Source organism: Stegodyphus dumicola, chromosome 9 (genome assembly GCF_044657685.1).
Source record: "Stegodyphus dumicola isolate Sdum_Otavi_A_Nest chromosome 9, ASM4465768v1".
In the NCBI taxonomy this organism is placed as follows: domain Eukaryota; kingdom Metazoa; phylum Arthropoda; class Arachnida; order Araneae; family Eresidae; genus Stegodyphus; species Stegodyphus dumicola.
The window spans coordinates 71495790-71567878 of NC_140776.1; the positions used below are offsets into that span (position 1 = coordinate 71495790).

Here is a 72089-nt window from a genome sequence, read left to right on the forward strand (position 1 = left end):
GCTGCCATCAAACGGCCAAGACCACAGGCAGATGCGAAAAAGAAGGATTCAAGGGTGACCGAACTGGAGGGAAAAGAAAGCTCCTAGAGGAAGACACTGAACGGCGAGCCCGCACAAGAAGGAGGATAAATCAAACACGAATCTACGCTACCTTCCAGGACTGGGCAGAGAAAAGAATGTCCGAATATCACAAAGATAAGTAAAACTTTATGTTACTTTGCAAACTTAAGTTAATCTTTCATTCTTACTGCAAGTGGCAGATTTCAAGACGTTTTACCTCATATGAGGTCTATCTTTATCGCCAAAAAGGCGAGAAATGAGTTGTTACCTATTTTGGTATTATGTTTTTCAATTACTCGCGAGTAAAACTAAAGTTGATGTATAATAGGAATGTGTAAATACTTGAATATTGTAAAAGTTATTGTATAAATTTTATTTAAAAGATTCTGGCAAGAAAGAAGTTTTAGTCTGAAAGACTTTTGAAATGTAGTATTTCAATGTAGAAGAATTGGCACTTGCTTGGAAAAGAATAGAAGTTAACAATGTACTACTAATGTATGTTTTAAAATGCGTAAAATTAACGGCATGTTAATATGTTCTTATATACAATGTGAACTGTTATTTTAAGCGTTAAGAAATACTGTGATATGTTAAAAGTGAAAGTAATGCCAAAAAATTTTTAACTTATTCGTGTGACTGTAAAAAGAGCCAAATTATTGTGAATATGTGTTAAAGGTTGAATGAATGTAGTTAGGCTCTCTGACGCTACACTTCAGAGTTAGCCACTTTCAGAATAGTACCTCAGGGTTTAGAGATGAAGATAAGGTGTGTTACGAGGTCTTGTTATTTTGAATTTTAACACGTTAGTGTTTTGATTGTAGGCGGCAGTGTTGAACACTGGTACATAAACACATTCGTGTTCGGTGTTTTCTTTTACAACACATGGCAGAGAGCACGGGGAGAGATAATTAAATAAAAGTCATGAATGAAATAAGAATGTTAGGAGAAATATAAATATTCATGTGACTTGCCATTTAATTGCGTAACATTTCATTAAACTAGTTTTCCTTCCAGATCTCTGGAAGGAACCAGATTTCAACTAAAAGCTCCTGTTTAGATGCAGTACAGATGAAAAGTAATTGTCCATGGAGCTGATAATGTAAAAACAATTTTTTTTAAATTTTTAGTTTCTAGTGAGAAATGTTTGTAAAAGATTGGCCTCGCGTTAGATTCTAGAGCTAAAAGTTTTCAACAAGGTCATTTTAGACCTCAGTTTCAAACTAATTAACTCTGGCAGGAAGTATGTAAGGATCTTAAGTTTTACTAACGTTTATTTTATTTTAAATCTTTACTATCACTTCTTATTTTCTACTTCCGGCCAGAATTAAAAGCTTTAACTTATTTATGCAAATTTGTCTGGCGAACGCCAAGTACTTAAGTTGTGGCTTTTTGCCAAGCAAGAAAGAGGAAGGAATTAGTCGAAGCAGGCCGCTTGCCTTAGCAGTTTTACTCGGTTGCTGGTTGCCTTCCAGGCCAGAGGTTTAATCCTCTTAATAATTTTAAACGTATTGTAGTGTTAACAGTTCTCTGTACTACATACGGCTTCCTGTTAATATACGGCCAATCTTCCACGTAGGCCCTTGTTTATTATTCCAAAGTTAAGTTAGAGTTTAGTTAATATTTTTATATTCTTACGTTCAGACCACAAGTGGTTGGTCTCTGTATTCCGAAGTCCGGAAATTATTGTAAAGAGTAAAAAATAAAGGGTTTCGTATACCCTTCCTGTGTATCTTGTCTACTTCCCACATTTATTGAACATAGCTTTAGTAAGCTCCCTGTTCCGAGTCAGGTCTTTGCATGTTCCCAAAGCAAGTAAGGCGGAACATAGAACCTGATAAGCTTTCTCTAGCTGTTTTGAATTAAGTTCTTTTGAACGTTTGAGTAGTTAGAAGATACCTACTGTGAGATATTGTAATACTGCACGGATATTTTAGGAAATTTAAGCATTTTGTGATAATAATAAATTTTTTTGTTCATTTTTCATAGGACTTGTGCATTCATTTCGTAACGAACCCGTACGCACGCAACAATATTATACAGTGTACTTAATTTTTCAACAGCCTGAATATGGAAGTAAATTCGTTTGATAAATTTTACTGATCTATTTAGATTATCCAAATACTGCCTTTCATTCAATTTTCAGAAGAAAAAATTGCATATTATTCATCAGTTATGATATATAACCGTAACGGTTAGGTGAACTAAATATAATTAGACTAAAAATATACTGGCAAATGCTATTATTTTCATTTTTATAGCAGGTATTACTGCGTGTCATGAATTTGTTTACGAATGACAACTACATATGTAATGAGTATTAGCATATGTGAGATATGGTATAGATATTTACAGATACTGACTGCATTTAGTATTACTTTATATTAAACTTCTAGACTTATATATTTAATGATACATTAATATAGTGTTAAGAATGTAGGCTAAAATCTAGGTTAATATTGTAGATTGAGAAAGGGTGTACCAATATACTAAAATAAAATAGTGTGAGAATGTTGCTCGCTAAAAGTTTTGTTCTTACTTGTTATATTCAAATGTCATTTGAATATTATAATAAATGAGACCGAAGGGCCCAAGAGTAATGATTATTTGGAATATGATTAAACTTCACAAACAACAATACACTTTATGATCAGAATATATACATTTTATTTTTCCTTAATGAACAACAAAATTAAAAATGAGAAATGGACATCTAAGTTTAGATGTGTATAAAAATGATAAATTTAACATAAATATGGAATACTGCAATAATGCTTTAAATTATTGAAGGACAGGAATATTTATATATTCATAGCATAAAATTATATTTAAATAAACAAAATTCAAAAGGTGAATAAATAAAATATGCAATAGACAGAACTTGTAAAAATTAAATTTCACCAACATCATGTTTTAAACTGTATGAGAAACAAAAAATTTGGAAAGCAAAGTATCCAATCCCTAAATTACTAATAACAATAATTATTTCTATGAAATATGTTGTCAATCAACACTTATTGCTACTGAAAATTACAAGCCTATAAAAATTGAAAAGTTTTTTATGCGAATCATATTACGTTAACAACTATTTTTACTTATTCAGATCAGCTGCATTGCTTTTAAGGTGAAATATTTTAACCTCAAATAATGTCCCCGAGATTAAAGTTTTATTTATTTCCTGTTAATTAATGGAAAGATTAATATCTAATAAATATAAAAAAAGTTCAGCATTGCATGCAGTTAAGGAACAATATACTTTTATTCGCCACCTGATAAAGTAGCGTACTTTGAAGGAAGATCGTTTCATGTTTGCTATACAATTTAATACTCTTCCATTAATATTAAATGGTTTCAAACGTAATGTGTCGTTGAAGTCTTCGTGGAAACTAGGAAAGTTATTGTGTTTTATATGATTATTCTGAGGTCAAACCAACATTCTGTCTTACAAATGTTACATAAATCTGCAACACTTTAAGCTGTCTTTTGTCACTCGTCAAGAATATATTCTCATTAAATAGCAATCAAATTTGCGTTGCAGACATTTACGATATCATGTAGAGATAAAGTTCATGGGGACACATGTAACATCGATTTAGTCGAACAGAAAGATCGGTTTCAACTGATGAAAAAATCGTAGATGATGCTACCTATTTGAGTTGTACAATTGATGGAATTCAAATGCCTTTTAAGATACATATTCTAAGATACGAGTTATAAATGCATAGTTATACGCTATTAGTCAGATGAAGGATGATATTTGTTTGAATCAATGTCATTAAACCAATAAGAAACATATCTGCTAGAAGTTTTGGCCTTTCCTGAGGAATGTATAACGTTGAAAATATCACAAATAAGTTAGAGCGAACCAGCACCCTAATTAGCCAACTTCTCTAAATGTTCACTTTGCGTAGCATTTCTTAGCCATGCTGTGTTGTCATACTCCTTTAATTGTCCCCCAAAGTCGACTGGAAGTAAGCTTTCGGGGAAATGTTGTTGCAAAGTGTCGTTGTTCTCGTGGAAAATGATCTGAAATGTAAGAAATACAGGTAAGTTGAAATATAAATAAAATATGACATTTAAAATGAAACATAATTTAAATAATTATAATACATTGATAAAGTTACGCAATATCGCAAATATAAAGTTTTTAAAATGTTCTGGATGTTTCACCCCTTTTAGCAACAACTGCAAACCTATTTTCCTAGCCTTCTGACTTGCTTTGTATCCATGGTAACAGCTGATAGGACATATGTTGGAACTAAATTCTCTAATTCACCTGTAACTTTTCTAAAAATCACCTTTTCCGTTCTATACTGTGATGATTACACACAACCGTGAATAGAGGGAGAGTCAATATGATCTTGACGGTTTTTTTTTTTTTAGTAACACAATCACTCATAGTTTGCAGGGAAGGCTAGGGTTGGTTAAGTATAGTAAGCAAGTAAATAATTAAAATATGAAGGACATGCATATTTGTAGAATAAATTTATAAATTGTAATACAAAATTTCTAAAATACTTGTTTGATTTTAACAGAGCTAATAAAAGTTTAAATCATACTTCTTCAAGGAATTTTCTAACAGAACAAATATGATAATTATATAAGTTTGAATAGCGAGTTAACTCCTCCCTGGAAATGCTCATTATTTTTAGGAATAAATTCCATATTTTAAGAGTTTTTGAATTTTTAATGCTTCTTTCAGTTTTGCTTTTCCTCGGAACAGAGATAAGTTTTGCTTTCCCTCGGAACAGGGACTGCAAAAAAAAACAATTGAATAACACATTGTCTTTTCTCTTATTTATTAAAAATCAATGAATAGCTGTTTTGATACACAGGAAATTCCACATGAGCAAAAAATTGCTAATACTACCAAACTAAACCTCATATGCAGCAGGACTTAAATATTGCTCTCACAAGAAAATCATTGGTCTTCACAGATTTAAATTCATACACCTCAATAAACTCTCTTTGTGTAATACTTTATGTGGTAGGAAGTATAATCTAAGCTTATAGAAGTGTAAAATTAGATTTTTCAATAATCTTATTTCTTTCTTGTAATGTGTATATGTTAAATAATACTTCCAAGATCTAACAAGTCTTTTTACAGCTGAAAATTAAAACTATTTACTCCTTTCAGAGAACGTTCACAGGATGCTTGCATCCACTGCAATTGCCCATGTAGATTTACCGAAGTGATAGTTTGATTTGACATGTCTTACATGTTCAACCTGTATGAAGAAACGAAGGAGGTAAGAAAGGCTAAATTTATCTATGCTATGCAAAAACTATAAATATCAGATTTTGTTTTTCATTTCTACCATACAAAACTTCCTGTATAGCAGTTATTTGTAAATAAGCTGAAGAAAATTAACTGTGTTTGACAACAGCCTACACTAATGTGAATGATTGCGCTAATGAGTGATTGTGTAAAAAATAGCTGTTTGTGCGAAAGATCACAATATTTTATTTAATATTTCTCAAAAATGACTTATTCAATTGTCCTGGTCCAATCTATCTTTATAGCTTGTATAACAATTAATTGAATCATTATTACATAAAGAAAGTTTTCTACAGAAAAAGAGGAATATGTTCTTCATTAAGAAAAAGTAAATTTTTGTAAGAAAATGATTTTGTTGAACTTTTAATGATAATTTGATTGCACTCAAGTAAATATATCGTTTTCTTTCACTCTAAACTATAAAAGCACAGGTAAGGAAACTGAAACTCGAAACTACACATTATACTTGCTGCAACAGAACAAAATGTCCCGAAAGACTTCACTAGGATTTGTTAACAGTTAGAGGTATACGTTGAATCCTTGATGAATCAATGACCCTTATCTTTGGAAGTACCTTTAAGATATAATACCTTTTAAAAATATGTTGACTTAATTTAACCCTTATTTCAAGGTATTAAACCGTGATAATTAAATATGATTTTAAATTAAATCAGATAAATATTGATACTCAAAAGTGAAATACTTTTTTGTTAAAATCTAAAAATAATAAAGCTTAAAACTTTTCTACAAATCGTGTATAAAAGATTTTGAAAAATGTAATTTAATTAATAGAAATATTAATTCACATTAATTATCTTTAAATTCAAAAACACATATGTCTCAAAAACTAAAACAATGAGTACATTTAATTTAGCATGCAAGTAATTAAAATAGCAGATCTGAAATTATTAAAATTTACAGATTAGATTATTCAGCATTATTTCCGTCACCTACACCCTAATAGGTTTAAGCTCTGTATTTTCGAATTTGATTACAAATAAAATCAAAGCTTCCAAGAATCAAGAACCAAGAATCAGTTCCTATTGTAACGATTTTCTCATTAAAATTTCGAAATTTTGGAAATTGACTCGATATAAAATAAAGATCTAATACTCATTATTAAGTATTAATATTTATTATTCTTTTATCTGTTCTTAGTTATTAAAAATACAATCAATCACAATGCATATTTTTTAGAAATAGATAGCTTTTTTTCTAAAAACATTGTGAAATGGCGCTTTTTTATTATTTGTTTATGAAGACTGTATCGGATATTTAGCTGAATAAAGTTCAAAAACTAGCCTTCACTTTTTTTTAAACAACCTTGACATCATAATCACACTTGAAAGATAGTTCACATTTCATACGTAGATAAACAAGCAGATACAGTAACGAATAGACGATAACAAGAAAATTTATGAGGCAGAAGATCTTGTAATGGTGCACCAGTTTTGATTCTAATATACTGCCATAAGAAGATAACGAAAGTGTTTTGTAATGTTAAGATATAACATATTGTAGTATATGTTAAACATATAAAATTATGTCTAATGCCATTTTATAATAAAAAAATCCTTAAAATTAAAAATAAATGCAAATATATTCCTTTGTTGGTCAAAGTTATGATTTAACTTATATTTAACAGATTTATGCTAAAAGTATTGGATAATGATTACTTTAGACAATGACAATAATGAAAATATTTCAGTGCTAAATGTTAAAAGTAGAGTCTTTACATCTAACATTAAAATCTTATTTTAGTTACTATATCAGCACATTAAAATTTTAGACATCCTTTAGAAAATAATGATTCTCTTCCGTCCTGAGGGTAAAACTTATAGTGTCTTTAACGTGCTACCGTAAACAGAGAGACTCAGATTTGATATTTTATTTGATAATCTTTTCGATGTCCTCACTTTCACAAGATTCGATTTCATTTATTAACAAAATTAAAATGAAGGCATTTCATATTACACTGTTCATAAAAATGTTCTTAATAGTTATTTTTTTCAGCATAACGTAATTCAGTCAGTAATTTTGAATTAAGTAGTTTTTAACAAACGAATTTACTTTATAAAAGTCTATATAATTAAATTTCCACAAAAGAATTTTTTTCACTATTTTCAATACTAGTGAGTGTTAGACGAATTAGAAAGAAGATTTTGCTATGTTTATTTCCATTCGAATATGAATACAGCTAAGACTGTCGAACGCAAACACCCATAAATTGCGATTGTACTATTCCTAATTGTATTATTCAAATTATATTCAATAAGACATACATAATTATAAACTTAAAGGTGTATGTAAAAATAAAAATAACTCAAGGTTTTAAAATAAAATAAACACATCTATAAATATTTTAGCTCTCGATTTGAGAAATGGTTTACAACCTCCAGAACGTGAACAAAAGTTTGAAACAAGAAAGTATATTATAAGCATATGTTAGATTAAAAATTTTCAATTACATGATTTCATGCATTTTAGACGTCAAAAAATATTTTAAATTTTAAGGCTATAAAATTTTGATACCTTTAATTTTATATCTCTAATAACATTAAAGACAGAAGCTTTAATAAATTCACAAGTGAACACCTTTTGATATTCAAAACTTTTAAATTTAATCAGAGTCCAGCAGAGCTATCTGTTTGACACTAAGACTGGACTTTCTAAGAGAAATTTGCTAAGATTCATGTTATAACCATTAAATGGCAGCGAAAATCCATGTGATTGGTGCCAGAAACTGAAACCAAGATGATTTATCAGAATTCTGCAGTGGCAGAACTTATTTTTATCCACATATGCTATTTAATTGCAGTTTGAAAACATTAAATAGTTAACTGCATTTTGAACATATTCATAAGCATATTCAGTAAGGCGTTGCCTGAGAGTAAGAATGAACTTTGAAATAATTAAATAAAAATTAGGATTATATTTCATACGTTATTTTTAGAAAGTTAAGATTATGTCTTGAGAGATTGTACTGTATATTTATGGAAGATTAAAACATTTGATTTACATTTTGGACTACTTATTTGGAGAAAGATTGTTATTAAATAAATTGTGTACAATGTATTGTTAAAAGATGGAAGTTATTAGGATTAAATTTCAAAAGTCTACCTAGGACTTTTTAAGTTTATTTATTATTATATTAATGAATATTTTATGCTTAATTAAAGTTCAGCTCCAACTCGAATTATTGAAAAATCTCAGACAATACTGGTGAAATAACTGCCTTAAATGTAGAAAGAAATAATTCATTACAACTATTACTTAAAAAATATTTTTGTTAATTTGATTTTAATTAAATAGTTGAATAATAATAAAAATTAAATAATATTTTTCCTTAATAGCCTTCATCATATTTCCCAAAAAATAAAATGGTGAAGCTGTTGGCAATGGCATATTTTAAACAAAATTGTCAATAAAAAATTTGAGCAAATTGAATGTAACTACTTTTAATTATGTCATTTACTACCAAATCTATTATATGAAATTTTTGTTAATGTATTAACATAGTTCATATACAGGAGCTCCATGATTTTGTGTTTCGTAGCATACGATACAATATTACAATAGCTAACGTTTTTAATTTTTAGTGCATTTAACTGAAATCATGCAATTTAACAGGGATTTGGATCACCTTATGTATCATACTCTTGCAGAGTGATACAAATTGCAAAAAAGCAAAATCATTGTAAAAATTGCAAGAATCGTTGATTCTAAATGTAGGTAAATTATTTTTTATCTTCTGTTAGGTTACATTTATACAAATTTCTATTCAATTTAAAATCCAATGCCATCATCATTTAAAATCACGGGCCTACTAAAGATTCACTATTTTGATACTAATTGTTAGCAACTGCTAGATAGTTTTTAAAAAATCGAGCAATTTTCGGCAGATATGTCAGAAATTTCGAAATACTTTCATTTGGAAAGTTTTCCGCTAAGCAAAGATTTAAGCAAAGATTTGTGCGAATGACTAAGTCCTATAAATATTTTTTAAGATTAAACAATAAATAAAAATTGTTTACATTTAATTCTGAAAGCTGGTTGTGTGGAATACTGTATTATCATCATAATAATGTATGTGCGAAAAAAATTCAAGAAAATTGTGGCAGTGAAAGGTTCCAAAATCTGTATTTCAGATTTGACACAAACAAATAGAAAATATTGAATAAAACCATGTAAAATGCTAATTCCCAAATGAAAAAAAAATCAAATTGACAAATCACCAAAGAAACAAGCTAAAAGAAATTAATGAGCAACAGGAAATCTTTTTAATATGAGTAGAGATGAAAGCAATGGCGTAGCTGGGCTGGGGCAAGGGGGGACATCTGTTCCCGGGCGAAGCATCCAAGCAGCTCTAAATTGATGCTACGAAATTTTTTAATGAAATGTTTTCCATTCTTGGCACACAGGAGGGGACGCAAATTCTAATGAAATGTTTTCCATTCTTGGCACACAGCAAGAGACGCAAATTCTTCAGTTGTCCTCGGGCGCTGGAAACTCTAGCTACGGCCCTGGATGAAAGTTATATTAGTTTCGAAATAACATTCGTTTTCGGCTGGTGAGTGAAAACAGATTAACATGTCCCTACATGAGAATGAGAGACGAGAATTTGAGAAGTATGATAGAAAACTTAAATGATCAATAACAAAGCCACTGGCGCCATCTGTTGAACAAAATATGAACAAAAAGTAGCTAGGAAATAATTTTTGAAAGAGGGTTTAACACTGAGATCACCAAATAGAACTGAAAGATTTTTGTAGTTGAGAAACTCTTTTGGGAAATCTAATTCGTCAACGGGAGACAGTTTTTGAATTTTGAATAATTTTGGCTCCATAAAAACGGAAAATGTTATTTTTTTATTAGGAGTTCTGAACAATGGTGGATTTATGAGTCTCCCCCCCCGATAAAAAACATAATTCTTATGCTCTTTAGTCCGAAACTTCAAGGTTTTTGTTTTCTGTTTAATCAATATATATAAGTCGCACTGGCAGGGAATAATGCACATATTCCAAAAGTTCATATCTGAAATCATTAAACACCTCAAAAGCCTTGGCGAAAGCTTCCTGAACAGAAGCACTTGCTCACTGCTCCGTGTTTTCAAAGCACTTGTTCGTTGTAGTCTGGATTATGGCTGAGTTGTTTATGGATCAGCAAGGCCTTCTTTTTTACTGAAGCTAGATCTCTGTTCACCATCGGGATCTGCGAATTTGTTCCAGAGGATTCAGGACATTTCCTGTTCGCAGTCTATATGCGTACTGCTTCGAACCGTAGCTCCACTTCAGACTTAAGCAGATGTCTCTCTCCCATTATTTCAATACATCTTCACAGCCTTACCAACCTAGTTGTCTCCCGGTGCTTGATGACTTCTATAACATATTGTATGCAACACGACCCCTTTGTGTGCCTCCGTTTCTCGAAAGTGCATCTCGAGAGTGAAGCATCTAGAAATTCCGCTTTAAAAGGTACAAATTCATCTTCTGGCTATTTTTCACAGTTGGGATAAGATAAATGCTACCAAGATCATGTACAAACAGCTTTTTGTCGATCACGCAAATAAATACAGTAATTATATTTTTTATATACAGATGGATCAATATTCGATAGACAAATTGGATCATCATTTGTTATTGAATATTATAAGGTAAGTAAACGAGTAGTGGATACGTGTCTTGTTCTGTGCTCACTTCGGAATTAGCTACCAGTGAATTTATTAGGCCCTTCTTTTCTTACTTAACTTTTTCGCATCGAATTTCTCTTTTACTCAAACATCGAAAATACCCGTATATACGAATTTCTGTTGGAATGCTTTTCCTTCTCCCATGACAAATAGAATACTACAACACTAACAATAACCTACTTAAGTAAAGTGGCAATTTTTTCTTGGACGCTTTCACCCTGTGTGAAATTCCCCCTTTTGAAGGGACTGCAATTTCAGGCATCAATAGCTAAACATTGACAGTAAGCAAAGGAAAAAGAAGGCGCATTAAAATAACAGAACTACTTTTAGTTGCTTGAAACGAATATTTGGCATGTCATTTAACAACTCTTGAAAGCAATGAGCAAAGCAGTAACGTGATGGGGAAAGTACTAGGTAGGAAATATTCAGGCAGTCGGGCGACCTGCCGTTGTCTGAATGCTCGGGCGTTTGGGGCGACTTCGATGTGAAAGAGTTAAGCTATTCCAGAAAAACTTTCTACATTATACCGATTCATATTATTTGCTAAAATCATTAGAAAATTCTTGTGACACATGAAATCCGTTAGTTGTGGATGTGAAATTAAAGTTCAATTTAAAGGCTCATGGATACACAATTCCTTATTGTTGGATGCCTGGACATATGAGGATAAAGGGCAACGAATGGCGGATATCACATCAATGTTTGCTGTGGGTCTGTAAAGTGGTCTTGTCCCGTTTAATGATATCAGCACGATTATTAAATTTCAGATTTTAAGTAAATGGCAAACATCTTTGGATGGTTAGTTAAATAATAATGTAAAACCGGTAGTAGAAGATTAGGAGGCAAATAGGAATCGAAAGGAGGAGGTTTTGGGTTAACTCGTTTCATAATTGGCACTCCCAAATTCCTCATAGTTGCCTTCTTAAGTGAGCCAGGATGTCCTAATTGTGATAATGTTCTGTTCGTACGTCAGTTTTTAATAGAGTGTTCTAATTTTAACATATTGCATTTGTAGCCTTTTAATAAGTGGGACTTGTCTCTTGATCGATTAATAGGTAAAGAAGTTAATACTATTTTTTTTTCAGTTCCTATAACAGACGAGTATTTACTATTTAATTTGATTTAGTTTCGAAATTGTGCAGTTATATTTTAATGTGTCTCGCGTTTTTGACTTTATCCTTGTTGTTCATGAAAATTATTATCTGACTTTTTATATATTTGTTCAAATCTACATTCATGATTTTATATATTAATTTGATTTTTAAGTCAGACCTTTTTTAAACTTGTATTTAAACTATTAAGTTGTTATTTTAACATATTTAACATGTGTTTGGTGCATATAACCCTTCAGGTTATTGCGTCGTTGAATCTTGCGTCGTTGAATCCACTACTATCGCCATATCTGATATCATGCCCTAAGTATTGAATTGCAAATTTTATCGGTAGAAAAAAGAAAATGGCTCGAAATTAAATTTATATAGATTATCTTTGTTAACTAATCGAATATAATTACTTAAATTACTAAATTATGTAAAAGATAATTACTAAATTCCTATAAAAGCTGAAAATAACAAAAAAAGTTTTTTGCGTTAAGTTGAAAATTTTACCGTTTAGTCAATGATATAAAGTGGGAAATTTTTGTTAATAGCAACTGGTTTAAATAGTTGGGCTCCTGATCAAAAGCTAACTTGGAGAAGCAACTTTGAGTGCACAGAAAATGAAATAATAAACTGAAACCGACTTGCGGAATGACAAGATTCTAAGTGGAACGAAAAGCAAACTGATTAAGGTTTACGTTACACAGGAGTGCTGAAGTGAAATTTATTAAGTACGACCAGGACAACAAGGAATGGAAAGGAATCGGATATGAAGTTCAATGGAGAGCGGAATAGCATTACCAGTGGAGTTTGCGATTGAACTTATCAAAACCTTCTTTATAACCATCAAACAGAACAAAAATATCATCTGCGTAGTGGAATAAAGGGAATAGTTTAATATTTTAAGTAATTTGGATTTCTTATAAATCATTAAAAGGACTGATAGTGCTTACACTGAATAAACCTTCAGTATGGCGGTAATAATTAGTTTGGAAAACAAGAAGTTGTTGTGACAGAGTTTGAAATGATCAGTTTCGTTACATGTGAAATGAAATTTCTGGAGATTCGTTTTCAGTCATTTAAATGTCCTTCTACTGAAATAATGAATAATGATTTTATATCAAATGAAACAAATGAGGATATTAGGAGAAATAATTTTATAATTTATTATGATATTCTTAGTGAGTGTTTTACGGTGTAAATATTGTTGACGAGTAAAAGAGAAAAATGTAAAAATAAAATTTTAGCTAATATGAGGCAGTGTCTGGATTTAAAATAATCGAAAGAAATAGAACATCTGTTCTTGGAGTCTTGGAGAAAGCATATAATCTGATTTAACTTGTAATTGGTGGGATAAGCGATTCTACAAGCGAGACAGAAAGAAATGTGAAAATTCAATTTCAGTGTATATATCTGAGAAGAAGAGAGGTCTTTAGATTTCACATTATATGGACCTTCATTTAAGAGTTTCGCTGTGCCTTTTTTTGTGTCTTTTTTTTCCATGACAACTATCTGACCATCTCTGTCGGTCTTCCAAGTGTTTATTTGTTTTCCATACCGGTATCGAGAGAATCTAAAATTGCTGATTGATAGCATACGAACTACTTACAAAAACTGCGGCGAAGATAAAAAAATCTTACGATTTGGTGACAAAATGGAATGAAATATTTAATACAGTTTTCGCATTAACAGAATAGACTTGCTGATCAGTTAATCGTCTTTATTAGTTTATTATTGAGTAGTATGATTAAAACTTTGAATTTTCTGATTTATGATTCATATCTCAAATGACAGTCTTAAATTCGGCCTGATTATACAATACAATTAAAAAAAACGGAAATGAGTGGCAATTTAATCCTTTCGCAAGAGTGATTCAGGGATATTTAAGGATAAGCGAATCATTTGAAAATTACCAAATTTGTTTTCAGATGAGAATATCTAAGGTTTGCAGATTATTTAAAATAGCTAAGAATTTTTTTTTTAATCTAGGAAACAAAGGTGCATAATATCAATATAAGTTACAGTTTGGTTTGGTTTCTTCGATTACGCCAAAGCAATCGAGGGCTATCTGCCTAAAGTGAGGGTTGCCTTCGTGAAGGACTTTCTAAGGAAAACTGGCTCGTATATACGTTACACATGGAGAAAACAACGAAAACACCCATTAGCGGGATTCGAAGTTCAGATCGAACTACCAATGATCAGCGATTATACCGCTGGAGGGCCTCAATATCAGTTAAGAAGTTAGGTTTCAACATCTATACTTAAGAATACCTAAGACTTCCTAAACAATTTTTTTGTACAGCAAAAATTTTAATTTACGAAACTATATATATTTGCGGTATTTGAATGTTAATAAGTAGACGGTAGTACAGTGCCAAAAATACCATCAAGACTGCACTCTTCTTCGAGCTTTGCAGCAGCTCGGCAATGTATCACTAAGGACCAGATAATAAATGGGTACCACTTCTATATAATACTGAATTTAAAAGAAATCGCCTTCCCATTTTTTACTTTGGCTAAATAACAATAAAAAAGAATATACAAGCATTCTTTAAAACTAAATTAAGATTTTCAGGAAAAAAATTAATTAGGCAGTTGTTTTTTGTTATTTTTATTATATCTTCAATAGTTTTGGTACAGCACAATAATTCGGTATTACTTTGTGAAACATCTGATTCCGTAAAGTAAAGTTATAAGTGATTAAAATTAAAAACGATAAATATAATGCTATAATGCACTATGACGGAAAAATTAAGTATTAGTAAGATCATAATTGCAGAGATTTTAAAATTGCAAAACTTACTCGTTTCTTCAGTTTCTCTGAAAGGAAAGGGTGCACTAGTGTCCAAGCTGCTTTGAAGGTAAGAGACATATTTATGACGTGAATTCCCTTGAATCTTCCGGGAAAGCATTCCTGAAATTCAGAATTACGTAAAGTTATTTTTTTTCCAGTTCATAACGTAGCGTCAATTTATTGAATTATTAAAATTTTTATCAAAAATATCATGTATTCCATTTTGTGTAATTGCTCATCTGAAGCGTTTCAAAATTCGTTTAACTATCTAATGTTCTACTACTGATAAATTTCAAGTAACAGTAATTTATTTCTTTGAATAGTTTTAACCGCTTATTTTTTTTTATGTGGAAATTAAAAACACTTTTTTTAATGTTCTCTGTATAGACTCTTTGCTTACAATTTTTTAATCTTGTTTAATATGGAAAGCTTTCTTATAAGACAACACAAATGAGTATATACTTTGAAGGTAATTGACAACCTGCTTAATTTATGTTTAAAGATAATTATATTATTTAAATAACATGCATTGCAGGAGATGCTGAGTAAATATGTTTCTTTAAAGTCTAAAAGTTGAGAGAGGAGAGAGAAATTTAATACCTTTTTAAACCGCGCATACACAAAATGTAATTTTAGAACGTCTTTTTAAATAAAAATTTCATATTTTGTTAATAAAATTTATATTTGATGCAATACAAAAGTTAAAATATAGTTAAATTTCCAAATTAAAAAATATGTTTTCTGGATTGCATATTAATTTTAATTAATCTTTTAACTTTCTGAATTTGATAAATAACAGAATCGTTAAATACATATTAGAAAACCTTTTCAATCATCATTACACATTTTAGATTGAAATTTTTATAACTACAAGCAAAATTTTCACATATATATAAGTACAAGAAAATATGAACACCATTATTCTATAAAATATAATCCAATTTACATTGCAATAGTAAATTAATTCTGTCCCAAAAATATTAAATGACATCAAGTTAAAGTACAGTAGTAATAACGACCCATATAAAAATTCGAAAGATTCAAGAGAATTCCTACACTTTAGATAATTAGCTATCATCTAATAAATATGATTACGAAACGAATAATAAAAAATAAAAGATTCCAGCATTTTTATAATTTATTTCAAGGAAGTTAGTGATTGATGACATTCCTTTTGTTGATCAAAATTTCACCTAAAAATTAATTATTTAAGATTAAAAATATCATGATAATCTCTTTATAATGAAAAAACACAATGAAATAATAATTTCTCCGTTAAATATTAGTATGACTTCTAGGCAGTATATCGAAAACATGAAGAAAGTTTTCATAGTACTGAGAACAGAAGTTCTTGGAGGACTAAAATTAAAACCAAGAGGTAATGAACGTTCTGAAAGCGGTTTACAATGTAAACGGATTGCGTTAGTTAAAATTTAAGAAAAACCTGGAGCATTATGTAATGAAATTGTTTTTAAGAACGCTACATTAGCAAGCCATTCTTTGTCTCCACAGCACATTAAATATGCCTGAACTGGGTCCAAAATACAAGAAGTAATATGAAAATATAGAGAAGGAGATCGTTTTTTTCAATCGAAAATACATATGTTATGATGAAAACGTGAGATTACGCGAAGAAAGTCTTATAAAAATAACATCACATTCTTTGTTTATAAGCATGTTGTTGCAATTAGAATTTGAAACTGTATATCACTGAGAGATGATAATTTACATGAATGCTATTTGTAAACAGTGAAACCTTTCAAACTTAAAGCAGTATTAAAAGTATTAACATAAATGTAACTGAGTGAATCTCAAAGCATTTTAGATCGTCAATCCTACGAAAAAATTCTAGGATGTTTGTGAATAAAATTAACTATAAAGGTCTTTAAGTGGATATTAAAATCATCTATGTTTACATCATAATAAAAATGTTAAAATCATCTGTGTTTACAAAATTGTAATAAAAATTATCTACATTTATATTTAAACAAAATTACATCAAAAGAATTGTAAAGATTTAATATTTTCAAAGCAAAAATGAATTCTTGTTTTCTTTGCAGAAGGTGGCTCAATTAAGCATTAATGTAACGGTCTGAATGTAAACATTAATGTAATGGTCTGAATGTAAATGCAACATCCTTAAAACCTTACTGGACGACGAACATATATATTATAAAATCAAATTTTCTTGTATTTTAAAATTTTTTTATTATTGTAATGATGGTCACTAATAATAAGTAAAAATATGTGAAACAAACTCATGAATCAACTTGAATTCAAAATTTGTAATACTCTTAACACTTTAGTCGGCGAGGTTTATTTATGAAATATTTCTTCTATTCATTTAAATATACAGCAAGCAGAATAAGCAGTCGCAGACATACTTCGAGTACTTTGCTTACCTGAGTACCATTGTAAAGGAGGTAAATGTTGTGTGGCGTACAAAACCGAAGGTGCTTCAGAGGATGGCTTCTGACGTCCAGAATTACTTTGTAGCCGTTGACTTGGGTTAGTGGATCGCATATGGAATGGTAAAGGAAAAGTACAATGGCTCTGCTAAGCTCTTCAATGGGTACTTCGGAGGGGCTCCATTTATCTGTAACCCAGTAAAGAAAAGTTAATAATTTGAAAACTCAAGAACTTTTAAGCTGCTTTGATGTAGCTTTCACATCATGAATTCATATGATTAGATAAAAAATAAGTTTACAAACATCATGCAAAATGTTACGTATTTATGACATTTTGGATCCTATTAGATGTTTAAAATCAACGCAATTTACATTTAAACAATGTCACATTTAACAAGAAGCCTTTTATTTAAATTTAAAAGTTATGTTATTTTAGCCTTACATTTTTAGACTGAGGTTTTAAATATAACGTATATTATACATATTAATATTTAACATTTATAAAATTAAAGTTAACATTTAAAGTATATTTAACTTTTAAAGTTACATAAAAATGCAAAAGCGAATAAATGTTAAGCAATTAAATATTTTGTGACATAAGTGCCAGAAGACTTGAAACATGTAAGGACATGTTTTCACATTTGAAATATTGTGGGGTATTGCATTTATGCACGAACGGGAAATAATAAGCACTATCGTTGTTTTATATAATTTGATCTGACTGTGTGGCACATTAAATTTCTACTGTGGAGGCTGGGTATTACGATGCTATACTTTACAACAGAAGTATATCGTAGGATGAAAATTGCAAAAAATACCTCAGACAATAAATTTCCTTTAATTTTTCTGAGTTCAGATCATTTGCTAACTTATCATATTTACATATGGCAGTTACAAATTTAAAACGTACGATATATAGCTGCGATATATACAATAAAATCCTTCTACCTCAACTTATTCTCAGCGGAACATGCATATTTATGAAGCTTTAATAAGTTATTAGATCATTTAAGTTACATATAATTTCCCGTGAACATCTTTCACTTAAAAATTTAAGATCAACTTAAAATCGATGTAATCCTGCAAATGAAAGACAAACCTACAGCATTATTCAATCAAAAGTGATCAGACGATTTCTGATATGCAAATCAAGGCGTTACGTCATTTGACGTCAATCAAGTGCTTTCGGAAAAATGAATATTTGAGTGAATTTGTGTGTGTAAGGAACCAAGAAACGGTTTATTACGGCTCTTAAGTAATCATTTAGAAGACCTGTGAAGTGGTGAATCATTGGGCGTTTAAAACGGTAGCGAGAATTATTAGCCGTTGAGAAAGGAATTTCTTAGGGCAGACAATCATAGAAGCAGTGAGCGAGATGTGTAGATATTTTAAGACTGACCTTCTCTACGGTATCAAAATTTCAAGAACTGTTATAAGGAAACCTAGAGGAGGACGTAAGTGAATAAAATAACAACTTCTTCTCAAGATTGATACCTGGCAATAACTGGCGGTCGTAACAGGTTGTCTGCTGCTCGGCAATTCATTTGAGAGTTTACAGCCGCCACTGGAAATGTATCAGAGCAAACTGCATACAGAAGGCTTAATAAAAAAAAATGCCTTTATCTTAGGAAGCCAAGGAGTTATCAGGAATATCCAAAATAGGAATCTATGAATATCCAGAATCGACTGTTTTTACAACAAAAGCGAGATCGCTTTAATTGGTTCAAAGAACACCAGAATTGACAATGGTCTCTTGTTCTGTTTACTAATGAGTCTAGGTTTATTTTAACACCTTATTCTAAACGCACTTGAATCTGGAAGGAACCATACATATATATTTCTATTTTAGTTTTATCAATATTCTCATGTATGTAACATTGTTTCATAAAGCAAAATGATTCTGGCCGTCCAACCGGTATAGTGGTTAGCGTCACTGACTTGCCGTGCCGAAGGGCTCGAGCTCGAATCTCGAAGAAGGCATGAATGTTTGTAAATGTATAGTGTCGGTGCGGCATGGCAGCACCGAATGCATCAATTTGCAGCATTTTAAATTGGCATTTAAAAATTAGTTGAAATTCTGCCAAAATCCGTATGTAGCAAATGTGTAAATATAAAAAATGAGAAACATTGCAAAGGGCCGTATATTTTTTTCATCAAAGTTTTAAAAAATTCACATTTGTTTACGCATTTGCATTTGTCAAGAATAAGAAATGTATAATAGGATATAATAGATAATAACCAGAAATGGAAAAAAGATTTATAATGTCAGCATAGCTTTCAATATTTGTATATTCCTTGCTCATGTATTACAAACTTTTAGGCATATGAGTAAAGTTCTGGTTGACTCTTAATTTATGCAATTAATACCTTACATAAGGAAAAGCCCGTTATGTTTGCACTCAAATATTAATAAAAACAGATACGCGCACATCAAAGAACACCTCATAGTTTTATAGAATATTAATCAGTTTAAACAAAAGATTTTTAAAATATATGCAAAATTCATTTGAATATTATTTACGCAAGACAAATGCATTCGAACAGGTAATAAGAATAAGCAACAGAAAAATTATGAAACAGAACATTATTAAAAAAATTAACTAAGGACTATCAGTTTACAGAAACAGAAGTGCAGATAAATTTATCATCGTTGATATTTATATCTTTATATTTAAAAACATGTTCTGAAGCCCAGGATTTTAATAACAAAGGTCGACATTGAACTTGAATTATGCAATATGATCAACTGAAAGAGATATGCTGATAAGATTTCTATAATTCTTACATTCCAGAAAGTCGTCACGGATGTTTATATAGATTAATCTCAAACATCTACTTTACCACAAACCAGTGCGATTATTGTACGCGTCATTAGATTATGAGCAAGAAGCATACGAGTAATTATCTACTTGATCGTAGTTAATTAATCCAATGAATATTAAATCACATTCTTCTGTTCTAAATTTTTTTTTCCGAATTTAAAGTTCATGATATTTGTAAAAATAAATTTCCATTTGCAGAATTTTGAATTATGTTTTAAGCTGTCAACTGTTAAAAAAACTTCGCCTTGGTTCGTCAACCAAACCGAAAATAATTTGGTCGTTATTTCAGAATAAGTTATTTGAGAATACGTTTCTTTGAATTACCAATCCTTATTCTCTAGAGATACAGGCACATTTTTAATCATAATTTTAGCCCTGCTCCTTTATAGGATATTTGCAGCAAGACTGCTGCTTACTAAATTCAGTCTATTTCATTCTTCAAGCTAAGCTATGGTCATATCAGCAGTTTAATTATGTGTTAAGTTTCAGAGTGTTTTTTATAGGTGTTTAAGTTGTGGTCTCAAACTGGCAGTCTGCATGCGTCTTTGAAGCAATTTTATGCTGCCCGCGAATATACTCGTACTTTAAAACGTATTTGTAGCAAATATGGTGCTCATTGTTTTTCAGATACAAAGATCTAGATTGAGCTTCTAATCGCGATTGCTGTTGAAGGGGGAAAATAGAATGAATAGGTTCGTCCTTTCTCTGTGTCACTGTAAGCTTGTACACAAGGTTACGTGACTAGGATACGGTAGTATTATAGGATAAGGTAAAGCTATGTAAGTACAGTCAGTAAATTTAGTTTGCCGGCAGATGATAGCGCTTAAGTATTCTTATGTTTCCGATTTTCTGGCTTAGGCTTAAATTAAGCTACTTAGTGGTTGATTCAGTATATTAGAGTTACCTTAAATTAATGTCAGTCTAAAATTTAGCATTTAGATGCCAATACGTTTGAAGTATAACCAAAGGAAATTTCTTGCAGGTGCCAGTCTTTAGAATAAAAAATAAATTATTAATATGAATTTTTTTCTTTATTATTGCTATTGTTTATATACGTTTTGATAAGTATTTTTAGCAGAGGAAATTAAAAATTGTTTTCAAAATTTTGCTTTATTAAAAAGTTCTTTAATTCAGAAAAAAAAATGTTCTGGCCCATAAGATACTTTCAGATTCGGCTACAGTCCTCATGTAATTTCAGTTTGAGACCACGGGTTTAAGAAATGCGGAATCTGCTTAAAATTTCTAGTGTTTTTGCTTCTATTAATGTTTCACTGCAATTATTATTATAATGCACCAAATGTGTTGTTAATTGTTAAATTATAGTAAATGATCTGATGTTCCCATGATCATTAATATCAGCTTCCCTTCCTTTACTGCACTTTCTTATCAGTAGGGGGAAGGTACTCGCATTACTGTTACTAGATGTATTTCAACATACTAAAGCCTTACCTAGGTGCACTGCCAGTACTGCGCAACCATCTGGACACCTGTAGGGCAGGAATCCCATCATTTTCTTGCTTATGAGTTTCAGAAGCATGTCGTAATTCATACCAGTGAATATTGCGACATTTTTCCTCTTGAAGTTCATGTATTTCTTCAAGAGGTTGAAAGCTTTTGGTACATTATATTTTCTGGCCCTCAGAAACTGTAGTAGAAATTCATCGGTGGTACGACACGAAAGGTCTTTATCACCTATTTTAATGAAAGTCAATTAGAAAATGTTTAGAGGTAGAAATATAATTAAAAAATTATTACTAACTTCGGAACTTTAAGGTTTGTTACAGTTTATAAAATCAGTCTTCTTCTAAGTGCACAAATTAAAAAATTAAGCCGATATATGTCATATTCCTGATAGAAATTAGTTGCATTTTTATTATAAATATTTGAATTACAAATATTTGAATAGAAATACATTTTTAAAATCGAGCATTGTTTCAATTTAAGCATATAAATTATTTATATATTACTTCAGCTGAATGTGTGATTGATCTTGAACTCGTAATTAACACTTATTGCGTCAAACATATGTCAACAATAACGATATGTGAAAACGTTTTGAATGAATTAATGACAATGATACTTGAAAACACATTTTAATACGTACGTAACACTTAAGTTCTTAAGCATAAATGTATTGAGAACTACGAAATAATTTTTATTTGAAGATCTAATTAGATCCTTAGGGACTGCATACTGTACGTTTTGCAGCAATATTTGCATTAATGTGTTTTATTATATTTTTAATAGCTTTAAAATTAATGAAGAATTTTTTTTTTTATTTTCTGTCAACTTGAGACAAACTTCAACTTTCTTACAAAAAGTAAATAATTCCAAATTCGCTCGAAGAATATCAATGCAGAAAACATTTTCATGCAATAATCCTAATTAAACCGTTTCTTCCAAGATAAAAAAAAAATTATTGCTTCTTGATTTCCTTCATTTAAACCAAAAAACATAATGAAATTCTAGCGGTATTTGGAAATATTTAGTTAATAACTCACTAACAATTTCAATTATAAATCACGAATTTTATACAGCAAATCTAATCATTCGCAAGTAAATTCTCGCAAAGAGAGAGTTATTAAAAATTAAAAATAAAATTATAACTATTATTTAAAAGTTTATTTACTTATTTTACGAAAATTGAAAATTTCTAAGTCACTTGAAAACCATTACCGAGGTGTCTTGTTAACAAAATTAATTTTTTTCATTAAAGATACTTAGAAGAGCTCGATGTAAACATGCCTATCATTCGTCTTTTCATGCCCGCATTTGACTTCTCTTAAACATCAGGTTATATAACTTTTGAAGGCCAAATGAATTGTATCTTTTTACTTTTATTAAAAAAGAAGGCAAAGACATTTTTCAAATAAGAGTATCTACTCAAAAAATATATAACATGATTTATTTCAAAATGTTAAGAGAAAGTAGATCAAAGGGGAATAATTTACTAGTTAAAAAAATATTCTAATCGAAGGCTAAAGAATGAGGTAGATTTTTTTGTTGATTCATGCAAGTTCTGAAATCATGATAATGAATATTAAAATCGCTTATCTTCTATAAAAGATACAAGAATGATAGAAAGATACAAGAATGACAGAAATGTGTTATCTTCAAATCAACAGAGACATGAATCCAGATACATTTCATAAACTAAAGAAACTCAGGTAGACAATTTAAAGCTTTTAGCTTCTAAAAGACTTTTTTTTAAACAGGCAAGAAAGTATTGAGCATACATTCTTTGACACAAATCTACTTCCGTTCAGTAACCCATCTTCTTCCTTGATGGGAAAGTACAAATGTTTGCTTCAGGCATTGGAAAACCTGATACTGGTCTAGTTATGGGTATAGGTAAAAAGCAACTTGCTTAATAATTTGCGTGAATGCACTCAATGCAGGTCATTTACTGTCCCTCTGTCTTCTTTTTCATTTTGTGGGTCTCTAAACTTCTTGAACACGTGAGTCTGTCCACACGTGCAGAAGAACCTAGGCTAGTTCTACGAAACTCGGCAAGTAAACATAACCGGTCACACGTGTTGGGAAATCTTGACATATAATTCCCTTATAAAAGAGTTATAAAAATGTCAATAACCGTACTTCTATGTGGTAATAGTTCCCTCTGAACGATTTACACGTTTAACCTGCTGGTGCATAATAACAACTAATTATTTGAAATTAATTTTGGAGAAACGCAGATCATGAACACGAAATTTATTTATCAAATTAAACTGATAGTATAACAATTTGCTTGGCATGGTTAATTCTATGTCAGTTAAATAATGATTACTAAACACTTTTTTATCTTTATCAATTACATTTAAAAATCAGTTATATGCTGGACTTACTTAAAACAAGCTCACGTAATTGTTGCAGGCCAACCTCCCTGCTTTCCTGAGTTTCTTTGAGTTCGTCTTCAGCCTTTTTTACAAATTTCTCTGGCAAGAAGAAGGCTTCAAAAGGATATAACCCATCTTTGGATTTAGTTGCGATAACCATTTTGAATATGTGCTATCCGATTTTTTTCAGAAATATCTGCAATTAGGAAATATTTCTATATTTCACCACACATGTATTTTACATTATATTACTATTCAAAGAATATTTTAAAAAAAGCAGATGCTTTAAATACATTCTTTAAATACATTAAAAATACATTCTTTTTTAATAATCTTGTTATCAAGCAAACCGTGCATTTTGCTTTGATTTTAAGTTAAAATTAAGACCTCTGATCTATCAATACTTTCACTCTATTTTCAAATTGCAAATTTTTAACTGTCCCTTAGCATTTTAAAATTTCCTCTTCCCTGCAGCATCTTTTAAAGCTTATAAAGTGAGCGTGTTTAAGTCAGATGTCAAACCCGTTTTCAGTGTGAACTTGCTTATGGAAAGATAAGCATTTACAACAAGGTCATCATTATCTATAATGGTACATTTTTGCTATTGAGACGACAGGGTTCAGAAATACATTTATATATGCACTTGTGTTTGTACATATGTGTGTATAATACTACATATGCATACGTACGTACATATATACATGAATACATGAGCATATGCATCCATATATACACTCATGTCCATAAATTAAGGATAATTCGGAGTCACGCGGAAATCTAACTCTAAAATAAATATATCACCTGCAAAATTACTACACACATCTTCAAAAATCATATGCAAATTTCAGGAAGTAACCAGATGACACCGATGGTACGTCACAATGACTAGAGTGTAACAGTGTGATATATAAGGAATACAGGCAAAGAAGTAAAACTTTTCGCAGGCGCTTTATAAGCATTTCAGTGGAATAACCGAATAGTTATGACACAAAAGACGCATTTGGATGATTTTTTACATGGTAGAATTATCGGCCGTTTGGAATGTGGGCGTACCCAACTGGAAGTATGAGACGAACTTGGAATTGCCCAGAGTTCATCTCCAGGCTTTGGCAACGATTCCAAGATGATGGTAATTTGAGTAGACGTTACAGCACAGGTCGCCCAAGAGTTACAACGCCGAATGAGGACCGATATTTGGCAGTTACTGCCAAGAGAAACAGGCGGAGCACAACCTCAGACCTGTCTCGTCAGCTCTCTTCAGCCACTGGTACGACAATTTCAAGGCAGACCGTGTACAGACGCTTAGGGTAGATTGGTCTATATGCTCGTAGACCTGTCAGATGCTTTCCACTTACTGCAACTCACTGTCGCATGCTGTTAGCCTGGAGTAGAGAGCATGCATTGTGAATACCGCAACAGTGGGCTTGTGTGATGTTTTCCGACGAGTCCAGGCTTAGCTTGCAGTCTGAGTCTCACCGAACTTTCATATGGAGAGCTCCAGGTACCCGTTACCACCAAGAAAACATCATTGAACGACACCGTTATGGTGGTGGAGTGCTCGTTTGGGGTGGAATTATTCTGGGTTCCAGAACTGACCTGCATGTTCAAATTGGAACCATGACAAGCCAAATCTATCGGGACGTCATTCTGGAACAACATGTACTTTTGTTTCGGGGCGCCATGGGCGCACAAGTTGTGTTTATGGATGACAACGCCAGTCTTTACCGTTTAAACATCGTATGCGAATGTCTTCAATCGGAGGATATCACCCGTATGGACTGGCCAGCATTCTCATCGGACTTGAATCTAGTAGAGCACGTGTGGTACATGCTTGGCTGACTTGTTGCAGCCCGTCAACCTCCTCCTACATGTCCACCGGAACTTCGGAGAACATTGCTTTTTGCGTGGTGTAATATCCCCCAAGATCAGATCGATAATTTGATACTCAGCATGCCTAGGCGTTATACGGATTGTATTGCATCGTCTGGGAGACATACAATGTATTAACAATCATACCAACCATGTGATATTGGTTTTTTGTAAATAGTTTTTTTTTTTTTTTTGTAATTTGCTCCAGGGAGAAAAAATCGCTAATTTTTTTAATAATATCAAACATATAGCATCTTTTTTTGCTCTTTACCTTTTGTTTTAAAAATAAGCTTTACAAATAAGTCAAATTTGTTTTGCTTCTAACTCTTCCTTTGCCTGATTTTGCATTATCCTTAATTTATGAACATGAGTGTACATGTATACATACGTACATTTATGAACCTGGTACTAAAGAGTACCTCTGTAACAATAACGTAATTGGGCTTTGCTTTGTAAAGACAGACAAAGTTTTCTTCTCACAAAAAAAGACCATGCCTTGTAAGCAATAAGAAGGGAAATATATTGTTTAGAATCTACAAAGATGCGTGCAATAAATAGCTGTCAACTGAATTTATAATAAAAAAGAGAAAACTATTGTCATATCACCTAACAGCTTGGGAAACTATTCGTAATGAAATAAATTAAGGTCCCCCTTTCCCATGCCTTTGGTATTATTTGGCGGTCAAAACAGCAAAAAGGAAAATTCAAGAAACATTAAATTCTTTAAGGATGTAACCGTAAGATCTGCGACATGGTATAAGATCGTGATATTTAAATAATAGTATAAAATGTATAAAATATTAAAAATTATTAAATATCGGGCAAAAGTGATTTGGGGGGGGCGTTTTGAAGGAAATTTGGATTTTATTTATAACAAAGGAATTTATTTGCGACGAGGCTTTTATAAATGGCAAAGCATAAACCTTAGGTAAACAGGTTACCGTGTGGGTAAAACACAACTTCCTATATCTAACCCTGAGAAAATGTGCAGCATGCACGATGGCGGATTTCGCATAGATTTCAAAGAATTTCGAAAAATCGATTTTTATAAAATTTCGAATTCTTAGTCAGTTTTGCCCTTACATATTATGGCCTATTTCTAGTGATTTTATATCTTTTTAGAACTTTATTTTATCTAGAAGCTTTTGACGGGTGAATCTTTTTTACAGTGTAAACCTACGTGTACGTTGAATTTGCTACAAAACACAAATATACAGCTTCACCAATGTTTTAGAAACAGTTTGAGAAAGAAATAACGATGGTTAAAAGGTGAATTGAGAAGTATGCGTAGAACGAAATAATTATTTCAAAATTTACAGAATTTACAGAAGAAAATCAACAAAATCATATTATCATTAATATGATTAATATTACTCAAATTTAAAATTATACAAAATTCAATCTTAAAGGAGCAATGATCTTAAGAAAATCTTGTATCAAGAAAATAATCTATGCAGCAAACCCGCTCGACCAGATTCGAATCCGAGTCGAACTCGACTCAGAATCAGTTCTAATTATTCGGTTTGGATTATTCATTTAAGCTACCTCAGCATTTAGTCACACGGCATGAACAGAAAAACACATAAACTTTTATTTTGTACTTATCTGGAGGTGATGATGTATAATTTCAGTCATTCTATTTACCTTGAAGTTATTATAGATAGCATCAAATGAGAATCAAACTATTTAAGTAGTTGAAATATTTATTTAAGTAGTTGAAAATCGATAAATATAAAGCATGCGAGGGCCCTCTTCCTAGAAATTGGATACCATCATGAAAGATTTGGGGAAATCGACTACTATTGACGATACACAATGGGGTAAAATATGAAAAGACTTATGTTGCCAGCCTGTTCGCAGAATTCTAGCCAGGTCTCTCTATCGTTGTTCATCAGTTTCATCCACTCGGACACTGGCAAGTCAGTATTTGTAGCGCAATGCAACGATCTATGTACATGTAATGATTGCAAAGTACTTTATTTCCACTGTCCAAAAGAAACTTTTACATGCCGCCATTTCAGTTTTAAAAACCAGTATTGTTTGTTTAAGTAGACGCTTGATGGAACCATTAAGAATCAATGTAGGAAGGTTTAATTGCCTACTGAATGTCTCAACTGAAATTAAGCAAGCTCAGTTTATCGTCTGTTTCAGTGAAAGTATAGTATCAAATAAAAGGCAACGAATTTGTTTTTAAAATCAACGAAATCATATTATCACTCTGTCTCATGAGGGAACTTTTTAGAGGAAAAGAAAGTTTAGGTTATATCGGATATAATTCATATTTATCAAGTGTTGTAATTAATAATTTACGCTTAAGATGAGTCTGATTCAATATTTGATTTAATGCCAACAGCATAATATAAGTTTATTTATAATTGCCTACTCTCAATTTATTAAAATTTATTCATTTAATTAAACAATTCCTAGTATGGTTATTTTTATATTGTTATGGTAAACAGGATATTTTACGAATAGTTCATGCATATTAAAATTTAGATATTTTTTCCTATTATGAGATTAAACAGAAAATATTATATCAGTATATTGCACGATCAGTTGTTTATTGACGATAGCAAACTCATTCATACTTTATCAAGATTTTCAAGAGCATTTTTGTTTTCCGAATTATAAACACAGTCCTTAAATAGCCCATTTTGTTTTTCTGTTTGAGTTTGTTATTTGTATTATTATATTTCCTACTGGCGCATTTCAAAGGTTACAGAGGTTTTAAGCAAATGACGCCTTTATATGGAAACAAAATCTAATTATCAGAAATAGCCTTGCCTTTTGGAGTCACGTGCACAAAATGATCCTACTCTAACTATGGCAAATTAATCTGACGAATCTTTACGAAAAACCATTGGTTTCATTAAAATTTATTTGATGATTCATGGTAAGCTAAAAAAGAATCCCTATTGTTCTAGAAACAAAATGCAGGTATTGGTCCTCTAAAAGTAAATTTTCTAGAACACTTTTATCAGAACTTCTATTGTTTCTAGCCGAGGGAAAATATTTTAGGCAAAAACATGAGATATTTTCATTGTAACGGATGAATCCGTGTCGCCTTAGTTTATTTCAAAATAATTTATTGTAAAACATGAGGAATGGAATAAAGCCAAATTAAACTTATTTATAGAATTTTTGTTAAATAACATTTTATCCGCTTAAATATCGTTTTTGAAAGTAAAATTAAAACCAAAAACTTAACACTTATTAAAAGGAAAGGCTTTCCATAATACACGATATAAAATCTAGATATTCCTTAGTTTACTCAGGGTGCGAAAAAATGAAACTCAAACTTAAAAAAGCAATGAAAAAGAATCTTAGAAAAAAACAACTTCATCCTAAAATTTTATTTAACAAGTAATGGTATTTAAAGTGTTAAATTAAAAGCCCAAAAGAAATTTTAAATATTTTTCCTAAAATAAAATTTTATTCTCGACTGTGCATATATTTACAAATTTTTTTTATAAAAAATAAATATAAATTAATAAAATTTTTGCAAATCCTGAAAAATGCCTCAATTTGTTTACAACACATTCAACAGGTGACCGTAAAACCTAATATATAATCTCACAATTTATGCTTCACCTTACAATTCATTCCATTTGAGCACCTGAAGCAGTGTCAGTAGCATGCAACATCTAAGATATGCATTTTTTTCAACCATATTGCTTTCTCATTATTGCTATGACATCTACTGCTATTAAAGTGAATGGCTCATTTGTGTATGCGCAAGGCTCATTCCTCGCTTATCACGGGAAATTTCTTTCTCAGTTAAGAACTATTCAATGATATGTCAGGAAAGATATGCGTTTTCCACACGTCGCTACACACAGAATGTGGCTTTTCCAGCCTAGGAGCCTGTTGAACGTGCCTCTCACTTGAGCTTTCAAATTATACTTGATTAAATGGTGATAAGCAAATTATGAATTTATTTCATAACTGACCCTAAACATTGCCATTGATAATGTTTTGAAATATGAAATATTTTTACTTTAAAAGCAATTTACATTCTTTGTCGGTCATGAGTGTTAATCTTACTATATTGCGTAAAATCCTTTTTAATGTAGAATACTTTATAAACTGTGAAAAAATATATGTGTATTTATTTTGCAAAAGAAATTTAATATTTTCTCATTACTTTAGTCTTGTCATCTTTCCAAGACTATAACGACTAACAAGACAGGATAAAAAGGGGGCGGGATACGCACTTCTTCTTGCCCTGGAAGTTTCAGCATTAGCTGTACATTGGCTACTCACTGGGACTTTTGACTGAACTGTATTTTAAGTATATCTATGCTGCACAGACACTATACGCTTACAAAAATCTATATCTCCTCCGAGATTCGTGTCCATGCCAAATGATATAGCAGTTAGCATCACTAATCATTGTTCCGATCAATACGGCTAGAGGTACAATATGAAACAAGGCCGGAACTTGTGCATTCTGAAAGTTATATTAGGCTAAAGGACCTTCCTAAATGAAAATTTCATCTACATTTCATTTTTCTGACAAATAATCTAACTACATGGTGCAGTTCCAGTCGGATCATCCCCATCAGTGTCCGAGGAGATAAGACTGCTGAGAATTGATATTTCGACACGGCATTGAAGCATCGATGCTTGGGTTTTTTTTTGTGGTTTTCGTTTTGTGGGCCGTTATTACGAGCAGTATGAAGTTATTCGTCTTAGAGAGACAGCCCTCATGTGCTCTGCGTATTGAAACAAAATAGCGTAGTATAGTTCGAAATGTCTTTCATAGAGGAAGCTACGCTTAACATCCACAGGAATTGAATGTTCAGCGGTGGACAGCCAATTAATTGCAAGACCACATTTCTCTGGAAAACATTTTTTGAGATGTTTTCCTTTCGCTGTGCTAATTTTGAAACGAAACTAATCAACAGAGTTAAAAATATGTTTTCAGGATAGCAGTAGCTTATTTGGTAATAGCTGAATTTATTGAGCTTATCTTAATAATCCTAGTGTTATTCATTCATTGCGTTAACAGTATTTAAGTTATCTCTAGAAACTGACATCTGGTTTTCTTGATATTCAGCTCAAATTTCTGTTAAACTATCAAATTTTGCTTTACTTCGTCTTTATTTGTCATATCATAGTAGCAAGGACTTCGAATAAGCATATTTTTTTTTCAAAATTGTAATAAAATATATATTAAAAAATTTGTTGTTAAGTAAATGTAGTCCTCGCATTTCTACCTTCAAAAGTTCAGGGCGAAACGCATTTGAAAATGATACAAAATTACTGCACATTCAGCCTTCGCCTGCTTTGAAATTATTAGCGTAGGATAGGAATAAGTATGCTATTTTTTGTTTCAGATATCAGTTTTGAAACAACCTTCTTTCGCTTGCCCATATCATGCGCAGATTATTGCGATGTAATAATGAATACTTATGACCACTTTCACTAGTGAGGAAGCTTAAATAAAACAAAAATCGGTTCATTGCTTTTTCACGTATGCGGTCAGCGAAGGTTGTTGTTGACTTAAAGCATTAAGTCACGAAATACAAACGCTTGCCATGAATTACAAGTAAACAAGCAAAAAGTATCCCAAAACAGGATTTCTTTGCTGTAAACTTTTTTCCTATTTATTTATTTTGTTTTCTGTACTTGTTAGAAATTTAGATTTCGCTTCTGTTTTGATTAAGGAAGTTTTAGACTCTTATTTAAATGCATAAATTACATGTTTCAATTTTATTGCTAATTTACGACTTTCATTCGTAAAGAAACCTAACAGACCTATACAAATTATTTTCTCATAACTGCTTTTTCTTAGGAAGCTTTATGTTCTTAAACGGAATATCGTCTATTGTAACTCCTCAAATTTTAAACTTTCTGATCTTCAGCAAACTATAATATTTGCCCCTAAAACCACAAACAGTTGTAACGATGAGCACGATTTATATAAAAATTTAATTCTGTAAGTATAAGTTATAGCTAAAATATACTATTAATACGTTACAGTTGTGAATAGCGATTAGGAAAGAAAATCGCTATTATTCGATAAGTTGTAAATCTGACATTAGTTTAGGAGCCATTAGATTATTTTGAAGCAGGAGATGTGAAAACACGTGCAACGCGTTCAGGTGTGCATATATACTCCCCATTTTAAATGGCGATTGGGGATTAGGGGATCCAGTCGCCAAATCCCCACCAGTGTCCCCAGAATTTCCCAACAGTGATGAATTATCGCCCATCCCTTTTCAGTTAGAACTGCACTGTAAAGTGTTAGGTTTTCTATAGCAGGAGGGGAGAAAAATGCGTAATGCCTTTTTCAAATAACGTTTGCTTGTTAACAACGAGCTTTATTATAATTCTTATAATAATTGTAATTTCGAGGCTTCAACCTAATAATTTCATTTTAATTACTTATTGATAGTACTGGTTGCGCTATGATTCATATTGTAACAGCATATTGTGGAATACTCTATGAAACTGTACATTTTCATCTGAAAAATACTTGAAATTTATGAACCAAATGATGTTAGCTCATTTTTTTTTTAACCAAATGGTGTTAGTATTTTCTCTTTGGTGCTCTGTTTCCGTCCTTTAGCCAACTGGTTGCCTATTTTTTTAAATTACTGTCTACTAAACAAATGTAAACAGATCTCAGATTTAATAACGGTATTGGGAACAAAATTAGTAAACCTTTTTAATTTAGAATCTTTTTAAAGAGGTCTTATTCTGAACACTATTTTAGAACTCATCAAATATATAATTGGGTATTTAATTTAAAACATAACATAATGATAAGAAAAAAAAAAAACCTAAGACCAAAACATTTTTACTCCATAATGAAATTTATAACATTAAAATTTACATGGACTACATATTTCAAGAATGATGTTAAAATTATTCGAGTAATAAAATTTAGGGCATGAAAATAGCGCACGTTGGTTTTCAGGAATACTTGGCTTTATGTGCAATGGAAGTTATTCTACATAATACGAAAATATTGATACTACATATATCGCTCATAAAGGGTCCAAAATAAAAAAAATGGAGATGAGATTTATAAGAAATCTCTCTTTTTACCAGAAGTTCCTAAATTATCTCGAATACGAATCCTAAAAGACTCTCAAATCCTTAATATAAGAATAATAAGAAGAAAAGTAAAACACTTTCATTTAATATTAGGACGTTTTATTAAAACAACATTTGATACCTGCACTTAATGAAAAGTAATTTTTAAAAACACTCTTAACTTTGTAAAAATTAATGAAATTTAGAAAATGAAGTACATATTTAAAACTCTTGAATAATACTATATTTAATCAAGTACAAAACATTTCATTAAAAATAAAATTTTCTTCCCATTTTTTTAGAATATTTCTAATTAAAGTAATTTTAGACGGTGAATGCTATTTGAATAGTAATAGAATTAAACGTGGAATGCTAAATTCTCTTCAGAAAGGTAAGAACTTAGCAGGCAGCGCCAACACTATGTTATGCTAAATGATTCAGATCACTGGTGATTCAGATCAAGCAAATATCAATTCTTCTATTAGATGTCAAAAGAATCTTTCCACAGTTTTGAACTACATCATTTTAAATTTAGGAGGAGTAATGTCACATCCTTTCTTTTATAAGGAATGTTTAGTGTTTTAAAATTTTGCCCGTCTTGAAGTAGTTTGAATTATTTAAACAATTATTGTGCCTTCTCTTGAGAAAATTTCAAACGCAAGTTCTTGGAACTTATCTAGTAACATTTTCTTGTTATAACGAAAATGAAAGAAGGCAAACTGAAAAATTATTTAATATTATAAATAATTTTATGGGAATATCCTTATTTTACTCTTCGCATTACCATCATAATCAATCATTATATTTGAATTCATGCAAACATATTTGACTTCAGATAGATCAGTTCAGATATATTCAAATATATCAATGTATTGAATTTTACATCATATGTAGTAAGATCAATACTGAAATTATTAAGATATATTAAAATATATCAGTATATTTAAATTTTCAATCTCATGTGGTAAGAATAAAAAAATCAGTACTTAAATGATTTCTATCACTACTCATAAGTGTATGAAGACTAGGGCAGATCGGCTTAATTTACTTACTAATTTTACTTTCTAAATTTCTTGAATAAATTATCTTCATGCGGAAAAAAAAAAAAAAAAAAGGTAAAATTGATTAAAACTGCAACACAAGAAAACTGAAGACAATTAAGTGCAATTTTTCAGATAAAATTCGTAAAATTCTGAAAATTGGCATATATTAATATCTTGGACCTCTACATATTTCACAGTAATCTAACAAAAATCGCAAAACAGCTATCGTTAAACAGAAGGAACCTTCAAAGATTAGATCCTAATGCTGAGAAAATATTTAAATATATGCTAAGAGGAACTTTAGACACGTGTTTATGGAGAAATTGTTATCATATTCGACGATCTAACCTATGTGAAACCAGGAAAAACAAACGTGCGCCCAGTTTCGGTCAAGGTTTAGAGAACGGTCAGATGCTGTATCACCAAACCGGAACAGCTAAGAGCTTTCACCTAGATTTATCAGATTGATAGGTTTCAGGCTGATTAAATGAATGACAGTCGGAGACAGAAATACAAAATATCTATGATAAGTAATTCAATTATATTCTTTTACGAAACTGATCTAAAGGACGATAATTTTTTATACATTGTGAAAATAAAACTGTCTATTGATGATACACATTGCTTTTTTTTATGTCTGGTATTTTTAAAAATCACTGAAAACAGAAATAAGAAATAAAGCTCTGTTATAACAGAAAAAAAGACTATAAATGAAAATGTGCTTTAATAAAAAGTCTGTTTTTTTCATTATTTAGCAACAACCGTCCTTCCACGTTGCGTAAACCATCATTACGGTTTTTGGATATTTGTGACACAATTCACCTTTCGGTAAATTTATTTAAAAAATGTGAAAATTAATTAAATATTTGCATTTTTATAATTAATGGAGAATGAATGCGTAAACCATCATTACGGTTTTTGGATTTGTTATTGTTTGAATGTTTGTGTCACAATTCACATTTCGGTAAATTTATTAAAAAAATGTGAAACTTAATTAAATATTTGCATTTTTTATAATTAATAGAGAATGAAATTTATTTAGAATACAATTAAATTTTAAGTTAACTTCTTTAAAATTACCTCTTTTTATAAGCAAGCAAAGAAAGTAAAATTTTTGTCAGATGTCTTTGGAAAAATTTTAAAAACGACTCTTCAACTTATTAATTTAATTGATACTTGAGTCTAATCAATTTAATTATGAATCAAATATATCGAACTTTATTTCGTATAAATTAAATTTTTAAACCTTGATTTAATTTTGTAACCTAATTTATTCAAAATAAATCATAAATCGAAGCTCAATAACTGTGTTATTTTGTTTAACATTTTATTATGTATTTTTCTTCATTTAAAGCAAAGAACTCCTTTGATTAAGTTGTTTCGTTTTCTTTTGAAATAATTATTAACTGCAGGTAATTTTTATAAATTGTTCATCTTCAGGTTCCACACAACAATGCAAAGAATGCTTTGCAGCGCTTTGTTCAGTTACCGATTAAAATAAATTACTCATTAAATATTGCTTTATATACATTATTTTGGGTTTTATCTGATAACCTGCATCTCCACGACGTCGCAAGATTATTTAATTGGCTTTTATTAACAAGAAACTTATGTTTGGTTATCTTTATAGCTAGTATGTACTATTCCTTTCATAAATAGCAGCACAAAGAGACCTTTTATGAGGAAAAAAACAAAAATCAATATTATCAGCTTTTGCATTACTGCAGCCTATTTATACTGTTTACCAAAATAATGATTAAACGTTAAGCGTGTAAATTCGCGTGTGCTCAAATACGCATGTAGTACGCATATGTGTGGGTTATTTATTATCAAGTGTCTACTCGAAAATAACTCAAAAACGGGCAGTTCTACGGAAAAGTGAAACCCAAATTTTTTGCAATAAAATTTTTTATTGCACAAAGTTTTCTCATGACATTGTAATTTTTCACTCAGCATTTTCAAGTAATGCTATTTAATGCACACTTAGTGGCATCCAAAGATTTTATCTTCTAATGACTGTCTAGTAATCAGTTTACCTACTGTTATTTAATTAAAAAACGCAGGTGGTTTAGCTTTCAAACTGCAGCTTGAAATTTACAGATGCTTTTATTTTTTATATTTGGTTTCTGTACAGGTCTAATAAATATCAATTACTTTATTTAATAAAAGCCCAATAACTTTTTTACGAAAAACCTTTGCAATAATTTTTTCTGATAATTTGGGTCTGTACAAAAATGTTTCCATTTGCATAGAAATTCAAGAATGTTCATTTAGTCGAAGTTATAAAATGTTTAGAAAACAGCCATTAAATATACTTACATTAGCAAATAATTAATAAATTGCACGATAGTTCTAAAGTAGTACAGTATAGTGGTATAAATTCAAGAGAATTTATTCATAATATGTCTAATTCGAAAAAAATTCAATTTAATTTCATTAATAATTATTATAACATAATTAGAACATTTAAAATTAAATAATACAACATCTAAATTGAATAATAATTTTGCATAAGGTATCTAAGCTCAATAAATTGATTTTATTGAATTACCGAACAAACTGACAGTTTTTCGGTTCTAAAACGAAAAGAACACTATAAAATCCTTTGGAATTTAGTATTTTGGAGAATACTGAAATATATATATATATATACTTTTCGGACACACATATCTTATATCTCGTTAAACTCAACAAAAAAAAAAAAAAAAAAAAAAAAAAAAAAAAAAAAAATGTAGCCGTTGTTTTAAGCATTAAATAAGAATTCAAAATTGTAAACAATGGATGGGAAAATAAATTTTTCACTTTCTAAATTTTGGAAACTATATGCATGGTTTTCTATTTTATAGATTTCGAAAAAATAACTTAAAAATTCATGCATTCATTTCAGTTTTCGGGTGTATTATTATTATTATTATTTTGTAAAATGATACAAATTAACCAGGTTAAAAAATAAAACATAAACTCAGTAGTAGTCACATTGCCGGTAAAATATGTTACTAAATGTCATCAGAAAAGCAATAATAAATGGAATCTTATTTTGTATAAATTTGAAAAACGAACTTACCTAAGAACGTTAGCAATTCTAGAAACAATTCGGGATGCGTTTCAGTTTCTTCACCGGAACATCAATAATGATTTTCTGATGTTATAAGGAATCGAGAACGAACATGAAAGAACCTACTGTTCGGCACATCTATTGAAGTACCTGATGTAACTGACAGTGAGAAATACAAAAATCCAACTGAAATAAGGGAACTTAAAATTTCGTATGTCGGCAAATTTTCCGAGTGGTGTCTTTTATTTATAAAAGAAGGGCAGTTCCAGATAGCAAACGGGTTCCTAACCAAACAAAAAAGCATGCGTAAGAAATCCCAAGGCAGTTGGTTGTTCCTACAGTCTGACGTCATCAAGAGATGAAGGTTGAGTTTGCGAACTTTTACTTGAGAAGGTGGATCTGGCTGTATCATTTTTGACCTTAGGTTTTCTTTTATTCTTTTTTTTTTTTTTTTAAATTAGTTTTTCCTTTAGGAAGATGGCTATCAATGTCTCAAGGACTGAAGTCCGAAATGTTTCATGACTTAAAGCATATTTTCATGCCAGAGTATTATTTACTAGCAACAGATGCAATTGTTAAGGCTTATTTTTAAATTGAAAAATAAATAAATAAAAAAAAACTTTGGAAAAAGTGCAGTGAACTTGTTAGAAACTTGCGCTTTTTGAAATGCAGTCCTTAAAGGTTCATAACATAATACGTAATCTGGTATGTTCACAAGCCAAAATTATGTTGTTTGTTTGTTTATTTGAACATGGGGAAGCACAAGAGAAGAGATGTTTTCAGGAGAATTTTCTAAGGAAAACGTGCGCAACTTGCGTTCATGTTGCACGTAGGGAAAGCAACGAAAGCACTTATGCTGTTAACTTGTTCAGCGAGATTCAGTACTTAATATTTATTCTAAAGCCACTTTCTAAGTTCGATGGGAATAGATGGAACAAAGATTAATTTTACGCAAAGTCTTACATATCAAGTACTTAGTTGTTGTTATGCATAAATAGCAGTCACACTTAAAAGTTCGAAATGGCGAGTTTGCTGTAATACGTCTTCTGTGAAATGAACATGCAAACAGCAGTTAATCAATGGTAGTCCTAGAGTTCAAATATATATATATTAAGCTTATTAAACGAACTTCGATTTTGAAATAAAAGTTTAAAACAGTCCTTTCCGTTAAGAATTAATAAAACACTTTAGATGAAATTTTAAGTTTTTTTTTTTTTTTTTTTTTTTTTTTTTTTTTTTTTTTCTGGTGGCAGTATTTTGTTGACTATTAAAATACAAATGATAAATTCCATATGCTATTAAAACAGATTACCAAATCTTTTTTTTTTTCAGAAAAAATAAAGGTTTCAATGTTTTAAATCCTCAAATAATAATTAAAATTCATCCTTACTGTACCTCAATTTTAAACCAGAATTTTCAGCGTAATTGGAAAGACGAAAGAAGATCTTATCGTTTATTCCTCTTAAAATGCATTGAGTATCTTATTTGAAATTAATATCATGGCAAAGTAAACGGTTAAATTCGAGGGATACTTATAGTTCGCCTCGCTTCCTATTCTGGCGAGGGCTTGAAGCATGTGCGGTAAAATTCGTGCAATGCAGTTTTACTTAGAAAGCTTACTATGCGTCCATCATACTCTTGAGATTTGCCATAATTAAAAAAATCCACTCCAAGGTAAATTAAATTTTCACTGATTATTGAAAGCCAAACTGCATAACTTGCATTTATTAATATTTTAAATATTTTATTAAGTAAAATGTTTATATGAAAATATCAAAAACTTATATCATAAATACCGCGCATTGCAAATAATAAAAATACGTTCAACGATTCTTTTCATACATATCTAATAAGTTAATCTTTAAAAATGAAGCTATAATAGGAAAGACACGATTGAGGAATCAAAGTACAACTGGTTTTAGATATTGATATTCATCAGTGAGAAAAATATTACAAATGAATAGTTCAGAATACTGATTTTGGGCACGGATATTCCTCATATGAAAGAAAATTTAACTAACGAATGCGTTAATTCGTTTATTTGGTTAACATTTTCTGAAGGAAATATTTCAACTGGAAATGAATTCTATTGATTAGTTAGTTATATCTTCTAGATGTCACGCTGATAATTTTGTGCTGTTTAAGATTGTTTTTATCAACTATAGTGATGAAAAAATAAACGCTAATGTAGCGCGCAGATGTTAAAAGACTTTAATACCCATTTTAAAATTCGTTTGCCGTTTATCTTAAAAATACATACAAAGCGACTAGAGAAACCGTGTTAAATAAAGCTCCTCAGATTATCCCTCTCAGAGGGTGAAATTTCCTCATATCTTATAAATCTAGAACGTACTTTTCCTGCCTTCTTGGCTTGCCTTCGTGGTGTGGTGATTATTATCACGCTGGGCGCGTATTCCAGAGGTTCGCGGTTCGATTCCCGGCGAAGGCGTTGCTAATTTTTCATCTTGCCTGCTTCCAAAAAGTGCCTAATATCTCTCTACAAACCTTTAAGGTAATTCGTAAAATTATTTTTTATTGTTACTAATGATACTAAAATACAAACTAAGTAACACACCTGATAATATGCTTAGATTAGAAATTTATCAGTAATATTTTCATCAATTAAATTAGTTACGCTACAAAATTTTATCGGATTTGCCCTTTCTAAACACTAAATTTAGGCTCTGATTCCTTATTTGAAATTAATTTTATACTAGACTGAATGATTTTAATTAAGATAAAACACTCTAGGACTATCAGCTTACTGAAACGCCTGTTATCGTTAAGGGTTATTTAAGAGAACGTAATTCCTATTAATAATATACATTTGAGGAAACCCTGAAAATTTAAGTGTCATCGATCCATTGACTGTCCGGCGGGGAACAAAAATTCGTCCGAATTACTATTTCGTTACTTAGGCTTAAGTATACATTAAATTAGTAGTACTATTAGTACTATTAGTACTACTAAGTAGACATTAAATTAGTAAGCTTGGGGCTTAAGTAGACATTAAATTAGTAGTACTATACATAAATTCATGGAAAGGTGAGAATGGCTACGTTATTGATTAGAGAATATATAGTTATAATTTAACATGTTTCAAAGGTTTCATGTTGGAGATAATTAAGAATGAAAATAATTCATTCTTAATATTATATTGGACAATATATAATAATATATATTGCTTCAAATATTATATTGGACAAATAAAGATAATACTGCATTACATGGGCAAAACCCATTATGGACGCCTTAACTACAGTATGTTGAGATGTACTATATGTTGCAATGTAAAGTTGATTTACTGAATAATTTTTTAAAAGTTGATCATAATCATCCTTACCCTTTTTTAAGAGTTATATTTAAGATCTTTTTAAGCTATACTATAGCCAAAGGAATAATACTGGTGGTGTGTTTATTTTTCAGCACTGGTATATAGTGCATTATCTTTTTGATCCGAGTCTGAAAGAACTGGAACATACCATTTTTAGGTCTCTAGTATAATGGGGGTAAATACTTCCCATCGAAAGTTTTTTACGAAATTCTCTGCCTTCTAAGATGGTAGCTAGGACTGTTTGGCAATTAGAGAAGGTTAAGGTGCAACATCTGGGCTCGAATATCAATGCGTTACCGCATATGACTATTATGGCTTTGCGAGATGGAACGTTTAAAGTTCTATCCCGAAGTTCTCTATAGAGGTTGATCAATGTATTTGAATTTCATCTACTGTGGTATGATCAATCAAATTAAGCACCATCCAAAATTACGATGGTGCATGAATAATGATTCTTAAGCATGGAAATAATCCGTTTTCTATAAATTAAGCTGTCTAATTCAATTCTTGATGTAAATTGCTTTGAACTACTTTGTGGGGTTTAACTCTTCTATCTAACAGCTAAATGTGTAGGAACATCGTGAACAGCTAAGTGAATAAACGCTCGTGAACAGAGACGTAAACTCAAGAAGGGTTAATTACACTTTATTTCACAAAATAAGATTTAAACAGTCGGCTCCTTTCTCAGAGCGTACAGAAAAGCCTCCACTTGGGCTTGAACGCAAAGTAATAAGAAATAAAAATTAACTAATGCTTAACTAAAAAGATATAGCCTAAGCTTTCAAGATTCTAAGTAGTTGGCCCCTAAACATCGAATAAGCTAGCAAGCTATCAAGGCCCTGAAGTACGGCCGAGCGTAGTGATAGTTTAGCGAAAGACGTAGCCAAAAGGAGAACGCGCACTAGTCAGGAACTCTGTGGCTTTTTCACGAAGTTAGTGGAACTTCGACTTAAAACTTGATTCTAAAAACACATTCTGGTAGGCAATTGTAAGCTGAAATTAGGAAGGACAGGAAAGTAGCCTTAACTAAAGATAACAGTTAAAAACTTAGGATAAACCTTACAACTTTAAGAAAGAATTTCAGTTTGAATACCTTTGTTAATATTTAGTGGATCGGTGTTTTATTGTTAGCCGAAATTGTGCGTAAATGTAAATGAAAAAAATGGGAGTTTCACATTGTAATTGCAATTAGACATCGGATACCTGTCACATGCATTAAGACTTTCAATTTGAAAAAGTTATTCAAACTCTTCTAACAGCGTGATCTGAAACATAATTCAATGACTTGTTGAAAATCGAATTTTGTAATTAAATAATTTATTATTCTGTTCCTAGACAACATGAAAAACAGATTTATGGATTATGCAGATAAACATGATAAATAGTCTGATCGGTTTGGGGGGAGCATTACAAACATTAATGAACATTTTATAGATAAATTTAAATTAACAAATTATTAACACAACATTTACTTTTTATTCATAACGTCAGTTACGAGGAATTATATACCGATGTGCCTGATTTAAAACCAATCTACTAATTGTAAACTTTTTTGGGGGATAAGATCTTGATTTTATGATTAGATAATATTAATAAAAGCGCTGAGAAAATATTTTAGTGTTATTTTATCTTCGTTTCCGAAAAACTATTTATTCTAAATCTTAATAAAAAATAAATAATTTCCATTAAATGCCTGAGTTTCACGCAATTATATACCTTCAGTACAGTTGGTAGATGTAGTAACTATTAATTTCTTCAATATATAGTTTCAGAATATTAAGAAACAGAACGAGTTTAATGATACAGATAAACAAAACTATATTTCACAATTCAGTAGTTTAAAAATTTGGCTCTTCCTCACTATTGTGCAAATTAGGTATTTCTTTTAAACGCACAAAAATAGCATTATCTGCGTGATAATGTTGAAAAGGGAGGAAGAAGTTTATCTTAGGGGTTGCATGCCACACATTCTTTTTCATGCTGACGTGCTTTTGGTCATCTCAAGTTTACTTCTGAATTGTCTTTTTTACGACCTTGAGTACTCCTGAAGACGGTGAAGTTCGTCCTTTCGTGTTTGGTTTTCTTAAGTATCTTTTCTGAGGAATCAACATTTATAATCTATGGTTTGCCATTTTCTTGATATCCGAAGAATTTTGGTGTTATGTGTTCCGAAGAATATGTGCGTTTAGGTGTTCTTTGCATTGTGTCGTTTTCAATGTATGGTTTATTTTTGAAGAAATTAAATTATATATTGAAAACGTCATTAAACAACGTTGACATTGACACTGACAATGTTATCCGATATTAAAATATTCAAAATTTTAAATTGCGGGATTTCTAAAATTTTGTGGATAGTTTTAATAAATTTGAACTTATAGTTTTTTATTGGATATACAAAATTTTTAATTCGAATTAATTTAACATTACTTAATAATGTCACAAGAGTTTTCTCATAACTTGCTAAATGTAGTATTTTTCCATTAATTATGTAAAGTTCAAAAAGAGTTAATGCTTATTCGAACTTTATTTCTTCGTATTGAAACTTGCAAAGAAAACTGCCACAAATTTTTAGTTGTTTGTAGAAAGGGAATTTGTATTTATCTTTATAATTCATTTTTTTATTTGTTTTTATGGAAGTATTTTTAGCTTTTTTCATATCGTAAAGTTTCACAGTCTTAATTTGTAGGATTAACCACCAGACAACTGTTATGCTACAGCAGAGGCTCTTAAACTGTTTTAATTTTTGTAACACATAAATAAGAGTAAATAATACTCGCACTATCATTTATCAACGTATGTACGAAAGGGAGGCATTCATTTAAATCTTTCGTGTAAAATTTATGCTGTCAAACAAATGTAATGCGCCATTAATAGTACACATATAAGTAGAGCCTCTCAAGCAAATACAAATATAAGAATATAATACAAATATAAGAGAGTTAATAGTATAAATCTAAGTAGATCCATTCATAGGTCAACATCTCTGTAGTAGCACACATGGCTGAGGTATTTTGATAGAAACGCTTTTTGTAAATTTTCCAGGGATATTAATTTCCATTCCTTTTCCTCTACTTTCCTGAGTTCATCCATTGTGGTGGGTTTTGGCTTAGAAAGAGCTTTTTCAAGAGATCAGAGTTATTATAGTCCATAGGTGAAACTTCAGGGACTTTACAGGAATATGTTGGAAAGGTATATATGCAATACATGCATCAGTCTTCATTTTTTCCAGGAATGCAGAGGTACTTTTCAAAGTATGACTTGTTGTTTTGTTTTGATGGAATTTTACTCTTCGAAAGCTATTGCGATAAAGAAATGGAATTCTTTCTGCAAATACCGAACGTAAAATATTCTCTCGAGTTGATTTTAACATTGTTTTCCAATCTTCTTATTTTTAATCTCCCAGTATAACAGAATCCTTCGATAGTCATCGACTGCTTACTGAATACTTCTTCATATTGACGGGACCAGGTTTATACAACTTTTTCTATTCGTTTTCGGTAATAAATAGACTTTTTTTCGGTGTAATCATTTAAAGATACACACATGCTTCATCAAGGATTACAATGCATTTCCATGTGCTTTCTGCTAAATAATTTTAATTACAGGATTATGCAAATTACTTTGCGCTGAGTCACATATGACTCGCCAAAACCTGCTGAGGTTTTTTAAACTGTAAATTCTTGTTTATTATTCTGCTTTTCTGCTATAGATGCACTTAAAGATTTTTTAACTGATTTCTGCGTCGGCGGATTTTCTCTTGTTACCTATGATTTAACTTTGGAAACATTTGAAATAGTACGTAAATTTTTCTGGTATTCGTTTGGTCTTTCAATGTAGAAGTAATGATTTACAATTTTTCTCTTTCCTATGAATAAATAATGTTGGTTATTTTGCAGTTAGAAATTTTAATACCATGCATTTAACAACATTTTTTAATAATGTAATATTTCTCCTCGGAATGTGCAAATACCTATCTTTCAATCCTCAGCTTGTTTACTTGCGACGTCTTGAAAGAAGAATATATTTAAAAAATAACAGGCAATGACTTTCGTTTTAGATAATAAGCTGTTGTCAGGAATTTTTTCTTTTTATTGCAAATCATCTGCTCTTTTTTTTTTTTTTTTTTTTTTTAAATTTTATTTTTACCGAAGTCGTTTTAAAAATGTGTAAACATCCTCTGTATATCCGACCTAATGTTACAATGATCTCGATGTTATTTATGCATTTTCCAAACATATTTTTCTAAAATGAAGTTTTAGAATTTCATTATTGGCTATTGTTAAATTTTCGAGTCAGGATTCATGCTTAAGAACTCACGTTTCCTTTGCCATTTTGCTTAAGGCTAGACCAATGATCCCTTTAAATTTTTTCGCACATGATATAAACAAGTCTCTGGAATTGAGCAGCATCAAAAACTTGTTGAGCAAGATTTATTCACTTTAAGATGTGCTCGTTAAGTTTCGCTTAAGACTCTTATGCATATTTATCATTCACATGACATTCAGATGCCTGCTTTGGTATTCATTAAAATTCTTCACGAAATTATACCTGAGTAGTAAATCTATATCATAATCGATTTCTGCATTGGTACTCAGAGCTGATCTTGACTATTATATTATTTATATATCTATATCCGCTAATCCGATCCTTATTCGATTAATTTCTTACATAGCCGAAACTATAAAGTGTAAAAATGCTGATTTCCAGTACACAGGCTGGCAGTCTCACAGATAATGTTTCTTTTGAAAACGCTGCATCCTCTACTGCACTTCATGAAATAATTAACGCATTGATTAAATAAAGAAGAAAATTCAAAATGTCTCACCGTAGATGCTTTTACTAGCTGGCGAATTTATGACAAAATTTATTAAATTTACCGAATTCTTTATTCAGGAGTTTGGAAAATCAAGGGATACTAATAAACATATAATTAGTTCGTCTATGATTATTCAGAATTCAGTTCGGAAAATATTCTATTGTACATTCCCTGACTGGCAATTAAATCTTCGGTATGAGAAAACAGTCCAAAAGAAAAATTTCACAGTCAGTTCACACAATTTAGGATAATTTGTTCAAAGGCACATTTTCTTCAGAAGGTTTATTAATTTCTATTTAGCATTTCTTTGTGGTCCACTACAATATAATACGTCGTTTCACTTTTCAAATTGTTGCCACCAAATATTAGAGCCTTGCATTATATTTAAAGAAATTAAATAAGGAAAAATTTGCATGAATGTTTGCATATTTCCCGCGTTGTGTAAAAACGACGAATAACGTAGTCTCCACTCAAATATGGGCATCGGGAAGCCCAAATTTGGAATTTGGAATTTGTTTTATAATCTATTTCATATTTTGTAAAACTTTAGCGAATTTTTGACTAACAAACTCAACGATTTCAAAGCAAACAATGGCAATACTGTATGAAAATATATATGTATCGGAAATTCTAAAGATATGCTCTTAGATTATTTTGTGATATTGCTCTTGAATTGAATTTTATGGTTAAGTGCGAAGAACATGATATTTAATAAATAACGATAACACACAAAACGTTGAAAAACGTCCCTTTTGGAGATATATAAAATCTGGAAGCTTTCAGATATTTTTATTTTTATGCTGGTTGAACATTTTTGTTTCATTTTATACCTGTATTGAACTAACGTATAATGGCTATATTACACTCAAATTATACTAAAGGCCCAGAGCTTGCCTGATCTATGCTTATACACATTACATAAGTTAGCGTGTCATGTAAATGAAAAGAATGCTGGAGATAATACAAATGAATAAACATTTTGCATCCAATTATAGTGTTGTTTACTTACTTTTGTTATTATTAATTAATGTCGGAGATGCGGAGATAAAGTAATTAGTTTTAATGATTTTTTTTTGGGCCCTACATTATACGTTTGCTGTCTATGTTCTTATACTGAAACTTTGATTTTATTTCAAACCCTTATGAGCTTTATAATACATTTTCTTACAATTATGTTAATTATATGACTGTCAAAATTTTTATCTCTTTTATTCTAAATCTTTTAATTGGATATTAATGTATAATTTTTTTCTCGTAGCTGTTACCTAGTATTTTGTCTATTTAATGTCTTTATATTTGCTTATACGCGTAAGGTTTCTGTTGTTATACACGAATTTTCACACGATTTTGTTAAAATATAGGAGAAACGTATTGTTTACAGTTAATTGTGAGAAATTTTTAAAATTCTGCATTTGCCATTTTAAAAAAAATTGTGCACTTTAGACTACGCATTTGAATAATTAGATATTGGAAAATTTTGTGATGTCAATTAAATGACTTATTTTAGATTTTGACCATTTTATTGACGTAGAAATGTTTTATTAAAGTCGTTGTTAACGACTTATTTCAGGATTAATAATTTTGAAAATGAACAAAAAATATGTTCTTTTGCATTTTCAAACTTTTAATTTTCAAAAATAAACAAAATTTTCTTTAATTTTATTTTAGAATCAGGAACAAAAATAATGAACAACCCACACTAGTTTGTTAACTAGAGAACGCAATATATTTATCGTGGATTAAGAGAATGATTATTGGGTAATATATAATAATTATTGGATGATAAGAAATACAAAAATTCTTAAGTATGAAACACAGAAAAGGTGTAACATACGTAATACAAGGAATACGTTGTAATAATAAATTAATTATTAGAACAGTTTAAGATGTAAAAATTTTGCATATGTACTTTATGATTTATTTGTGATCTCAGACTTGTGTCAGAAATTTAACTCCAACTCATACAGGTCTGAAATTATTACTTTCGTATATGTTAATAATATGCAGAATAGCGTAAAACCTCATTAAGATATACTTGTAGTTACCCTCAATCATATTTAGAACATTAAGGTAAAACTAAGCGTATTACAGAAAATTCTTAAACATTAATTTGGCATTAAAATAAGTACACAGAAAAGCTAAACACATTCTGATTTCAATTTAATTACATTCTCGCTCTAATTTTGTTAAGCAAAAACTGGCTTTCTTTTCCATTACATTAATATTAGAGGAAACTAGATCAGTAAATATAACAGAATTTCTGTTTTAATATTAGCAGTAAAGCAGGCTTACAGCTTTGTTTCACACTCACTAGTTACGAGAATCTTAATTTTAAGAATACTCATTTCTGGAATAATTCTTTCTTAGAATTATTTATATTTTTCTTTATATATATTTTTTTGTTCGAGCATCCGATTTGAATATTTTAAAAGAAATGAAAGTAAAATTTAATGATTTCAAAATTTCTGCGAATAAATGCTTTTCTGATACGTCAAGGTAAATATGTTTTTGAAAGCGATAAATAGCAATTTTATCGCTTTCTATTATTTCAATTACATATTAAGTGACAAGAAATAACTATTTTTAACAATAATACATAATTTTTATTTACAGCATCGCAGGTTTGGAAAGAAAGTTCTTTTACTAACCACTGATTAGAAAACTGAACACTGTTGCAAATCCGCGCTAGTTAAATACTGATAAGGAAAAAGGTGTGACTTTATCAGTGTCACAGATGTCAGCATATCACTGAATCTTGATATTATTATCTTAGAACTCTTTCCATTACTTTACGTACTAGACTAGCAAAACTGGCGTACGAAAAGTTTGGTTCGAATAATATCGCTTTTGTTTTACATTTCTTAAGCAATATTTGCAGTTTCAAAAATTATTTCCTAAATTTTTTAAGATAAAAAAATGATATTATAGTGATAGAAAATTCCACACATTTTGCAATCGAAACTCCTATTAGCTATCAATACTAAGATTAAAACAATTTGAAAGTTATACATTCGCATCATATCTATCTATCTATAATTCAAAAAGAGCAAATTATCTCATTAAATAATCTCTTGAGAAATTGCTCGTTGACTCGCAACTGCATTTGAAGAAATACACTGGTGTGCAAAAATTAAGGACGAGATAGTTTTTTCAATATAACTTTGTACAAAAGCTTTCCAAATCAACAAATTTAATACCGTAAGATCCGCAATACGTAAGGACATGAGTAATGTAAGCAATACTTACTAAAAGAGAAATCAGAGGGATAAAAAGAAGCTTTATTGAAAAAGTAACAAGGAGCGGAATGCGACTGGAGGCCAAAACATACCTGTGATGGGTGTCCAGCAAGAAACATCCGGTCTTTAATAGGGGATATGATCTCCCCTGACTGCTAGGCGGGTTTCACAGCGTCTGCCCATGCTGAGAATGAGGATGTCAATGAGTTGTTGAGGCATTGCTGCCCATTCGTCTTGCAGCGCCAATCGAAGCTCCGGAATCGTTACTGGTGGTAAGGTACGAGCTGCCAAGCGTCTGCTTAGAAAATTCCATACATGCTCGATGGGATTGAGATCCGGAGATCGTGCCGGCCAATCCATACGTTCAATATCCTCACTCTCTAAGAGCTGTTCGGCAGCTACTGTGCGATGACATGGTGCATTGTCGTCCATGCGTCATCTGCGGGTGTGGTTCCTCGTGGACGACCACTACTAAACCCCCGGATAGCTGTTCCTGTAGTTTGAAATTGTCTCCAAAGTCGTGAAACGAAGCTGTGAGCAATTCCGAAATCTGCAGCCACACTTGTCACACTGCGGCCTTCCTCCAACTTCCCAATGATTCGACCTCGGGTAAAAGCATTCAGATGTCGTCTAACAGATTGATTATTCGCCATTTCTCGCTGAGGCAGCAACTCGGTGGGATTTTAACTGCTATAAGGGGTGCAATCTCTTTGCCAGAAATACTGATCTTACACCGACAACATGCTTTATGCTACTCAGACACTCCCCCATTACGTCTACCTGCATATCTGCGCATGTGCTACCGTACATCACCTTACTTAATCTCCTGATTGGTCTTTCTGTCCGCTCTGCCTCTTCGTTCAGCTGATATGCTAATTTTTCGACTTCGTCCTTAATTTTTGCACACCAGTGTATTTCAGTAATGAAGCTTCTAGTCACGGGATGTATTTCAGTGAATGTAATAGGAACTTGAATCTTAACACAGGGCGTAAGGAAATAAACATCGAAGAAAAAATACTTTTCCAAAGCCAGCTACACTATGTAAGTTTTCTAAGATATAATTGCTGAAGATACCACTTACAGCAAGAAAAGTGTTTTCAGATTTGAATTCTGTATTTGTAAAAACCCTAAAATTCCATATTTTTATTCCTATACGAACTTTAAAACAAGAATTTAACCACACTTACTAAGCCCACTTTAAGTCAAATTATTAAGACAATACCATTCAAGGCTAAATTGCACAAAATAGAACTATTTTTAAAGAATATTTAATTAGGTAAGGAATGAATTATTAATGTAAGCTTTTATTCAGAAGAAACAATCTATTTTTTAATTATATTATTGTATTTATTATATGGGTATTTAATTATATGAGTGTTTAATTATATGGATCGGTTGAGTTGCTATTTTTACCCCACAAAGATTTTATTAATCGCGAACGCAAGCATTCACATTTAAACTCCGATTATTTAATCGCCATCCAAGTTACGAAAGAGTTCTCAAAGTTAGTTCTTAGCTCGTTCTTCCCCGCTAAATTGTGTTAGATGATGTCCCGAGTTCTTTTTCAAGCTGTTCTTCAAGCTGCAATTTGTCATGATGGAAATTAGCTAACACGTAGTTACAATACTTTGTGAAATCTATTTTATTCCTTCGTTCCTCAGTAATGGAATTTTACGCTAGAGTTAATATGTTTTTGAGGAGGCCACGTTTTGCCATTTTTAACATTGCCACATACTGATGACTTCCACAGCCTGCTCCTAAAGCTATCACGTGTGAAAATGAGCGGCATTATTTCAGCGGAGTGATTACCTCAACTAATTTTCCTTATTTATGCTTCGTAAAGCAGGTTTTAGAAGGATGAATATATATATATATATATGTATGTATAAATATAAACTTCATAGTCTTCAATGCAGGACATCGTTGTGTTCAAACTCACAAGGATTGTTAACAAGGGGATGAATTATTTGCAATTTCTTTGATGAATTATTTGGAATTACGTTTTGGTAATTTATTATATGGCCAAACCGATCAATTTGAAGTAGCTGTTTAAATAAATAACCACTTATGCATCTTGGTTGTGCTCCTGTTTGGCAGGCCGGTACAGAGTAAGAACAGTTATTACTTTATGTTCTGGCAATAGGTTAAGAAAGATTAATTTTCATCATTCCTTAAATTTAGGGTTATATCATTAATACAACGCAATATACTAGGTTTTATCTGAGAAATATTTGTTTATTAGGCACATACAATTTTCACAACATCCACCTTTATCACAGCATTTTTCTTACAATTTTACAGCCATGACGCTCTTTTCTCAATATTAATATAAAATACACTACGACACAATACAATACATTGTAACGAGGTACTGATAGCTGCACCATAAATCAGTAGTCATTCGCTCATTCAATCAGTGATGTAATCATCATCTTTTTCAATGACCACTTGCCAGCGTTAGAAAAGCGATAAATGTTTCAGAAGTGTTCATTTCTCTGTACTGTGGCACTCCATACTGATTAGCCTTGAAAATACGCAAAACGACTTCTTAAAAACGTACAAGCTCTTTTTCACAACAATCAAACTTTATACTGAAGAGAAACAATTTAATAACGAAAAACGAAGGTATCATAATGCAGTGTTGCCAACCCTGTGAAGAACGGCACCGTCGCAATATGTTTTTTTTTTTCTAAAAGTGCCAAGTGATTAAATTTGCAGGAACCTGAAAGTTTGTTTCATTTTCTTAAGGCGAAAATGGGTTTTCGACTAATACTTGAAGAATTTCATAATCATGAACTATATTTTGCAGTATCCCATATCTATGTATATGAGTTCCAGTTTAAATAGGAAGTGTTTTGTTCTTTTTTGTGGAGTACGAGTTTTGAATATTTCTTGAAGTTAGGTTCTTTATTGCAAAACTGTGACGAATGCTTTTCATGACAAAGGCAATTTTTTAGATTTCACTCCTTTCAACAATTTAACATGAATATATAACTTATATAATGCAGCAGTGGTCTAAAACTCAAAGTGTATGCGGGCCGAATGCACGGCTCGAAAGCAGTGTACGGGCTGGAATTCTTTTCTTTTCTTTTTAATTCTTGTTTTCTTATTTTTTTTTTAACAAAAGGAAAGGTTTTTTTAAAAATAAAACGATTTTTATACTAAATTAAAAATATTTTTTGCTAAGTATTTATTAAAACATATATTAATAGTAATAATAATGGCTCAAAGGAAAACAATTCCGGTTTATATTTATTTTCTGTCTAAAATCTAATGGTATCTGCAAAACTCAAACGTATTGATAGCTAAATATTAAATTTCCAGACTGAAACTCATTTCAAATAATCCTAATGTTTTTAATTAATTACTAACAAAAAGTGTTTGCTCTTTACTTTCCCAGCTTAAAATTCTACTTTGGAGTGCTTCACTTCTAATTTAATAATAGCACATGTCTCGTACCTCGTATGCATTCTTTACTTGCAGCGACGAAAATTATTTTTATGTACTTTTATGTGAGACCTATTGTTTTATAATAATATGGGAAATTGGGACAATTTTTGTTAGCTAATAAAATGCTGGGCCAAAATTTGCATTAATTTCTATATGATTTTTTTATATTCATTTTAACTTTATCTCAACAGTATTTTTAATATGTGTTCTGCTGGTGTCACATACTTTTTTATGTGTATTATTCTTTCAGAGAATGTTTTAATTACTTTTAGTACCATGCATTTTATTTGTTTCTTTTAATCTGTAATACAGTTACAGCGACTTCTATGCCTCTGTTTGAAATAATACACATTCCCTCACACATTAAGTTTTTTTGAATATTTTTCTATCCTGAATGCTGTCATGTGATGTGTATATGCCCATAGAAAATGATTAGGTGCCCATAGAAAATTATTAGATGTTCTATATAAACACTTACTTTTCTAGAGATAATATTGAGCAAAAAAGCGCAATTTGTTTCTTCAGCAAAATTTATCGGTTTTAAAAAAGGGTAAACATGATAATTCTTAAAATCTAGCGATTTATTACATTTATAGAATACTAATCTCACTTATTTCTATACGTACCTTCGGGAAAAAGATTTTTAAAATAAAATAAAACTCTAAAAGTTAGTGATTCCTGACATGATACTCCATCACAAAATGGGGAAGAATGAATGAAAGTTCATTGTTCTCTCAAATAAACATCGGACAGCTAATAAATGGACAGTTCCTCATTGTATGCGATATTGTAGTTCTAGAGGAAATTAATAATACTCTTCAAGGATTTACTTTTCCTTATCTGGGAGTATTCATGATTTAAACGTAAGAAAATGCGTTTGACCTCTAATCTTTTAAAGGATTAAGTACATTTTCCTGCTTCTAAAATAATATCATTCTGTGAAATTTAAACACCATGACGTAACAGTGCAATTATTCCTTTCAGTCGGCTCGTAACTGTGAGAAACCTTCAAAAGATAGCGAAAAATGACTTTAAAACAGCAAAAACGCGTTGATATTGCCATGTCATGTGCTCATGATGCCATTAACGGGATAGTACATGAGGAAAAAGAAAGAAAAATAAATTTATATTCATCAAAAAGGTGAATATAATTTATTGTATATTGTTGCACAGAATTTGTACAGAATATATATATGTTGTACAGAATTTTTAACATATATATAATGTACAGAATATAGTTGTATTATTCTTTCAGAGAAATTTTTAACATATATATTTATTACAAGGAATAAAAATATTTATGACAAAATAGTTTTCATTCAGTCTTCAAAATGTAGTAGCACCCTCCTTTCATTAAAAGATTGAAAATTTTCATGGCATTTAACTTAATATGAAATATGACATTAGTCGGAAATATTTTCATTAGTTCATTATACAAATAACGTTTTTCTAATGTTTAAGAGCCACAGAATAAACTTCAAAATCATAAAATAATTTTAAGATTTTACAACATGCTTGATTGCTCTTAAGGTTGCGCATGAAAAATCACATTGTTTTATTCAAATTATATTCGATATTTCAATAAAACACCTGCGAAAATAAACTACCTTTAGAGATGGAATGGTGTATTTAACTTTCGATATTCATTAATTCTTAAACTATGGTTTTAGATCAAATTATTGAATAATCATAAATGGTGTTTTTGAAAAAAATTTCAGTAATATAGAAATGATATACATTATAAATTTCAATAATCAAGTGTAGATGCCAAAAGAGGCGTGTCTATATATGTTCCACCTCAAGCAAAGAGGCACGCCTTTATACACTAAAAACCTAACTTTGTCTGTATGCCTTTATATTCACCAAAGATTACTATACTAAATCATATTATTGCGTTATATTGGTTCGAGGATTTGGATTAATTGATGATAACACTTGATGAGAAATCAAAACACAATTTATTTGCAAGTAAGCACCATTACACAGGACAGTTTGAAAGGCGCGTTTACACTCGTCGGGAAAACAAACACGTTGAAACACTCAGCAACACAACCTTCAGGCTATAATGGTGAAGACAGCTACACGGTATAGCACTAAAGTACAGCTCGCGACTGACAAGCAGGGTATATATAGTTTTAACCTACCTTCGAGAATATTCTCGAGAAAACCGCTAAAATGTGTTCTAGGATGTTCTCGTTCCGTCTATGACATAGCGACAATTTTGTCTCCAAATATCGCCAGATGGGCGACTTCGTGTCAAATCTGGCGACAATTCCTTTCCTTGAAAATTTCTGGTAGCCCTAAGCACGATTTGCGGGGAAGCTATCTTACCGAGTAACTTTTCACAAGAATATTATAATTCTAATAATATTTTAATCATATTTTTTTTGATCTGTTGAGAAAATTCAAACATGTAATAATATATAATTTTTAAATAAAAATGTAAAAACATGCCTTTCTGAGTAGTAACCCAGAAATGATATAAATAGTACAATAATTAATGTAAAAATATTTCATTAATACAAGCATTTGCTTTGGTAATTTAGTTTTTCTGCTTCTTAACGAAATAAAATACCCAATGATTCCTTTCTTTTCTTTGACTTTGTTTTCCAGTTCCTACTTAAGTATTTTATTTATGTTTTATACAAAAACAGGTGTAATTTAAAATCTTCTTTGGGCCAAGAAAATATTTTGTATAAATTTCAATCAATCTGAAGATTTTTTGCACACTAACATCATTAATTACCAGTGTTAAAAATATTCTTATCGCAGTTTCATAATTCGGATACAATGTTAAACTAAAATGTATTGCTGAATTATCTTTAAAAGATTTGATTTTGTTTTAACGATCAGAAATATTGAAAAGAGTGGTTTTTTTAAATTAAATATTTCTGATGAAATAACTGGTGTATTTATATCCTTCAGCTACTTAAGTCTTAAGTTTCTCGTTTCTTCTTTCTTAAATACTTAAATCAAATGATATTAATTTTTCACCAGTTAGAAACTGGAAAGCTATATCGTTTAACTTTTGATAGCTCCATTTTAATAGTGAAATTAAAATATCTAATTTCTTTCTTCTATTGTGAAAAAATAATTTTCTTAAAATTAATTCTTTTATCAATTCATTCTTGATAATCTAATTTAACAACTTCTATTCTTTTCTACTCATTTCTTTTCTAGTCTCTTTATATTCCCTCGATTTCTGTATCTTTAAAGTTAATTTTCCCATATTTCAAAAATATTTTCTCTCTTCCTATAGAGAATTCCTTCCTATAAAGAAAAATATATTACTTTTGTTATGTGTATTTGCTCAATCAGAATGGAAAAAGGTGCGAGGGCTGTTTGTCTAAGGGGTGGGATGCCCTCGTGGAGGATCCTCTAAGGCAAACAGACTGCTATTTACAAATATCGGGGAAATTACGAAAATACCTATAGCGGTTGCCCATTTCGCAGGATTCGATATTAGATTAACTTCTCCATTAAAAGTGCAATTAATTCAACAATTAATTTAACTATTCATTTGGTGTGTTTAACTGATCAAGAAAAACACTCAAGCCTGTTTTTACATAAAATCATGACAGCTAATTAAGGCCACCTCCTAACCGTTCATCTGAGCCAAGTGCTTCCCTTGCCTCAGCCTTATTTCGGCTCTGGATACCACGTACAATTTAAATTTATGCATAACTGTCTGTAATATTGATGTAAACTGCATAAACTTATAATCGGCAATAGGGTATATTCTACACGATAAAGCAATCAATTGATATGAAAATAATGCAACAAATAAAAACTACGAAAGAGACTAAATTTCTACAGGCTAGACAAATACCGGTTTTGACAAATAAAAAGTAAGGAAATACAATAACTGAGTTATTCACGTAATTCTGATATTTAACAATAAAGCGTCTAAAACACAATATATTGTTTGGACACGGATAGCGTGACCCAAAACCACAAAAACTATGCGTAATTTAGACAAATTTATTTACGAAATAGTGTGAATAGTTGTGACCCACGCAGTAAGAAGTTTCACGTTTACACGTTTTTAGCTCCAGCCAATCTACATCCTTAGTTGAGTTAGGTAATGTTTTCTGTCCAAAAATTTAATAGGGTATTTTCAGTGAATAAAGATTACTTACTGTCTCCACAGCATATTTTTTACTATTTTTACAATAATGTCTGACTGTCTGTGTATGTATCTGTGTGTGACGATTTTTTCGTATTCCATATCTTTTATATGAAACCTCTAAAAATTTTCTGTTCTCATGTTTTTTTTTGTTTTTTTTTTTTTTTGCTGCGTTTAAAGAGTAGATTAAATTTTGAGTAAAATTGAACAACCGAAAGTTGTACATACTTTACTTGAAGTCCATAAAATCCGGTTTATACTGAGCGCCGCTTGAGATTACTACTGACCTGACTTTGTTGCAAAATTCTTAACAGTATTAATAGTCTTCCTGTCAGAAGGGAATATTTCTTCTGTGTAAAAATATAAATATATATATTACATGAGCATACAAGGCCTGTGTATAAGCATAGATATGTTGATTACAAACGTTGTCTTGTCTTGTCATTGTCTTGTCTTCTCATGTTTTTTTTTCTGCGTTTAAAGAGTAGATTAAATTTTGAGTGAAATTGAACAACCGAAAGTTGTACATACTTTACTTGAAGTCCATAAAAGCCGGTTTATACTGAGCGCCGCCTGAGATTACTACTGACCTGACTTTGTTGCAAAATTCTTAACAGTATTAATAGTCTTCCTGTCAGAAGGGAATATTTCTTCTGTGTAAAAATATAAATATATATATTACATGAGCATACAAGGCCTGAGTATAAGCATAGATATGTTGATTACAAACATTGTCTTGTACAAGTTACATATGATAGTTACATAAAATCATGAAAGCTATGTGTACATTTAAACATTATCTGAATTCATTTTACAATACTTTTACTGAGATAACCAAAGTAAACTTGTAATTCATTTACAAATTGACTGGAGTTTCAATATCATTTAAACTGCTTTACAATATTATTTTTATCAAGTACATACAAACTGGATAGTAATATGCTTACATTACAATAGTTTTGCTCTTACAGTCCTGCTACTATTCTACGGGGTGAGCTATTTTTCTAGTGTTGATTTTCAGTTGTTGTAGTATTTCGAATTGCTATTAAAATTATGCTGCAAAGAAACAATTCTCAAGGGAGGGGGAGAATTTCTTATTATCTTGCTGAGCATAGCCTGATTACCTCCTCTATTTTAGTTTTCGTCTACTTGTTCCCGCAGGTATTCTACGCCCATTGCGGCCAGTATTCACAGCTTGACATTTTTAAATGCAGTTTATCGGTTTGTGGGCAGTTGAAGAAGAAGTGATCTGCATCACCTACCACACCACATTCACACAATTCTGATGCTCATTTACCGAATCTCTTAAGATAATGTGGGAAGGGACCATGGCCAGTGTAGAATTGAGTTTGTGCTCCGCTGTATGTATTAACTGAGCATGTAACTTTCGGAAAGAACTTGTAGGTTCTCCTCCCTGTGCTTTCCCTTTCCCATCTTTTCTGCCATTCTTGTAAAACGTACAAGTTCACACGTATACGTACGTACAAGTCCTTTCCACTGAATTTTTTTTTTTTTTTTTTTTTTTTTGTTTTAAGTAGTGTAAGGGTATTTCTTTAAAATGTTTTTATTTTGATAAGTTTTAGTATTAGGCTAAGATTTAGCTTTATTATACGCCAGGTTTTAGTTGTAGCCTTGAAAGATTGTAATAGATCAACACTTAACATTAAACTTAACAATGTATCTGAAAGAATCGGTGACTATTTGAATAGGGTAATACGTCTAACTTCTGACTCTTTAAGTACTGTGGTACTTAAATATATTAGTATATTAACTTATTATAACAACGGATATTTAAACACATTCTGGTTATTGAATCAGCATTCAAGATATCCTATAGTCAAAGATATGGAGATTTTTTTATGCCGTACAATATTTATAAGGAATATTCGTATTGTCTTATTTAGGTATTTTTGAACATGAAATTTAAGACATGGTTGTTTCTAATATACTGATATGATTTCCTTTGTCTATCAGTGCGTTGAAAATGATATTCATGATTTAAATTAATATTTTATGAATAATATTTGTACATGAATATTTTTAAAATGCTTAAAATATGTTGATGCTTGCATTGCATTAAAAGTTTATTACATTAAAAAGCATTGAAAACTGAATTATTGTTAGTCAAATCCAAAATAAAAATTATTTGTACAACAAATGTTGTTAGCATCATCAAATCAACAAATGTTGTTCGACATAGTTCGTTTTTCAAATTTAGGCTATTCAGTCTCGCTGTCAAGATTAGAAACAATTCATTGTGGAATATAGTTGTCGCATTAGCTACTTTGAATGCATTATTCATGAATAATGTATAGTTGCATAGATTCCTATTACTCGAAAAATGCTGTCAGACGTCACACAAATAAATCATCAATGTTCACATAATAAAATTTTAAAAAACTTTGAATGAGATACTTAGAAATTAATTGACATTAACTCATTTATGGTTCTCTGTTTTAACTCTAGTCTGAATTCCATTTCAGACAAATATTATTTATTAATTTCAGACACACAAAATAACTCCATTTACAATGTTTAATATTTCTTCTCGGCTTAAAAAATATATTTTTTAACTAAAATTAATAAACTTTATTTTTCAACTTGAAAATATGAACTTAAAATATAAACTTAATTTTTTTAGGAATATTCCTTATTTTATTTTGATTTAATGTTACTATTTAAGCTGCTATTCAAGTTAGATCTTAATTATAGTACTATATAAACACTTATAATATAAGTATATTAACTTATTATAATAATTTATAATATGTTAACTATCTCACAGTTGTATAAAACATAGTGAAAATCATAAACGAACTTCTCTTCATAAATGAGTTTTCAATTCCAATAAAAATGCTGAGATATTTAAAGGTCTTTTTCTATCTAACTATAGTAGAGAAGGAAAGCATATTGAAAACATTAGGGTGCATTTTAAAATTTTTTACAGTTTTTATGTTTAATTTTAACATGCGGTAAGATTATAGTCTCATCTTAATAACACTGTCGAAATTTTTACAAAGCATCACTATGGCAAAAATTAACATAAATGAAAATATCTGTACATCAAAAGGGAAATAGGAAATATCCATATCAACCTTATCTCTTTGCTTCCTCAGCGCCATTTTCCTGGCAAACTGACCCATAACAATTTCAGAAATTTTTCTCTAGTTTTTCAGGGTTAACACCAACCCAAACAATACAATCTTTGCCCAAACCTTCAAAGCAGATATCATACACTACCGCCAGTTACTAAATCTATTATATTTACCTCGTTAGTGAGGAAAGTAAAGAGACCTGGATCCTTACAACTCTTCACAAACACGTGTCATCTAACTCACGTGGATAAAGTCTACAATGAATATTACTTTCCAGTTAAACAACTCATCACTTCATATGACAGCGTTATGTTTTCTTGAACTAGACTTGCGACATAATTTTCTTCTCTTGATCTGCAAGGGTAATTTTTGCGCATTAATTTGTGATTATTATCTTGGATTCACGAGTTAAATGCGTGCTTTAAAAAAAAAAGTTGAACTTCAATTGATATTTAGCGTTAATTTAGATTGAGGAATTAAGATTTCAGCACAAATTCGGTTTCTTGGAAACGCTTCAGACTATATAACCATTGCTTTTTAACATTAACAAAGTCATATTTACCTGAAAAATATTGCGCAACAAATTTTGATAGGAATAATACTGATCTTGGTTTCTAAAGTTCAGCTAATTAATTAATATGCATATTAAAAATTCGACAATTGAAATTTATATCAACTCTTGCTTTCTAAAGCTCAGCTAATATACTAACATGCAGATTAAAATATTCAACAATTGAAATTTACAACAACTAGATAAAAAGTAATATTATATTAAATTTATTTGAGAGTCTAAATTCGTAACATCAGACTTTTCTGCGTATTATACTTCTTGGTAATGTAAGCTTCAACTCTTGCATATAATTATACATTTACATAAGCAAGAAAGGAAATAGAAAAATATTTTTAAAAGTCTGCAATCTTTTCCTTCACTGCCTAGCATACATATGAAAAACAGCAAACATTTTTACTTGTATGATAAAACTGGCTCCAAATACCTAATCAGTAATATTATCTTTGCAACTCTTAATAATAATAAAATCTGATAAAATATACTGTATCATATCTTTGATGAGAAAAAAATCGATTTCACAAGGAATTTTAAAGAAGCTAAATTTCAAATTCATTTTCCTTCGTGCGTAAAAATAGATGAGCAAATAAACACTAATTCTATAAGATAAAATTTAGACAAAATATTTAAAGATAATGAATGCAAGGCAAAAAGATGATTTACAAGAAAAATTATATTTAGTAACTGAGGTAAATAAATGAAATACCGTAAGTCATTTCACAACAGATAACAAAACGTCTCTTTGAAAGACAGCGAAAATTTAAAAGATCAAGAATACAATGCAAAATATAACAGGAGTTTCATAATTAGTGTTAGAAAAGTAGATAAAATTCTAAAAGGTAAGTCACCTTGTAGAGACATTAGGTGTTTTTTTTTGGGGGGGGAAGCAAACGAGATGAAAAATTAGCAACGCCTTTGCCGGGAATCGAACCACGAACCTCTGGAATACCTGCCCAGCGTGCAGAACCACTACACCACGAAGGCAGGCTAGGAAGGCGGGAGAAACACCTTATATACTCCCCCTTTTAAAGAGCGACTGGGGATTTTAGGGGACCCAATCGATAATCCTGGGTGTGGAGAGTCAACATCTACAACACTTTTAGTTCGGGCGCCACTGTAGAGACACTAGGTATTTTTTGGGGGAAGCAGGCGAGATGAAAAATTAGCAACCCATGAAGGCACGCTAGGAAGGGGGGGAGAAATACCTTAATAAATATATTACGCGAAAAAATTTAATAAACATTTTAGATTCTGTGAACTTGAGAGTCTGTTAATTTATTATCGCATGGAAATGTATACCTTTCTTAAAAGGAAGGCTTTATTATAGCTTGCAGTTGAAGCTAATATAATCTGAGAATGCTTAAGAGATAGTAGGTTAAATCAAAATTACTCATCCGACCCTTAAATTTTATGAAACAGATTAGAAAACTGAATTGCGTATTTAAACCTCATAAATGTCGGTGAATGGAATTTAACATGATAAACATGAATTTACGTAAGTTAAAATAATAGTTATTACTATTATTTATGTAAGTTATTGTTATTTATGTAAGTTAAAAGTTATTATTATTAATTAAAATGTATTTTTCCCGCCTTCTTAGCATATCTTTATGGTGTAGTTGTCAGCACGCTCGACGCATATTCGAGAGGTCCGTGGTTCGAGTCCCGGCGAGGGCATTGCTCATTTTTCATCTCTCGTGCTTCGAAAGTATCTAATGTCTCTACAGTGGCGCCCGAACTAAAAGGTGGTGAATGATGATTCTTCACCGCCAGGATTTTGCGATTGGGTCCCCTAAAACCCTAAACGCCCTTTAAAAGGGGTGGTTATACAGGTTATTTTTTCCGCCTTCTTAGCAAGCCTTCGCGGGGTAGTGGTCAACACGCTCGACGCATATTTGAGAGGTCTGTGGTTCGAATGCAGGGAGGGCATTTTTCATCTCTTCTATTTCGAAATAACAATAACCTAATGTCTCTACAAAGTTAATTTAATTTATCTAAGTTAACTGATAATTGTTCTGGCTTTCTTAATTGATATGCTGTATAGAATACTTTAGATAAAGTGATAAAATAAATCTGTAAGCCGTTTATAGAAAAATCTTCATTTAGTTAAAAGTTTGAAACTACTTGTAAGAAAGTAAAGCAGAAATGTTTGCAGTTTTTTTAATTATGATATTCCCTTTATTTAAAATTACTTTAAAAACCATTTCGTACATTGATATGCAAAAACGATATTTAAAAATATTTTATTCATTAAGATTACGTAAATTTTATTTCGTACTTTTTGAAAATCTTTAGTTTTTTTTTATTTTAAACTCCCTAACATGATAATTTTTTATAACTAATCCAAAATCTCCTTACTATGCCAACCACAGTTTGTAATATAATTTGGTTTTCTAAATATTTGTCTTGCATTAAACTGTTTGCATGAAAATTTACAATATTTTTCTCAGGTTAAAATTCAGATTTCATACTTACAAACCCACAACTAGATTTACGCTCATATATCTGATTCTTTCGGAACTTTAATAACGAATAATTATCAGAACTTCCATTATAATAATAGCTCTGTTACAGTTACCTGGCCACTCATCAACTGATTAACTAGTAAACATATTAATGAAGAATATAATTATATGGACTGATTCTAGCCTAAAATAGTAATAAATTTTGAACTAATTCCTCAAAGGCATGAAAGAAATTGACTAAAATATATTCAAGTATTACAAGACTTCAACCAAATTTGTAACTTTTTTCTTTTGATGAAAAGTGATGCAAAGATAAGTACTATCAACAGTAACAAGTGAGTATATCACTTTCGCTAGTAAAAAAGAGTGAAATATTGGAAATTTTTTAAATTTTGGTCTCATTTCGTGTTATCTTATCTAAACGGAATTTTGTAATTATCAGTCTAAAGGTAACATGGAGCAAAAACCTGTCTTTCGTCCCTTAACCTGCCCTTGGAAAATGACCTGGGATATCTATTATCTGCTTGGGAGAGGTTACACCACCTGTTAAACGACTCCTTGTGTTTTACGATTACACTTTAAAAGAACGTATTAAGAGAACCAAAGACGTCACAGCCATTTCCTGTGACGTAAAAATTTCTTTTTTTTTGTCCTCAGTTAAGTTCATGGGCAAAGTTTTGGGTGGGGCAGAGTATTTTCGCTTTTGTTTCGTCGTTCTATTTATGTTCATGCTGAGTTTATAAGGTATTTCTCCCGCTTTTCTTGCGTGCCTTCGTAGTGTAGTTGTTCTGCACACTAGGCCGGTATTCCAGAGGTTCTCGATCGATTCTCGGCGAAGGCATTGCTCATTTTTCATCTTGCCTGCTTTCAAAAATACCTAATATCTCTACAGTGGCCCCCGACGTAAAGAAGGTTGTTGGATGAGGATTCTCCGCACCCAGGATTTGGTGATTGTGTCCCCTAAAAACCCCAGTCGCCGTTTTAAAAGGGGTGTATATAAGGTATTTCTCCCGCTTTCCTAGCGTGTTCCTTCGTAGCGTCAGCACACTTCGTGGTGCAGTTGTCAGCACTTCCGCTTTTCTTTCGTGGTGTAGTATTCCAGAGGGCCGTGGTTCGATTCCCGGCGAAGGCGTTGCTAATTTTTCATGTCTCCGGCCTCCAAAAAATCCTAATGTCTCTACAAGTTATTTGATTAACATACTGTTATCAAACATGAAACTATCAATGCTTATCGGAGAAATCTCCAAGACCTAAGAATTTGAAATTTCCAAGTGAAAGTATGTGCCCCTTTAGAGCGCAGGAATACACTTAGATACAGTTTGCATTTCTTCATCAACAAGACAGTTGGTCCTCATGTTGGCGTATTTCAGCTGGTGAGTGTTGTCAACAGTATTGTCTCATAGTAACTACAGACGAAAAGTTGATTATCTGATGATGCATGTCTGGAAAGAGCCAGTACAAGAATATACTTCACCAATGGAAGCATAGTTTTTAATATAGAAATAGCAGTTGTATACATCACATGGATTTTAAACAGGTATCTAATATCGTGCATTGCTAATTATATACAGATATCATAGTCTATAGTCAAGATGTTACAAAACAGGTTTTTGACACTATTACTATCAATTTATTATATAGTGCAACGACTTACATAATGCACTTCACAGTACATATTATACTGCACATTTTGGTAATTACAATATTAACTATACACTAGGTTAAGTTTCACTTCATGCATTATTATATTGCAATTAAAACAATGCATTTGCTTTACTGATTAGAGTAACATTCATGGTTTATATTTACAGCAAATAGCATGTTTACAATACACTTGATATATATACATATACAGTACTAGAAAATATTAATTACAATTGATGTGTTGCGTTAAAAAATAATATTTACAAACAATCCTGATTGGCGGCGTTTTGGATAGGTCACTGAAATATGTTCCTTTCTCATCCCCTGGAGATTCTTGAATCTGCTTTCGTGCACTCTGGTAATGCGGTTCTGCGCATATGGATTTGCAAGCATTTCAGGTCCATATGTGATAATTCTTTAAAGATGCGTTGTTCCTTATATGAAACTCGAAAACACATTGTTCAGGCTCATCAGTATATACTGGACACAGAAAATTCATAATGCTAAAATGGAGTTAGAAATAAAAAGTTTTTAAGTTGCAAGGTCTGGGAATTTTTAATTTTACTCGCAACTCATGATTTGCATTCGCATTTTGTGTTTTTTGGTATAATAATCATTCCTACAATTTTTAAAATATCCCCGGATTTGACAATTACAATTCTCATGAGTTTTTAAACTATTGTTTCCAATGCATATTTTTAACTTCAAGGACAGATCAACATCACGCATATAAGGAATCATTATTGTTGAAATTATTGACTTTTTAACGATTGCAAATTTAGTTTAATTATGGAGCTTCTATCCGGCTATCCTTATGACAAAAAGAGAGAGGTGACAGCTCAATGCTATTCAACGACCTTTCCTCCTCACTTTAACAAAATATGCTGCATTGCACGTACTCTTTGGATTACGACCATTATATCTTCAATGGAAGCTTGAACTGTTCAAAACCCAAATATTACAGCTTCTTTATGCAAATTAATGTGCAATTCGAATAACTTTGAATTACTTATCTCAAATTTCCCTAACACCAAAATCTACTTTGGATACCTTAATCTTCTTCAACAGCACGAAATCTGTCATGTTCTCTAAGAAAATTCAAATTTCACTTCGTTGGATAAAAAATATTCAATAAATGCCAGAAAAAACAGTGACTCCTTTGTTAAAGATACAGCTACCCCCATAGCACAGAATCGCAATATCGCGGGACATACTTAGGATGTCCTGAGTATGTTGATTCTCAGATGTCCTAAGGACATCGTAATTTAACATCCTGAGGATGCCTTATTCAAATCTCTATCTCCAGGGATATGAGAGGATGTCCTGAAGATGTTGCTTCTCAGATGTCCTGAGGACTTCGCCAATTTCACATCCTGGGAATATTCATGCTGCATTGTCCGGAGGACTTCGCTTGTCAAACATCCTGAGGATATTTGTTCTCATATTTACCAAAAAATACAATACTCGATTCCGAGTTAAGAATTTAAAATGGTCAGTCATACATAAAGGAAGAATCACATAAGAAAATAAATCAAATTTGTTAAAACGAATGGAACATTGTACTCCAACGCAGGAAGTCACATAATTTGTGTAATAAACGGAAGAGTATCTCATTAAGTCACGTTTAAATGAATGCATATCTGCACATGGTCCCTTCCCACCTATAATTATGAGAGGTGTATTTAATTATGGCAAAGCACACTAGGGCTATCTGCCTAAGAGGAGGGATGCCTTCGTGGAGGACATTCTAAGGGAAACTGGCTAGTATACACGTTACACATGGGGAAAACCAAATTATGAGAGAAATACCTCTTCCTTAGACAACTGTGTTTTGGACGAAATTTTGTGAGAATCATTTTAAAAGAGAAATATTGTAAAAGGTAGGTAAAATAATAAAAGAAAATATACACGATATAAACTAAATAACACTGAATATAGTATATATATCAAAAAATAAATACATTATTACTATACTGTTTTTCATTATTAGGTGATTCAGTTTATTCTATTTAAGCGTGTTTTGTACAGTGTACAATGCCAACAAGACGCAAAGGGGCTAATTTGGGCCGTCAAACTAGTAGAACTGCAGATATGCGAGAAAAAAAGAGCCCAAAGAACAGAAGAACAAATCCAGCAAGATAATAATGATGTACGTGTGAGCATAGCGCAATTGCGTCAAGAAGAATCAGAAGGTGCACGATCTGAACGAAATTAACAAACAAGATTAGAACAAAGACAAGCACGTCGTTTCATAGTTAACAGGCGCAGAGAAAATGACCAACAACACCAACAGGTACATCGATCATTTTAATCTGATTCATTCCTGCGTCTAGCATTCGAGTATGAGCCCGATATTCAATATTATGCTCAATCAAATGTGGTAATTGGTGCTATGGACAAGGAATGCAGCAATGTAATGCTCTTAAATTAAAAAAGAGCCAGCCGGGATGTGTTGCGCATCAGGAAAGGTGCAACTACCTGAAATTGGTACGCCACCTGAACCAATGAAGGGTTTACTTATAGGCACGGATCCAGATTCTAACCTGTTCCTGAAGCCAATTCGAACATTCAATCCATGTTTCCAAATGAAATCGTTCGGAGCAACAGAAATAGTTAAAAATAATGCTGCAAATAATCAACAATTCAATTAAACATTCAAAATCAAAGGCCAAATTTCTCACAAAGTGGGCTTATTACTGCCAGTGACAAACGAACCACATAAGGTTTTACAAGCTGCTTTGTGGGCGGTAAGGATTCCGGAAGCGCACTTGCCAATCGCGTGGATGCACGCCTGTGACTACAATAACTTCAATTCACTTTTTGCCAGACGCATCGTCGGCGAGCTGGACGCTCTATTGAATGAGCACAATGAATTGTTTAAAAAATTCAAATCACACATGTACAAATTACAAAGTGATAATCACGCTATTGTCACCAATCCCGATAAAGCCTGGAAAGCACATTCGCAGATTCAATGCACCTGTTATTGACGACGTTGCTGGAATCATGGTTGGCGATCGTACAAGCTACACGAGAAATCGTGATTCGTAGAAGAAATAATAATCTCAAGTTCATTGCTGATACACAACGTTCATATGACGCTCTCCAATATCCGCTAATGTTTTGGAAGGGACAAGATGGATATTGCATAAATACTATTAAACAACGAGGTCCCGTAACAGGTACTTCATTCATTATGAACGTGATCATTATTCATTTAACGAAAAACTTAATTTATTAAACTTAAATTAATATTTATGAATATATTATTACAGGAGCCGAAACAAACAAGAACGTTAGCTCGAAGGATTATTATGCGTATCGGTTGATGATTAGAAGCGGTCAAGACAACATTCTACGATGCCGTGAGCTTCGTCACCAATTCATGGTCGACATGTACGTGAAGATAGAGAGCGAACGACTACGATACTTGCGATATAATCAACAAAAGCTGCGTGCGAAAGAATCAATTCACTTGCAAGACGTTATTGTCAACAACGCCGACGCTGCCGAAATTGGTAACTCTGTCATTCTACCATCATCGTACATAGGTATTCCACGTCATATACAAGAATATATACAGGATGCTCTGACTTTCGTGAGCGAATATGGACGACCGTGTTTATTTATCACTTTCACATGTAATCCAAAATGGCCAGAGATTACATCTTTGTTATTGCCTGGCCAAAATGCAATACATCGTCATGACATTACAGCACGTATGTTCAGACAAAAATTAGTCTTTAATACGTTTCATTACAAAATTACATGTATTCGGTCCCACACGTTGCTGATGTATTCGGTTGAATGGCAAAAGCGAGGATTACCTTATGCACACATTTTGGTTTAGTTAATCGACAAAATCCATCCGTCCTTAAGAAATCGCTAGTATAATTTCTGCGGAAATTCCAGATCCGTCTACTGATCAATTGCTGTTTGATATTGTTACAGCAAACATGATTCATGGCGCATGCGGTAATTTGAATCGTTTATCGCCTTGTATGGCAGATGGAAAATGTACCAAACGTTTTTCTAAAAATTTCACTAATGATACGTTCACAAATGTCGACAGATATCCAATATATCGTTAAAGAAATCCCGATAATGGCGGACAATCATTTATTAAAAATGTCAACAGCACAGACATTGACATTGACAATCGTTGGTGCCATATTCGCCTCTGCTGAGCAAAACATTCAATGCTCATATTAATGTTGAGTTCTGTAGGTCAGTGAAGAGCATCAAATACATTTGCAAGTATATGAATAAAGGCAGTGATATGGCTGCATTTCGAGTTTAAAATACCAATGTGAATGCTCCTCCAGTGAATAACAACGCTGAAATAAAGCTCTACCAAATTGGCCGGTAAATCAGCTCCAATGAAGCTGTTTGGTGTATCTTTGGTGTCCCAATTCATAAACAGGATCCAGTAGTTATTCATTTAGCCGTCCATCTTGGAAACTGTCAGCGCGTATTTTTCACGAACGAGACAGCGATTGATCGTGCTATAAATCCACCAAACACTACCTTCACCGAATGTTTTTAATTTTGTAATCGTGAGAATGCTTTTTGTGCCTTTGCACGAACAGTACTCTATTCAGAAGAACCACACTATTTCACATGGGCTCAAGCAAAAAAATAGATGCCTCGCTAGCAAGGCACACCGATTGATGTATGTCCCAGTTTATTCAAATCAAACACCCTGGCGCGAATATTTACAGTCACTCCAACGCAGACTGAGTGCTTTTATCTTCGACCGTTGTTGGTTAATGTCACCGTCCCATTGTCATTTCAAGATATACGTAAACTGAATGGACAACAGTACCCAACGTATAAAGATGCATGCCTTGCACTCGGCTTGCTGGAAAACAACAACAAGTGTAAATGTATGCTTGCTGAAGCAGCACTGAACTGTACAGTAATACAAATTCTTCTACTATTCGCTATAGTGTTGACTACATGTTTCGCAGCCCGACTAGAGACGTTGTGGGATAATCACAAAGATTCAATGACTGATGATATATTGCATCAACATCGTACACTGTACAACGATCTAACGATAACATTCAGTGATGCTATGTATTTTTTTGGATGCACCAGATGGAATTGGCAAAACATTCCTTATTTCGCTAATTCTCGCAGAAATACGATCAAATAAAGGCATCGCATTGGCCGTTGCATCATCTGGTATTGCGACAACTTTATTGGACGGAGGCAGAACAGCTCATTCAGTATTTAAACTGCCACTAAATATTCAAAATAACACAGACGCAGTGTGCAATATAAAAAACAATCGTCCATGGCCAGTGTAAAATTATCATCTGGGATGAATGCACTATGGCACACAGACATTCGCTTGAGGCGTTGAACAGGACAATGAAAAGACATAAAAAACAACGACAAACTATTTAGCGGCACTATGTTACTCCTTTCAGGTGATTTAAGACAAACACTTTCCGTCATTACACGTTCAAGGTACGCTGATGAGATCAATGCTTGCTTAAAATCATCACCACTATGGCGTAATGTTGAAAATGTACAACTGAAAGTAAATATGCGCGTTCAAATGCTTCAAAATCCATCCGCTGAAACATTCTCGAAACAACTGTTAGGTATCGGCGATGGAAACGTTACTATAGATGAAAATGGAACGATAAAAACAAAGCTTTTCATGAAAAGGAACTATGTTTTATGAAGTCTAGTTTTACAGTCTCAAAACGGGAAGTACAACGTGCATCGCAATGGTAAAAGCTAGTTCTTTTGATTTTGGCATTAGTGGGAGATACAGGAGATTTTTGCTTATAAAAGAAAAGAGGATTAAATAGAAAGCAACTTATCATTTGAATTAGTCAAAGAAAGCAGTACTATTGCTTAAACTGGTCTTGTTCGCCGTTATGGTTGATACCAAAAAGCTTAAAATACGACTATGAGTACACATGTCTTCGTCTTAAGTTCTTTAACGGCTTTTAAAAAATCTGTGTTAAAAGCACACATGTTTAAAAGCGTAGAAAGAATTGCATGGAAATAAAAATGCTGGAAGTCGAACAGGTCTTTTATTAGTTAATCATTACATATCAACTGCTATGAAATCATAGTCTATAAGGTATTTCTCCCAACTTCCTAGCGTGCCTTCGTGGTGTAGTGGTTTTGCACGCTGGGCCTGTATTCCAGAGGTCCGTGGTTCGATTTCCGGCGAAGGCATTTGCTAATTTTTCATCTCTCTGGCCTCAAAAATACCTAACGTCTCTAAAAGCCTTATGCAGTCTTTTGTCTCTATTTCTTAACATCAAAATTCCTCTCAGTATTATTAACAGTCAGAGAATATTAACCTTCCTGAATGTTTTTTCTCTTTTTCCTTTTCTTTATTGAATAATTTGTTTGGTTAAGACAAAATGGTGTGATTCGGCGAATATTTGTAAGTACTTTTATAAAGAAATCTTATATACATTGTAAGGTTTATCCCAAGTTTCTAACAGAAGCTACTTTCCTGTACTTTCCAAATTTCAGCTTACGATTTCCTGCCAGAACGTGTTTTCGGAATCGCGGTTAAATGCAAATGAAGAAAGAACAAGTATTTAAAGTTGAAGTTCTACTGATTTCGTTAGAGAGCCAGAGATTCTGAGCAGCTCGCGTTCGGCCCTTGATAGCTTCGCTGTTTAGTTAGAGTTAAGGGCCAACTCTTGTAGAATCTTGATAACTTCGGCAATATCTTTTTAGTTTAGTTAAGTTTTAGTCTTAGTATTCCTGAGTTCAAACCCAAGTGGAGGCTTTGCTGTAAACTCCAAGAAATAGTCAACTGTTAAGTTTATTTAGAATAATAAAGCGTAATTAACCATTCGTACGTTTACGTTTCTATCTTTCTGAACAAAACGATTATTCGCTTACCAGTTCTTAAGGTTCCACATATTTAGCAGTAATTTAAAGGTTGGAACATTGCAACATACCTAAAATATAAAATATGAATCAAAATTATTAAACTTAGTTGAAATCAATTGGCAATAGAACTTCAAATACATAAATTTTAATTAAAAACGGATCCCCTCATCGAAGACTAAGCTTCGCACCTTTTTCGCTTCAGCATCATTTTCAACTTTGCCTTTATGGATTTCATTCGACCAGCTTCCTTTTCACAGTCTAACTGAAAATAACTACTGGCTTGGTGGTTAAACATCATTTTTATTTTGAACAGGAACAATTATTCAGAAATAAATTTTTGTTTAAACTGGTACCACATTAGTGATGCTAATCCTTATTTTGGGAAGATGTCCGCAAGTGCCCTCGCCGGGATTCGAACTCCGGACCTCCCAAACATTAGCGTGCTTCCAGTTATACCACGAAGGCATACGTAAGGGAGGGAGAAAATACCTTATAAGTTGCTTTATGAAAAGCAAACATCTTGCCAATTTTAATACAGTAAGACCCCGCTTAACGCGGGGGATACGTTCCATCGAAGTAGAGCGTAATGCGAAACAGCGCTAAGCGAGGCTATCTTAACATGTAAATAATGGGGTTAGGGGAAGACGGATAAAAAATGGTTAGGCATTAAATTTAATAATGTTTTTTTTAATAAAAATAAAATCAAACATTTATTTCTTACAAAAATAAAAACAATATAAACGCATATACTTTAAAAAAAAAAAATAAAATTCTCAGTCAGATCATTCAGTCTATTCTGGGTTTCCAATTTTCTGCCTTTTTGTCAAGAAGGCATTATGATAGATTGGCTTAATGGCATATTGCGTTCAATTTCGTCGTCAATCCATATAGACAGTCGTTTTTCCATTTCCTCTATAATGTTATTTCTAGAACGGGTAATTCTAGTTGCAGAGCTTGACGTAGTTGCAGTTGCCGATGACAGTATTTTTTCTTTATTCTTAAGAATTGTCCTTATTGTTGAAGTTGCCAAAATCAATGCAGCACTAATTTGAGATTGACGTTCACCAGAATCTAATCTTCTAATCACTTGCATTTGAGTTTCCAGTGAAATGCTTTTTCTGGTTGCTTTCTTTTCTTGTTTTTTATAATCACCCATGATAAAAACTAAAGATCATAATATTTGTCACTGTATTAATCGTTATAGTATTATACAAATTTAAACTTACAATAATGTCAACAAATGTTTCAAATGATAAAAATGCGTCCACCAAGCAAGAAACACTACTACACTGTTTCGGATATGTTATTTGGAAACCTAGCGCTGCGCACAATTTCGGAGAATCCCCGGGTTGAAATAAAAGAGCGCTAAACGAAACAGCGTTAAGCGGGGTTTTACTATACTTTAAAATCAATATTAATAAAATACTGATAGTTGAAACATATTATATGCCTTGATGTATAACATTATTTACTGTACGGGGACCTTA

At 31.4% G+C, this 72089-nt stretch overlaps 1 protein-coding gene across 2 annotated transcripts; it reads right to left on the bottom strand.

Moving 5' to 3' along the window:
• Positions 1–2700: 2700 nt before the first annotated feature.
• Positions 2701–59180, bottom strand: LOC118187117 (clavesin-2-like). Of its 2 annotated transcripts, none has more exons than XM_085823602.1 (6): positions 59050–59180; positions 23991–24177; positions 21595–21837; positions 17318–17511; positions 14925–15035; positions 2701–4083 (listed from the first exon to the last, which is right to left on the bottom strand). In XM_085823602.1, the coding sequence occupies exons 2-6, from the start codon at positions 24139–24141 to the stop codon at positions 3931–3933; spliced, it is 852 nt and encodes a 283-aa protein (XP_085679728.1). In that variant the 5' UTR covers positions 24142–24177; positions 59050–59180; the 3' UTR covers positions 2701–3930. The 2 variants fall into 2 exon arrangements, with proteins under 2 accessions (XP_085679728.1, XP_085679727.1); XM_085823601.1 differs by lacking the exon at positions 59050–59180 and adding an exon at positions 37002–37244.
• Positions 59181–72089: the final 12909 nt, after the last annotated feature.

Excerpts from the sequence above, each read along its gene's own strand:
- LOC118187117 (XM_085823602.1), bottom strand. The coding sequence starts at position 24,141 with ATGGTTATCGCAACTAAATCCAAAGATGGGTTATATCCTTTTGAAGCC. Across the intron at positions 21,838-23,990 it reads ATTACGTGAGCTTGTTTTAA|GTGATAAAGACCTTTCGTGT; the intron begins GTAAGTCCAGCA and ends TCATTAAAATAG. Across the intron at positions 4,084-14,924 it reads CAGAGAAACTGAAGAAACGA|ATCATTTTCCACGAGAACAA; the intron begins GTAAGTTTTGCA and ends CTTACATTTCAG.